This window comes from Hoplias malabaricus, chromosome Y, assembly GCF_029633855.1.
Source record: "Hoplias malabaricus isolate fHopMal1 chromosome Y, fHopMal1.hap1, whole genome shotgun sequence".
Taxonomy (NCBI): domain Eukaryota; kingdom Metazoa; phylum Chordata; class Actinopteri; order Characiformes; family Erythrinidae; genus Hoplias; species Hoplias malabaricus.
Window position 1 is genome coordinate 6,974,545 of NC_089820.1, and position 62,980 is coordinate 7,037,524.

Here is a 62,980-nt window from a genome sequence, read left to right on the forward strand (position 1 = left end):
GCATCAAGTTGTCCAATTTGCAGAGGTGATAATCTTCTCTAGTTCTAAATGTGGGAGTAGGCAAAAAGTTTCTTTATTTTACAATTATGTTATGTTTTATATCAGCCACATCGGGTGGCAGCCAGGTCAGATTGAATACTGTGGGTTGAGTTTGTTGTCTAATATCCTCAATTTTATTATTTAAAAAAGTCCATAAAAACTTTACCAGTGAGAGTTTCCGGAATTAGTTGTTCAGAACCTGCCTGGTTTTTTGTAGTTCTGGAAAACATACTAAACAGTACTCTAGGATTATTTTTATAATTGGAGATATATTATTATTTTATATTATTATACCATGGGGTGAGCTTTTTCTGTCTCATACTTTTTCTTTTAAGTGGTGCCACATTTTCTAAAGTAGATTGACAGGTATTTTCTAAGTAGTCAATTAGTACATCTAGCCCCATTGGGTCTGATGGAGTGGGAACTGGGGTTGGTAGTTCTTGGAGGGCAGTAGATGGTTTTATTATATGCTTTGTAGAAATATAATAATAGAGGGGACGTACATATATTATAGCTAAGACGTAGCTCATATGAAATTAGGTAATGGTGGGAGATTGCTGAGGATTTCGGTACGATATTAATTTTGTCTACATTAAGACCTAGTGTCAAAACTAAGTCTAAAGTGTGACTAAATTAGCGTGTAAGCCCTGTTACATTTTGAGTAATATCAATAGAATCTAGGATTGTAGTACATGCCTTTTTTAGTGGGTCATCTTCCTTCTCAAAATGGATATTGAAATCTCCAACAATTATAACTTCATGATTGCAACCAGCTAGCTTTGCAGCAAAATCACTGAATTCTTTAAGAAATTCTGAGTAAGGCCCTGGTGGTCTGTAAATATTACATAATAAAAGTGTGTCCTTTTTTGTGACTGGCTTTGTAATAAAGATGGAGAGAACCTTAAAAGTAGTGAAGGTATCACATTGTTTAACCCTGATGTCTAGGGTATTTTGGTAAATTACCTATACTCCACCTCCTTTGCCTGATAATCTTGGGCTATGTACATAATTATAGTCTACAGGGGTGGCTTAATTTAGTGCTGAATATTCATTTGGTCTAACCCAAATTTCCGTGAGACAGAAAACGTCAAACTTATGATCACTTATGATATAATTTACGATGATTGCTATTGAGTTTAGTGATCTTATATTGAGTAACCAAAATTTTATATCTGAGGTGTTTCTGCTATCATCTGAATATGATTTAATATTAATTAGATTGCTGAAATGGGCTGATTTTGATTTTCTAAGTTTACATTTAATTTGGGGCAAAGACACAGTCTCAGTACAGTTGAACCTAGGTGACGCCTCAAGGCAGTTCACAGATGGTCGGTTTAGCCTGTTGGTCTGGTTCCTGGTCCTGGCTCTGGATTGTCAGCAGCTGTTTACACTACTTTGCTGACAAATTAAAAGATGATGTGTTATGCTGCAAGAAAGTAAGGCAGCACCCTCCTGTGTGGGGTGGATACCATCCCTATCTATAAGACAAGGCTTGCCCTCGAAATGTAACCAATTGTCTATAAAGTCCACTTGATTTTCAGAACACCACTTGGACATCCAGCAGTTTAACGGTGAAAGTCTGCTGTAGGCTTCAGCACCGCACTGCATTGGGATCTGTCCAGAGCAGATTATGGCATCGGACATCACATCGTCTGGGCCAGTTTAATCACCTCTCTATTATTACCATTAGGTATCTCAGACTACCGCAGACAAATATCATTGGCCCTTTCATGAATGACTATCCTCAAATATCTCCCATTAGCTAAGAGTATAAGGTTGCCACTAATGTCCAGCTTTTGGGCTCCCAGCTAACAGTTACTGCTGGCACTCCTAAACCAGTAGTTAATTCCACGTGTCGAACAATAGAGTCTGCTATAACCAGAGCACTTTTAACAGGCTCCTCAGCAGGTGCTTCGCTGAGCAGGGCAAACCTGTTTGACATACAAAGCTGAGGAGCGTGATGTCCCGGAGGGCTAGTTTTGGCCTCAGCATTCGCATTAGCTATGGCTTTCCGGCTGTGTTGCCAAAACGTCACCTATTCACTCCGCTGTGAGGACTCTAACGCTGGCGTCGAGGGGGTGCTAACTCACCCTAAGGCACCTAGAGTTGCTAGTAATGAATATCGCTGTTTATCCCTTAATAATAATAAGCCCCATATGCACACTTCTAGCGGGTCCACCTTATCCACCAGAGAGCTAACTAGCTGGCACTTAGCACAAATGCAGCCACTATCATTATTGCTAGAGGTAGAAAAGGGGGTTAAACTAAACATGCCACACTCTGAGCAGGCAAAACAACCAGCAGTAGCCATGATATTGCAGATACCTACCTATAACGTGCTATTGTGTTTTGTTTTGTATTGTTTCTGTTCTGTGCTCCCCTTGTCATGTAACTGTTTCCCCCTGTCTTGTGTCTGCTTTCTGATTGTTCCCTGGTCATGTGATACCCTTCCCTTGTGTTTCTAGTGTCATGTGTCTTAATTAGTAACCAGTATTTCTTGTTTGTGGGTCATTGTATGTATGTTTGCTTGGTGATCCTTAGCATTGTTCTGTGTTTAGCCTTGTTCTATGTTTAACTCTGTGTTTAGTCTTGCTTTGTGTTTAGCCTTCTTGTTTAGCTCTTGTGTTTTATGTTTAGATTCCTTGTTTAGTGTTTAGCTGTGTTTAGTGTTTAGCGTTTAGCATTGAGCCTTGTTTTGTGTTTAGTGTTTAGCTCTGATTATAGTTTACCCTAGTCTTTTGTGTTTAGCTCCTTAGCCTCTGTATTTAGCCCTTTTGTTTAGTTCCTTATGTGTTTTGTCTTTTTGTTTAGCGTCCCTTTGTCTAGTTTCCTTTAAGTTATTGTAATAAAACCTCCTACACTTACCTCCTTCCCTTACTCCTACACACCTGCATTATTACACTACCGCTTTTAGCTTATTTAGGAACTTACACCAGAAAAAGTTACTGCAGGAGCAGGTGGCAGTTGTAGTGCTTCTGTAATAACTAATTCTGTGGAGATAATCTATAAAATAAATCTGTGGATGGTTAGCAAGTGGTAAGAACAGAAATAAAAGAAGAAATAGAAATAATGGTAAACCAGTGCGAGTAAAACAACTTCTTCTAAAGAAACTTGAGTACAGGAGCGGCCAAACGGGTTGCAATAATAGTCGTGTTGCATAATGTTTTCAAAATAATATGATAGCAAATGCACACCATATTATAAGTTAAAAGTTGCCCAAATAAATTCTAGAGTGTGTGACATTTGTTGCAGACAGTGTATCTCTGTAATTAATTGTAATAAATATTTAAAAATTGTGATTGTATAAATTGCTTGAACATATATTGCTCTTACAGTGCAGCTCAATGTCATAACTATCATAAGCAAATACTGTTTATATATCCTCAAGGGATTTTGAAATATGTATTTCATTGCATATGTATGAGTAATATTTAAATATATGCATGCAGTCGTGAATTCATTCAGATTTTAACTTTAGAGTATCCAAGATGTTGGCAGACTTTAGCTCAAAATGTGCTAAACCTCACGAACACAAACAGAGTTCCAGGTGTAATATGAGGTAACTAATATGTGTTGACTAACTACACCAGCATACTTGCTCACCTATACTGACACCATTCAAGGACACCCATAGGTATCTAAAACAACGAAACCTGTTGTTTACATCCATACTCTTGCAATATGTTCCAACCATGTGATGACCGAATAAAGAAGGGATGGAGAAAGTAGGCAATCACACAAAGCTAAGTTGTGTCTCCATCATCTCAAATACCTGAGCCATGATTCAGAGAGCAGGATGCCGGACTGGAATGAAAGCAATCATTCAGCGACTATGCTGGGAAGTGTTCTAGGAACAAGGGAGCGTCTGCCTTTTTCACGAATGGACACGCATTGCATTTCCATAACTTTCTACGTCGCGTTTAAGGCACCATCTCCTGACTCCAGGGCTGACCTTCATGTTATTTTCTTCGCTTTTCTGAATCCACTGTTGTTGTTATTGGTATTGTGTCCTGGAGGGGGGAAATGTAATGTATTCCTGTTTGTTTTTACTCTCTTGTGGACGGAGTAGCGCTTAGGCAAGCAGCACTGCACCTGTGCCATTTCATCAAATGCGCTCTAAGCATTGCGCAGACTGTTTTGTCTCCCAGATTGGAATGGCATGGAAAAAAAAGAAAGTTACAAAGCCCCATCACTTTATGATGGAAAATACCTATGCAGAGGCAGGCGTAGCAGCGAAGCAATGCATTTTTGCCCTGGCGGCCTTCATGTTTAACCATTAAAGCAGGCCAGTTTGCATGTAAATAAATGCACAGCCGTGCGTTCCATACAAATGGCACTTTCTGTTCCTAATCGCCCAGCTGCTGCATATAAAACGAGGCAGGAACATGCACAAACCCCTCCCCCCCTCTGTCACCACCACCACCCTTGTTCTGGACACTGGGGACTATTCCCCATTGTGCTTTTAGGAGTAATCGCTGCCTTCAAACAGATTAAAACGATGGAGTTTGTTACCCGGCAGGGACACCCACTCTCTCCCCTTCTATGTGATTTCGTTGTTTATTCATGAACAACGGATTCTGGTTCTGTGTGGCCTTGCGTCCCCAGGTAATTTGATGTGTGGAGAGGGAAAGAAAGCGAGCACTCCCCTGGGACACATTAGGTAGCATCGCCCCCACCTCCCTTTCGCAAGCCACATCCATCCTAGATGCCTCCAATGATCTGCCTCGGCCTAAAAGCCAGAGGAAAAAGGGAAAAGAAAGACTACTCTAAAGGACACTTTACATATTACTGTCCACACTCTTCATCTTTAGCATCCTCCATGAGATGTTATAGAATGGCAGCAAGTGATCTACTGCCTTAATATCTGCCATATGCCGTTATTTCATGCTCATAGTGAGTCGTGCAACTGTTGCCAGTGATTTGGAGATGCAAAAATGAAAAGTGTCACCCTCTGAAATGGTGCATCTGCTCCTCTAGTACTCTCCAGAGACCACGTTTTTTCGTGGTGAAGTCATAAGAAGGCTTAAAATGAAAATCTACTGACATATACTGATTGAGCCGTCACTTCAAATTCACTATTTATAATTCAACAGAGTGTCTTCTAACTCGTACCGTTTAATACCCCGCAGCCAGTAGCTTAACTGATGTCTTCTTCCAAATCTAGATACTCAATCTGCTTTAAATATTTGCATTGACAATAATGGATCCACACCAGACCTGTCCCTGGTGACAAAATGGAAAGGAGGATGGAAACTGTCTAATTCTTTTAGGAGTTATACAAGTTATAATTTTTTTTAATCTATTGTTAATTGATTGGAAGTGGACAGAGAAAAGACTGTATCCAAACTATTACAAACTGGATTCCAAAAAAGTTGGAACACTAAACAAATTGTGAATAAAAACTGAATGCAAAGATGTGGAGATGGCAAATGTCAATATTTTATTCGTAATAGAACATAGATGACAGATCAAAAGTTTAATCTGAGTAAATGTAAATGTCAGTGTCTCTCTGAAGCCAAGATGGTAAGAGGATCACCAATTCCACCATTGTTGCGCAGAAAGATAGTGCAGCAATACCAGAATGGTGTTACCCAGCGTAAAATAGAAAATACTTTTAAGTTATCATCATCAACCGTGCATAACATCATCAAAACATTTGGAGAATCTGGAACAATTGCTGTGCGTAAGGGTCAAGGCTGTAAAACTCTACTGGATGCTCGTGATCTCCGGGCCCTTAAACATCACTGCACCTCAAACAGGAATTCCACTGTCAAGAAAATAACAGAATGGGCTCAGGAATACTTCCAGAAAGCATTGTCAGTGAACACAATCCACTGTGCCATCCGCCGTTGCCAGCTGAAACTCTACAGTGCAAAGAGGAAGCCATTTCTAAGCAAGCTCCACAAGCTCAGACGTTTGCACTGGGCCAGGAGTCTTTTAAAATGGAGTGTGGCAAAATGGAAGACTGTTCTGTGGTCAGATGAGTCACAAATTGAAGTTCTGTATGGAACACTGGGACGCCATGTCATCCGGACCAGAGAGGACAAGGATAACCCAAGTTGTTATCAACGCTCCGTTCAGAAGCCTGCATCACTGATGGTATGGGGTTGCATGAGTGCTTGTGGCATAGGCAGCTTGCATGTGTGGAAAGGCGCCATTAATGCAGAGAACTATGTTCAGGTTCTAGAACAACATATGCTCCCATCTAGACGTCATCTCTTTCAGGGAAGACCCTGCATTTTTCAACAAGATAATGCCAGACCACATTCTGTAGCAATCACCACATGATGGCTACGTAGGAGAAGGATCCGGGGACTGAAATGGCAGCCTGCAGTCCAGATCTTTCACCTATAGAGAACATTTGGCGCATCATAAAGAGGAAGGTGCGACAAAGAAGGCCCAAGACGATTGAACAGTTAGAGGCCTGTATTAGACATGAATGGGAGAGCATTCCTATTTCTAAACTTGAGAAACTGGTCTCCTCTGTCCCCAGACGTCTGTTGAGTGTTGTAAGAAGGGGGGGATGCCACACAGTGGTAAAAAATGGCCTTGTCCCAACTTTTTTGGGATTTGTTGACGCCATGAAATTTTGAAACAACATATTTTTCCCTTAAAATTATACATTCTCTCAGTTTAAACTTTTGATCTGTGATTCGTGTTCTATTCTGAATAAAATATTAGATGTTGGCACCTCCACATCATTGCATTCAGTTTTTATTCACAATTTGTTTAGTGTCCCAACTTTTTTGGAATCCGGTTTGTACAAACATGCCTTTAAGGCTAGAATGACTGCAAATGGCATATGCAAATGTCTGGCCAAATATGGCATTTTACGTCATATTTTAATGCACAATTCCTATTTATGCTTATTTTGTATACGTGATAAATATAAGGTCTCATAACTTCTGCACAGGCCACCTTTCCCCATATACGTGTTCTGTGCAGAAGATGTGTATATATTTTCACTTGCAGAAAATTATGCAAAAATCCCATGTGAAATCCTTGAGTAAAAGTTGGAGTCCTCATCTTGTTTTTAATCACAGAGCTACTCCAGTACTATTATATGTTAATCACTGCTCATGCATGGGTTATGAACTCTATGTAGGTACATATTAAATGAAAGTTTACCATGATGCCCCCTGCCAAATCAAGAAGCTCAGTTACCGAAACCCGTCTCCAGTGCCTTTGAGACCACACAGTGTAAAGAATAATTGTCAAGAGATTCCAGTTCTTCATGGAACTGACTTTGTGGGGTGGAAGTGGGGTGGCATCTCATCTTAAAAGATCAAAAGTATACGTCCACCAGTGGAAATCACATTGAGATATCGCATATCAAAGAGAAAGGATCTCCGGGCTCCAGGGGAAACCGTATATCGCTATCTTTCGCCTGTTTTGTACAACCTAGATATCCAATGCTAACCAAAGGCTCAAGTATATCCATATGATTTATAGATTATAGAAGGTAGAATATGTTTCCTTTGAGAGAAACTTTGTGGTCCTCTGCACAAAAATTCTGTAAGTTCACACATGTATGAAATGTGTTTTCTCTCTTCCACACTCTTGTCACAAATTTTGAAAGACACCATAATCCTGGGTCTCAATAACAGCATAATAAATGGACAGCATCTTCTTATTTTCTTCAGTTTAATACAGTATTTTTTTATTTATTGAGTACTTCTTACAACCTGGCATCACAAAGCAGCTTTGTTGATTTTCAGATCCTACCTCCAAGTGACGGTTGCTGATGCAACTCTGGCAGGAAAAACTCCTTCAGAACATCCATCCATTATCTGTAACCGCTTATCCAATTTAGGGTCCAGAGCCTACCTGGAATCATTGGGCGCAAGGCAGGAATACACCATGGAGGGGAGTTCACAGGGCAACACAGACATTCACTCACACCTACGGACACTTTCGAGTCGCCAATCCACCTGCAACGTGTGTTTTTGGACTGTGGGAGAAAACCGGAACACCCGGAGGAAACCCACGCGGACACGGGGAGAACACATCAACTCCTCACAGACAGTCACCCGGAGCGGGAATCGAACCCACAACCTCCAGGCCCCTGGAGCTGTGTGACTGCGACACTACCTGCTGCGCCACCGTGCCGCCCTCCTTCAGAACAAGAGGAAGAAAACTTGAGAGGAACCAAGACTCAAAGGGTTGGTCGACAGAAGTATAAACATAGAGCAGTATATAAGCAAAGAGCTGTGTATAAATAAAGAACAGTGTGACTGAAGTATTGTGGAGTTAAAATGAGTGTGCAGTCTATGATGTCATGTTATGAGTGTGTTAAGAGCTGTTTTAATGTATTGTGTTAGGGAAGCAGTGAGAAGTTCTAATTAAATTTAAAGCCATGTTTCAGCACTCAGTCAGTAGCTGTGAAAATGCGACACTCTGGCACATGCTTATGGCTCCATGGGAGGTGATAAAGAACCCCAAAACCTTGAGGCTTTTCTGGCCTGTGGTGGAGAATGTTTGTGCTGCCTTGTTGTCAAAGCTGGTCAGGTGTCAGCGGGGCGGGGACACAACAATCCAGACAATCTTTCATCAGCATCAGGTCAGACAGGATGGGCAGTTTTTCAGCTTGGCAGAAAAACATGCAGATAATTAATTCTGATATTTGTCTTCTCACTTCTTTTGTGTCCATGTCCTTGTCTCAGAGTTGGATTCTTGGCAGCTCTGCATTCTTTCAGACCCATAGTGTTAAGTTGTTCTTCTCAATGGAAGGATGGACACACACAGCTGTGGATATGTTCAAAATTGAAGCAACTAAAGATTTCATTTATTCTCTCTTTCAAAGATGAATGGTTTAAATGCTGCTTATCTGGTAAGGACTGTGTTGTTGAACACTAGTCAGTGAGTCTTATGAATTCCCTTGGCTTTGAATGATTTTTAGATCTTCAGTTTTTGGAACTCTCCTGGCTTTCCTTTTATTGCGTTTGGTTCTTTCCAGTGAACGTTTCCCGCGTTTCTACAAGTTTAGTGAGGAACCAAGGATACGTCATCAGTGGGGGGCATCGCTGTGGCTGAATACAACGCAAAAGCCACAGATAAACAGTTAGAGTCATGACAGGGTCATTGTTTATTTGTTTATTTATTTTACTGTGGAGTCAAATCAGAGTGAGATATAATACTGTGTAAATGTTGCAGCGGAGAACTGTAACACAGCGCCTCGACTCTGACCAACATGCCAAGCACAACCCCAGAAACGCACAAACGAAGCGTGTTCCTGTTTTATTTTCTTATTATTTATTTATATGAAACATTGAAAATGACCCTGTGCAGCTCGACAGCGCTGCAGAGGCTCAAGCTCTTTCTTGTGTTACTGAACCTCGACACGCCCATGGACAACTCACACTGAAAAACCAGCTCTAGTTTGTTCCAGTTAGGAGCAAATTTTTCTTGTACTCGAACCAGTTTATGTTGGTGGAAATGCACAGAACGTTTCCAAAATTATTTCACGAACTGGAACCTTTCCAGTACCTCATTGGTGGAAAAGCTCTATCCAAACAAAAATATTTAACTTGATCTTTGAATACAGCATTTGTTCCTCACACTGTTTCATGAGGAATTGGCCAATAGAAATATTTCCAAAAAAAAAGAATAAAATCTGTTTACAGTGAATTCCTTCTCTTATAAAGTTTTGTATATATATGATTTTTTTTGCGCAGCAGTGTTATGTAAGGGTGTAATCTAATTAATTTTTTGGGAAAATTTTGAACATTATTTAAATTTTAAGGCCCTTAATTACAGTGCAGTATGATCCCTTTCCAAAACAAGCAATCTGTGTCATCCCACGATTAGTCATTTATGTTAATTATTAATATTCATTGTTAATGCATGTACTCTGAAATTCCTACATAGTTAACTTCAAAAAACTGTCACTAAAATGATTAACTTTAAAATGGCTTGAGGGCTGATTACTGTATATATTACATAGATACCAGTCTCAGAGATCAATATGGGATCATTACCCGCTGGAGAGGAAACGACTTAGACTCAGAGGACGTCTGATTACAGGAGTCAAATGATCATCCCAGACCAGAATCTTTATTGATCTGGAGAATGATTTCAGGACATTTGTCTTCATTAAGGGGTCATTCCCCTGTCATTGCCTCGGCGCTTGCGCATCTGCCGCCATTAACACGCAGCCCTCGGAGCACAGACAAGTAAACACAGTGCAATGAAACTGACAAAGTGACAGTTTACGAAGTGTGATTCTCCTCACCTCCTTCTCCTGCTCCTCATTTCCAAAAGCATCTGCCAGCTTGCTCCGAACAAGGGAAGATAAATCGTCTATCAGCCAAGCTGCAGGGAGGGCCTGCGACGACTTTTCCCTGCTTTTCTTCTTTCAGAGCAATTTATCTAAGTTCAGTCACGCTAAACTCTAGTGGAAGTTTCAGTCCCTTTGGAACTGCAGAAACATAGGGCAAAATAAGCCTGAAAAGTCAACAACAACCAGAGCAACAGCGACTCGATCCCCTCTCGGACGTAAGACAACGGAAAAATGAACTTGAGCTGGGCTGAGCAGCGGAGCATCAGAGATTTTTTCCGGCCAGCTGTCCCTTAAAGAGTCGCAGGCTGTAATCATTCTAAAAGACCCAATTATGTATTCTGGGGAAATGGGTCACCTGCCAGGACGTACCATGGAGCCACTCAATCTCACCAGCTCTGGTCTTTCCAACACTGCAATTAGTTAGAGTCACCCTCAAAATAACCCCAGCGTTAATGACATCCACAGCTCTCATCATAACTCTGAGCTCCGTCCTCCAAGATATGGCTGCTTTCATTTGCATTTACACGTGGAATGTAAGGATTAGGACTTCTGTGTAGAACTGAAACAAATGGTCAGGAAAATGGCAATAAAACTGTCGCTTCAAGATGATTTATTATTCATTAGTTAGAAAGCTTCGAAGTGACAGAGCCACCTATGGGTTTATCATCAGAAGATCCCAAAACCATCTATAAGGAATACAAAATATCATAACTGTCTTCTCTCAATCTGGGTGGGTAGTACAGGCCTTCATTTGTTAGTTAAGATAACAGAATTGGCAGGGTTCTCCTCCAAGTGTGTTGAGCTGTAGACTTAGCTAGTCGGCCTGAGCCAGTTAATGAGAATAGAATTCTGATAAAAAGTAAAAATGCAATCCCAGTAGTTGGATTTGGCCATTACATTATAACATGAGTGGATATGACTTGATTAAGATATGCTGGAGAATACTGCCAATTACTGACTGAAAGCCAGACAAGAACCTTTGAAATGTCTCCAAACTGGAGGCAATGCCACAGTGGACCAAAACATGTCCAGATTGTATAACATTACAAAATGTCTTCTTTAACATCATAAGATTTAAGAAAACCCATGGGACCAGACAATCCTGAATCAGACAAGGTCCATGAATCCAAGAAGAAACCACATAGAGGTGACTCTTTATAACCTTGTTAATCACCCAATAAAGCTTTTTTTTATGGGTTGGCTGTATGTAGTATGAACTTTCACAAGCCCCCAGTGCACACAGCTGTAATGACTCCAGAGAGAACAATGGTGTGAAGAGGGAAACATTGTTAAATTGTGTGGGTTTAGACAAATTAATGGAAACAGTAGGCAAAAATGTTGGTCTCCAGGGCAACATCAGTCTTTGGAATTGTGTTCTTCACACTTCCAGAGGAAAACCTATTGAAGTGGCCAATGGAAGCACATGCTGGGTTTTATTCCCATCGAATTGTCAGTGTATAGGTGTTTTAACAACAAAGTTACCACTGAGTAGAAAAACACAAGGTAGTCCAACACAGGCCATCACACTGCCTTTAGTGCCACCATGCTGCCCTATACTTGTAAGAGTATTTTATACATATGTTATTTTATTTCATTAATCATACAGTAAACCATCTGTAAATAACTGGAAAATGCTGGAAATAACCACTTCAATGCCTCAAACATATTTGTGAAATCCAAAAATGTTAATTTAGTTGATTTGGCAGAAATTGGAGCTAACCTTGCACATGTGACACAAATCCATTCTACCAATCCCTATTGATTCTGAGCAAATGGATGTATCTCTGGGACTTGCAACTAATGTTTATATTTTTCTTCATATTGTGTGTTAATGTCCATACAAAGTCCATACAAAGGACTTTCAGCATGAACTCCATGTTGCCATATATATAGTAATCCTTTGAACTAGATTTGAAATTACATTATTTAATAGGCTAATAATAGTAATAATATAAGGTCTTATCCTGTGTATGATAACAATATTAGGTAATACCTACCAGAGTACATTACTATACAGGATAAATAACTAGCTTGGGAAAAAAATGAGAAAAGACCAAACTCAATAGTATTCATTAAACATCCAACAGATTTTGAATGAGGTACATTTAATAAGATTAATAGAGTGGATTAGTTTTAGTTTGAAAAATCTGCCACTCCTAATTATGATGAAATACTGAACTCTTTGTAAAATAATCAGCCATAAGAGCAGGGAGGAAAGATATGAAAAGTGGATATAGAACAACCAAATGAGCTTCAGTGACATGTGGGTTAATGACACACATAAATAATTCAAAATCTATTAAGAGATGTCTTTTAACAGTTATTAAATACAGCTTAAATGATCAAATGCTTTATAAGATGTTCATGAAAGAAAATGTTATGTATGTAAGGTTATTGGTTATCTGTCAGAGACAGCAGTGGTTTTGACAAATCATCCTTTTCCGACAGTACATCATTACGTGATCTCTTTGCCCTGATTGGACACTGTATTTGAAACACCTAGAAATTACCATGCTAATGAGCTACAGTCTCTAACAAGCTAGAGCTACTAGAGACGGGTTTCCAATAAAGTGGCCAGGGGCTTTGCAAGCTCAACACAAATGTATTACGTAGTGAACCATTAAAATGTGTTATATAGTGTGAAATGAACAGTGTATAAGAACAATATTCTTGATGCATTTAAGGAATGATAAAAGCTTGCAGCCTCTAAAGTGCAGTCTAACACAAGCGCACTGTGTTAATAAAAAACCAGACTTATTCACTCCTATGTCAGACCTTTTACAGTCATGTGGTTATGAGAACCACACATCACATTAACCCCACATTGACAGACCCTCATTTACAACATTATGAAAATCAATCTACAGCTGAAAGCTTGGTTTCATTTTAATGGGCTGCAGGGGAATGCAAATGTCTGAGCCATTTTCTTTCCTCCATAGGCCACAAAAGCAAAAGCTCACACACTTGAAACTACATGAACTTGTTAAAAACTAAAAGAATGCTGGAGAGTTTGCTGTACTTATTCCAAGTGTGGAGATTAATCACCCTCCCCTTTCCCGATCTCCTCCCCAGAGACCCATTAGTAGCTTTTGATATTATAAAATGGAGATAGTTTTTGATAGTGACAATATTTATCTATCTATGTCTTATAAGGACACCCAGAACTGTGGACTGACATTTCTGATCTGTATGAGCCACTGGAAACCAAAGGAAGAAACAGAGTAATGATATATGGCACCACACCAGCCACATGCTCCTGAGCCCTGGTATTGATTCATGTCTGGAGTGAGTGGGTTAATTAAATCTGAATAGCAAACCTTAAAAACTAAATATTGAGCAGGCCAGCCAGAGGAGAAGAGAGGAGTGACTCCTTTAGGTGTTAAAATAGCAATCAATACGGCAGAACCAGGGAATATCTGTCAACAGCCAGCAAACAGCCAGGATTGAGAGTGATCTGCTGGCAGGATTAAGGAGCTGGCTTCAGATGCCAGGTCTCGATCTGAGGTTTTGTCAAGCATTTGTAATGAGGTGCAAAGGGGGATGGCAAATTGTTAGGGCTTGAAACTAGGAGATCTCTGGAGGAGCATCACCAGGACCTTTTCCCAAAGTCAATAATACAAGAAATGACTGTGCTGAATTAGTTACGAGGGCAATTTTGAGCACAGAATATTATTAAACATCTAGAGCATCTAGGCCCTCAAGGAAGATACAATGATTTTGTGAAAGTGAAATATATTTAATATGTACAGTTTGTAGTGCTTTGTTATTTAGTAAACAATTATATTTGTTGTTTCACAGTAATGTTCTTAGTCCATTTTAAATGTGTAGTTGGATACAAAAGGGTTAAATGCTTGAAACAACTTACTCAAAATATCCAATCAGGATTTGTTTTCGCTCTGTGATTATCTGGGAAGAATGAGCCAAAATTATTTACATATAGCCAGTCTGTTATGGTGTCATTTTTATTGAATTCCTGGTTTCCTCACCATTTGCTAACTCTCCAGTCTGTTTTCACACTGAAAAAAAAGCTCAGGTGTTTGTACACAAGCCTAGCTCAGTCAGGGGAAAATGTCTCAGTCTGAAATGGCATTTTCTCTGTGCGGTGCTGGCTGTCAAATGTTGAAAAGCATGCAAAGAGATGAGGATGTTTCTCTAGCTCTGCTTTGTGTGGCTAATGTTGACTAATATTTGCTAGTTTTTGTGGAACTGACTCCAGTTTTGGGAGACATCTGACTGCATCAAGGTAAGAACCAACTAAATGTGTCAAAAAAAAACTTGAGTTACAAATGAGTTTCTGTGGCAACTGAAACAGTGACTAAATACTTACAGACAAGCTAAACTTCAGCTGGGTACAAGCTACAATTGGTTTCTTACTCAAATATACCTATCCACCTTTAAAAATGCAGAGCTTTTGAATAAACACAAACAGTGGGGGTTTGATGTGCTGTGAGAACAGTAGTTCTCTAGAATTGTCTATGTTGCCTTTAAGACCTGACAATCCAACATCATCCAACGCCATCCAACATCAGTACACTAGTAATGTTTATGTGGCTGTATGTATGAATCAGATATTCACAGCAACATTGTAACATCTAGTAGAAATTCATCTGAGAAGAGTAGAGGCTGTGAATGCTGCAGAAGGGATGAACTCCATACTGATACACTTTATTTTAGAAGAAATACCGGATGAACAGATGTCCAGAAAATTAGGCCATATATTTTAGCTAGTATTACATGCTATTTGCCAGTTATTGCTCCATGCTAGCAATTAAAAAGCATGGCTGTATGAGCTTAAAACTGTAGTAGGTCATTCATTTTAGAAGCATTTTTATAAATTAACTGAAATATTATTTACTTTCTGACATAAGTCAATAAATCCAGTGCTCTCGTAATGAAAATAAAATATGTATCTGTGGCAGCTGCAGAAGTGTTTAAAACCCACCAATCATTTCATTCAGACTAAATTATGGGTTAACAGCCCTTTCTCGTTAACTGCTCACATACATGGACTCTTCCGTCTGCACATGTACCCATTTACACACGTAGAATCTTTCAAAGAACACTACACACGCATTGCTTAATTGGCAGAGGAAGTTACTTCTACCCCGCCTGCTTCAAGCTGTAAAAAGCGCTGGCGATGGCATTGTTTTTCTATGGAGATGGTGCTAGTATATGCTTCGCTAGCGTCAGTGGTGTGCACCGCGCCTTTCTGCCAATTTGTCGTTGCTTGCCGCTGCCCTCATATGTAATCATATTTGTGCCAAAAAGGATCACACAAAAATTTTTTATCTCAAACATAAAACTTATAACGGGTGGCACGGTGGCGCAGCAGGTAGTGTCGCAGTCACACAGCTCCAGGGACCTGGAGGTTGTGGGTTTGATTCCTGCTCCGGGTGACTGTCTGTGAGGAGTTGGTGTGTTCTCCCCGTGTCCGCGTGGGTTTCCTCCGGGTGCTCCGGTTTCCTCCCACAATCCAAAAACACACGTTGGTAGGTGGATTGGTGACTCAAAATTGTCCGTAGGTGTGAGTGAATGTGTGTGTGTGTGTTGCCCTGTGAAGGACTGGCGCCCCCTCCAGGGTGTATTCCCGCCTTGCGCTCAATGATTCCAGGTAGGCTCTGGACCCACCACGACCCTGAACTGGATAAGCGGTTACAGCTAATGAATGAATGAATAAAACTTATAACTTGCAAACAAAATATCCAGCTCTAACGTTTGTGCTCCATGACGTTTGCGCGTGAGCTCTGAATTCTGCATGTGCTCTCTCAGTTTTGTGTGCGAGTGCTTTGAGTTCTGTCCTTGCTCTCCGAGTTCTGTGCGCGAGCTCTCTCAGTTTTGTGCGCCTGATCCCTGAGTTTTGCGAGCAGTTTTGGCAGTTTTGGCAATGGGTGCCTTCCCATTGGCTAATTAATTTTTGAATGACAAATCAGTGTCCAAGGTATTTTGGACTGCGCAAAGACACAGGAGAGATTTTACATAAACACGAATACTCTCTGTGATTTACTGTTTTAAAACGCTGAAATACCTGCAAAGTCCAACAATATCAATGTAGATATTGAGGTATTTCCGTCTAAAAAAAAAAATTTTACTTTGAAAACAAACCTGTTTGTCTCTCGTAGATATGAGGTTAATGCAGTGATGTCTGTGTTTACTCAGGATGAAACAGAATAAATTAGCATTTATTTCTAAAATATTTTTATATGAGCGCTTGAGTTCCTGTACAGAAACCAGTGTATAACGTATGGAACCTAGTCAACAACGGCTGTTATCAAATCAAAATTCAATCAAATTTTATTTATATAGCGCTTTTCACAACAAAAAGTCGTCACAAAGCAGCTTTACAGAGATACGGGTCCAAGCCTCCTATGAGCGAGCCAGGGGCAACAGTGGGGAAAAACTCCCTCAGCACACAAGGAAGAAACTTTGGAAACCTTTACACCAAGGGATTGCTGATTCACTAATTTCGCTGTCAATCAAAAAGGGATTCAACCTCAGACAGATCATCCAATCATCATGCAAAAGCTGAGCGTCCGGGCCAGCCGAGGCCAGCCCACTGCCCCATAGACCCCCAGAGACGCTGAGCGTCCGATGGGCGGGACAAAGCCCAGCATTTATCCAATGACTCGTTTCGCTGCACTTCGCTGCTTCGCTATTGAACTCTGTGGACACCGAGCGTCCTCACTGTTTAAATCACTGTGATTTACCAGTGATAAGAAGCTGATTCTGAACAAAAGTTGAGCGCGTTGTAGTGTATATTTATTCAATAACATGTGCACAACAGTATATATTTGATCACTTATTTTTTTACATTTTAGGGGAAGCTGAGCTTCCCTTGCAGTCTTAGAGCAATCGCCGCTGGAGGTGATCAGTGATTCTGTGTGAGTTAAAAGTAGGTGCAGAGTTAATTTGAGACAAAACAGCATGGCTAAGCATGATAGTGTAGATGAGACAAGGCCAGGATTTTGTACAGGACACAGGGGCTGGATCAGGGCGTATTGGCTAGAACACGCTAACTAGAAAGCTAACTAAAAAAGCTGTGGCTATGGTAGTATGACAGGGTTAATAGAGAACAGTGATAATATGAAGACCAGCTCGAACACTAATAGTGAGTAACCTGAAAGTGAGTGATTAACCAAAAGCTTGTTTGAAAAGGTAGGTTTCTAATCTAGATCTAAAGATTGAGAGTGTGTCTGACCCCCGAACAGTAACCGGAAGGTAATTCCAGAGTTGAGGAGCTTTGTGAGAAAAGGCTGTTCCTCCTGCTGTGTTTTTCTTAATGCGAGGAACAAAGAGTAGATGGGCATCCTGTGAACGAAGTGTAGTGTAAGAGTATTTCATAGTCAATGCGAAATTTTACAGGTAGCCAGTGTAGGGACGAGAGAACTGGGGTGATATGGTCGAATTTTCTAGTTCTAGTGAGCACCCTGGCTGCTGCATTTTGAACTAACTGAAGCTTGTATAACGCTTTGCACAAGCTCCCTGCCAGGAGCGCACTGGAGGAGTCTAGACGTGAAGTTATAAAAGCATGCACTAGATTCTCTACATCTTTTAAGGATAAAATATGCCGTATTTTGGCAATATCGCGTAGGTGGAAGAAGACGGTTATGATTATGATTTAAATGCTCAAATTTTATTTTGATGATCAGAGTTAATCTGTTTTTAACAAATTTCATATATGGGTTTTGCGCTATGAGGCGGAGAAAAGAGAAACGTGATAATAAGGTGTGTGAGAGATGTTCCTGTTCCTTTAATGAATGCAAATTCAATAGTTGTATTAAATTTCTGCAAAGTCCATTGTGTTTTTTCGCATTATGTGAGGAAATGTGAATGATTTGTTTAAAAAATCATTAATCATTATTAACAATCAGCAATAATTATAATAATAAGTATTATTAATATTAATAAACATGAACAGGTGAAGTGACAAAAAATGTAAAATGTTCTAATTGCATGCAGTTTAAGCAAAAAAGGGCTATATGTTTAAATATTAGGAGAGGGGAAATAAAATGAGAGCTATTCAGCATCGTTCATATGCGTGATATTCAACATATGCGGAGTCCCAAAGCCGAATAACACACGCTTGCTGCAGTTGAGTCGTAAAAAACGTCCAGTGCACTGAGTTGTCACTCAAAAACTCATTAGCCAATGGGAAGGCACCCCTGAGAAAACCCGCCCATGCGAGAGATTTGTGCCAATAATGCTTGCAAAACTCAGGGATCAGAGACAAAACTTGGAGAGCTCTCGCACAGAACTCTGAAAGAGCTGAAACTGAAAGAGCACGCGCAGAACTCAGAGCTCACGCGCAAAAGTCATGGAGGACAAGCGTCGAATTATACATTTTATGTTTGAGATTATTTTTTGGTGCGATTCTTTTTGGCACAAATCTAATTCCATACCCTCAAAGTTCAACCAAAGTGACCTTTAGCAACAAGTCTGCTTTAAAAAAACTACTTAAAAACCGCACGCTAGTGACGCAAACACGCTCATTGGTCCAAAGTGACGAAAAGGGCGTGCCCTAAGCTTCAAATTCATTAAGGTCTAGGACGCTTTAGCATTTTGAGATTAAGGGTCATGGAGAGTGATGCATTGATAATATATTACGTTATTAAATATCTGGGGGGGTATTTTTAGGTTAAGGAATTTGTTACTACAAATCTGCAAAACTCTTTGTTGACATGGGAATGAGACATGGGCACTAGTTACATGCTCAGATAAAAATATCACTGTGGTTGTACCTTTTATTGTGGCGTAGGGCCCTCAGGTGCCTGTATTTTCTGTTCAGGAATAAATCTGTTATTATCAATTGCAATTATTTATTTATATGTAGGTTTGGACTTTCTTTCTAAAAGCATAAAATAAAATAAAAATGACACCTCTGGCCTCCTCCAGCTGTAGATAGGCACTGTCCATTCATGAAAAAGAAGTGGCTTTGGAAGAATGGCAGAAAATAAAGGATGAGGTTTTTTTGGGTTGGGTATTTTTAAAGCTGTCTTACGCTCACTGCCTTCTACAAAAATACTTACTCTAGTTTTAACATTGCAAAATTCTACAGATATTGGTGAACAAAAGTGGCATACTTGGACAGCTTTGCTATGGACACACGTGGCTCATCAGCAAGAAAAAATGCCTGACTGCAAAATAATGACTTAACCAGCTTGGGCCATTTTTCCCTGCACAGCATCTGTCATCCATGAACGATGTTCGCTGAAAGAAAAAAAAACACATCTCTAATTCATGCTGTAGCCATGCGTCACTTTGAAAACTGGATCCAACTACACATGTTTACTGAAATGTACTAATCCGCCGCTAGGCTTTATAGTGTTCCCTGGAGGACGGAAAACCAATTGCCCGCGGTCCGGCTGAAAAATCACCCGCCAGCAGCGTCCGAGTAATTTGCGACAGTATGGAACATCAGAGAAGCATGACATCAGCAGCGGCCATGTCTGCTTCAGACACGTCAAAGAAAGTGGATGCTCATAGGCCTACACTGGCCAAAACACAGAACAAAGAAGATAAACATATCCTCAAAGGGGTTTCTTTATAAAAACCTATAAGCTTTTTTTTTTTTAATTGGCAATTTAAACGATAAGCCTGCATTCACAGCATGGTTTACAGAGTTCATGCAACTTAAAATATATATACCCTATCTTGACAAATGTGTGTGGACATTCAAAAGATGTTCTGAAATCAAGGGTAATCTTTTTTGCAGTAGCAGCTCCACTTGTGTGAAGACTTATGAATAGAAGCTGAAATATTTCTGCGAGCATTTGATGGCAGCCAAATAGGTCAGGTACTGATGTTGGTTAGCTCTTACACTCATACTCATCCCAGAGGTGGAGCTCTATTACTCCAGAGAATGCAATTCAGCTGCCCCACAACCCAGCAATGGGGGATTGAATATGCTTAAAGCCCATGGTTGGCATTGTGTATGGTGACATATGGCTCATCTTCAAGGCATCACATTGTATGTAAATTATATATAATAAAAGCTCTGTATGCACAATTGAATGTCCGGGTCCAAATAGTGTACATTGTTATGTAGTAAAAATCACGTTTTCACTGTGTTTACCAAGAATCTGGGCATATAGTGTAACTGTAATGAAATATAGTATGATTATACTACCTACCTAAAAGTACTGAAAATGCATCCTTGAGAGTACTGCGCCACTCTTATTCGAATACCTTTTTTTTAAGGAGAAAGCAGAGTCCATTGAACACAAGAGAAAGCAGCACTTTGCCTGGCCAGGTATTGACAACAAATAAAAAAGTTCCCGTACATCTGTCTAACTCATCATTTGCAGCAACAATATTGCTGCAAGAAGAGGTATTTCCAGGATTCACTGCAGAAGATTCACTGGAGGATGTTATTGATTACGAAGCAAAGGCCTGTGCCTGAGAATATCATTCCTCCCATCACTCCCCAACAGGGTTAGGAGGACAGTCAGCATTAAAGCAGAAACGGTTCCATTATGAGAGATGAAAACAACACAGCGGCAATCCTTTAAGGAGGCAGGGATTTGGTTTTGATGGAAAACTTCACACTCTGGGCAGAGGCGCCATGTTTATTATGACATAACACACCTCATCTTCTGGCCGCTTGTTGAATAAAAGAGCTGGAAGCTCCAGAGCTGTGTTCCCTTACTCTGGTTCAGGCATGGGCAGAGGATATGCTGAAACAGGCCTTATGAAGTCATATCTTAGAAGATGAATAAGCAGGAACATTTCACAGATAAGGACAATGGGGGTTTTTAATAAAGCTCTTGAATATGAATATATTGAGGGAAAGAACTCTCCCGGCTGGCTCAATTCTCCAAGCAATTTTACAGTAGTTAATGGGAACACAGTAGAGGACAAAGGCATGATTACACACGTCATAAACGTTACATGTTAACCTTAAATTTGATGATTTTACCTGATATTTTGTGTCCATATAAGAGGTGTTTTCATTTTTTTTATCTGAAAATACTGGAACCTTCGGCAACAGAAACCTGGATCAGAAACTTTTCAACTGATCATTGGTTTAGTACCAAATATTCAACTTTAAGGAATGACAATTTCTTTTATTGATAAATTGTTCGCTAATGTGACAATGGTTTGTTTAGGAACTTAACACACAATGCTATTAGCATTTAGTGCTTGTGTCCATAGAATGACTATTTTTGTTCAAGATGACATAGGCCTACCACATGCTCATACACTGCCCTAATCAGTTCAATCCACCCAAAAAAACTTTTGCCTCAGAAAAAATGAGTAATGATATATTTTTTAAACTAATATAATTGAGTAGAATGGACATGGTCTATTGCCATATTGAAATGAATCATTTAAGTGAAAAAAAACAAAAGCTGATATTACTTAAATTAATAGTTTCAGAACAGTAGTAATTATAATTAAATAAAATAATTAAGTAAAAACAATTATATCAAGTTTTTAATACTTTCCCAATGTGTTTGTTAAAATTTTATTAATTAATTATTCGAATTATGGTAAATGAAGAGGATTGGCAACACATGATGATGAAGTGTTTTATTATCAATATGCAGATGTTTTGGTATAACATCAGGGAATATTTCAAAATGTTTTCTGGAATCATTGCTTTCAATCAAAAGCAAAAGAAAGTGCTTACATATTATTGGTTAACTGGTTAATTCAAAAAATATTTTTTCACCCTCTGACATCACATAAAATCAGACATGAACAAACGATGATGAACTAAATGTTGCAAGTGTCTTAAAATTAGGTGCTTTTAAACAAATGCAAAAAAAGAGAAAAACAAAAGAAGCTATGCTCCTGTCTTACTGAATATAAAATTAGAGACTGCTAGAATATACTTTTTTCACAAGCACACATACAACAAAATGACTATATGGCCTTCATTAAACAAGTTGGTTCACAGTGATGAAATTCCTCCTACTGAATACAGGTGACATAAACAGACTAACATGAACTAAAAGGATAAATGTATACTACAAACAGTGTTGTAATCACCCTAAGTAGTTGTGATCAGGTGGGAGAAGTCATATCCACATACACACAGCCAAATTCTTGTACACCTAAACAAGCTTGTTAAACAGAGACTGTATCTTTAAAAATACAATACAACAATCAGGTAATAGGCAGTGTTGCTGTCACATGCTCCAGGGTCTTGCGGTGTGGTGATATTCCACCCTCTTCCAAAAGTTACATAATTTAGATTCTGCAGAAAACTGTCACTGTGGTGGTACACATTCTGTACCTGTAACTAATGAACATTATTGTACTTAATAATTGCAGATTTTTTAAAGTTATGTTGAAATGTACAATTATTATAGAATTAGGTACAATTTTATTCTATAATTAAAGGTACATACAGCCCAAATTCATCTCAATGACATATATTGTGTTCTTTTATTTCATAGAGTTTTGTAAAAAAAATATCTTAAAAATATTCAATGTATTGGACCTTTTGGGGAACAAAACTGGACTTTAAAACCACTGTTGTATCTTTTAAACTTACATTTTTTTCTGAGTTTGTAGCAAAAACACGTGCTTTACCTAATGTTGCTTTAAATGCTATACAGTTGCACATAAGAAAACAGTACACTGCCTGGTAATACATTAATAAAATGATGGAATTCACCTGATTCTCCAGGACTCTTCCTGCATGTGCATGTCAACATTCGATTATATCCCTTATGGCAGGCTTTGACTCCACCAACTCTTTGCACCTCAAAGCCAATCTCAAATCCATTTTTGCTTCAAAAGTGATATGTTTGGTGTTCCCTTTTGCATTTTATCTGTCAAAACATTTATTCATTATCCATCCATCCATCCATCCATCCATTATCTGTAACTGCTTATCCAATTCAGGGTGGGTCCAGAGCCTACCCGGAATCATTGGGCAAAAGGTGGGAATACACCCTGGAGGGGGTGCCAGTCCTTCACAGGGCAACACACACATTAACTCACACCTACGGACACTTTTGAGTCGCCAATCCACCTACCAACGTGTGTTTTATTACTGTGAGAGGAAACCGGAGCACCCGGAGGAAACCCATGCGGACACAGGGAGAACACACCAACTCCTCACAGACAGTCACCCGGAGCAGGAATCGAACCCACAACCTCCAGGTCCCTGGAGCTGTGTGACTGCGACACCTACCTGCTGCACCACCGTGCCGTCCCAAAACCTTTAAGGAAAACTAAAAATATAGCAAGATGCATCAAGATAACTTTACTCTTACACAGTCACAGACAAGATCGGACCCAAAACAAGCCTAAAATTAGTTAATAAAGTGTATATTTTGGTCTGCTGATTCCACAAATGTGAAAAACCCTTGTTCTCTACAGGCTTACACAAACTAAATGCTAGTAACCTTAGTATAATTAATAATTCTAATAATTGTAGTTAATAATTCTAAAAGAGCTCCAATACATCAGCATTTCTTCTAGGCAGTTATTTCTGTAACACCAACATGAAACTGAAAACATCTACCTCCTTTCTTGCGCTTAATACACTGTATTTCATGTTAGGCTCCCACCTCAGCCAAAGTTTAATGTGACCAGTCGGAGCAAAGATAAAGTATCACAGGTTAAATAAATCTTAAAATCTCAAAAAAACAGAATTCTTTAACCTTTTGCAGCCGACAAAGTGAAAACAACTTTGATTTCTGAGTACTGGTCGTAAAATATAAGATTTCAATTAAGATTACTAATGATTACAGGATTATTTTAGTAAAGACAATATTAAGAGATGGTGTCTCGAGTCTGAGACTTGGACTCAGTAATAATAATAATAATAATAATAATATTTTCTTAATGTATATCTTTTGTGTTAGTTTGTTGACTAGTGTTTGATTCTCTCCCTGCCATGTGCAGCCTAGTGCATGCGCCTAGCCACAGACATCAGCACTTCCCCTTAATGAAGCTGAGCCTTTTGCCATTAAATGTGGTTATAAAATATACATCTTTGTTAAGAATTATTGGTTAAATTGTGCTGGATTATTATTTATGGTATTTAATGGACTAAGCCTATAGGCTGCATATTTAATTATCTGGTTAATTTAGCACACTTCTGTTTATTTTTTACTATGCTGTCTGCAGCAAAGTAAGACCTACCAAATTGAAGATATTATATTTTTATATTTGCTTGGTGTTTATTAAAAATAAACAGCATATTTAACAATAAATGTATGTCCACTTGCAGAGGTGTGTGGCAAAATGATCCGAGGCCTCCTCAGCAACGTGGTAAACCCCACCTGAACGTTCACACACAAAGACACACTCTCCTTGATTGTTCCACAGTTCCATGAGTCAGACTCTGAGCCAGAGCGTGAGGCAGTTTTCTTTTTTTCTACCACATGCGGTAAACGTGCTGCGTGAGGCACTGTGCCGTGTGCAGTAACCTCCTCTTTTAATCAGTGTAGCCAGTCACATAAAATATTTTGCATGAGATGCCAGGGCTACACAACCATGTAATAATTTCTCATAACTAATGCTAAACACAAACAATTCCATGTATCATGTAGGGCAGAAAAAACATAGCTGAAATATTGTAAAATGCAGCTGTAAACATTAAGCTTTTTTGTGGGTTTCTACACATTGAATTAAAATATACTTTTAAAAGTGATCATACAACTGATCAGTTTTGACACTGTAGTGTGTGCTAAAAATTGACAGCACAGTACATGATTTAAACTTATAAGGAATAACAATGCAGTGATATGGACCGAACCAGATGGCATTCATACATTTTAGCCATATAAAAGATTTGAGACTCGACTTGGACTCATGATGAGAGACTTGAGACTTGACTTGGACTTGAGCTCAAAGACTTATGCTCATAGGTTTTCATGAGTTGCATTGGCAGATTTTCAAATGTATTTTATCTTTACTGTACATTATTTATCATTTCATAATTTGTGTTTTCATAACAGCTCCTATCACAAATTACATTAACTATTAAGTTTTAACTGAGTAAACCGGTTTTTCATGGTATTGATTCCATATGCTGGAATACATGATTAATAATTAATAATTGATAGCAAGTTTTCAAAATTTCCCAGTCTTAAGAACTCTTGCAAGAATAAGAACCATGATCTAGTATCAGACTGGCCCTTTGGAATCCTGAATGGGGTCATGTCCCAGATCCCGGTCTGAGCTGCTTGATGCATGTGGGCCCTGACCTTTGATTGCAGATCTTCAAATCAAATGCCAGAAATGGCAAGGAAGACAGAAAAGGTCAATCCAAGGGGTGTATCTGCCCCTGCTGGTTGTGAATTTATTTCTTATGCACATCTGCCAAATCCCATGCATAGATCATTCTTAAAGGTTATCAAGTACCACAGACAGGAAATTTTTAACTACAGAAACAGCAGTGATCAGATACTAGGTATCGGTATTGGACTGATATCAACACAAATTGCTTGATTGGATATTGAAGGCCAGGCCAGAATAAATTAGATCCTACAAAAAATCTGTCCTGCTGTAGAGCAAACGTTTTGTGGTGTTAGCTAGAGACAGTTGGAAAACATAAATTGAAGACATTATAAAGTGTTTTAGAGTGGTATCGGGTCACTAGGATTGCTTCATAGATTCTAAAAGTCTACTGGAGGGATGGAATGATCCCTTGATGAAATCGCTTTTTCATCGTATCTTTAAATCGGGTTTTTTATTTCACTATGTCTTTTTAGGTGGCACGGTGGCGCAGCAGGTAGTGTCACAGTCACACAGCTCCAGGGGCCTGGAGGTTGTGGGTTCGATTCCCGCTCCGGGTGACTGTCTGTGAGGAGTTGGTGTGTTCTCCCCGTGTCCGCGTGGGTTTCATCCAGGTGCTCCAGTTTCCTCCCACAGTCCAAAAACACACGTTGCAGGTGGATTGGTGACTCAAAAGTGTCTGTGTTGCCCTGTGAAGGACTGGCGTCCAAACTGGTGGTGTATTCCTGCCTTGCGCCCAATGATTCCAGGTAGGCTCTGGACCCCCTGCGACCCTAAATTGGATAAGCGCTTACAGATAATGGATGGATGTCTTTTTAAAGATATATTTATTTACAGTAGTTCTACTGTCTACTGTAACATCCTTGGCTGTGTAGCTGTGGACACTAACAAAATCTGATCACATCCCTTATTAGCATTCCCAGTCACCTGAGGAACAGCTGCTCTCTTATTTTTCCTTACATTACACAATAAAGCATGAACATCACAGCTACTGATTGCACATTTCTAGCCAGTTTCCAGTTTTATTTTTTATATTTTTAACAGAACTGTAAATATCACTTCAGTCACAGTCACTATCCATACTCTTATAATGAATCCCTTTCGAGGTAACTTAGATCTTTATGATCCTTATCCAAAAATGAGTGAAAATGGACCTGTTCAGGATACTTAAACCTGCCAGCGAGTGTGGCAAATCATTATTATGTTTCTCAAATCATTTAATCAGTTTTCCTTTGTGCTTTACATAAGTGTTATTCTTTGGTAGTGTAGAGCAATTAAGTAGCTCAAGTTTATTTTACGTGCCTAAATTAGCACATTTTAAAGCTTAAATTGAGTTTATATCAGCTTTGGCAGAAGGTTTCTGCTTTGGTATTAGAAAAAAAAGCTAGTGCAATCTCTATATAGACATACTGAGTCTAGTTGCTATTCACCTTCAGACACATACACACACACACACGCACACACACACACACTCCTAAAAGATAAGAGTCATCAAGGTCATAGAGAAATAAACCATGTCCAGCTGCCAGACTTTATTGACACAGCTCAAGGAAAGGTAGGAAGATGATTTTTAGACTGTCAGACTTTACCAGGAGGGCTCTGGTTTTACACTGTATAGCCAAATGTTTGTGGACATACACTCATGCACAATTGCTTCTAAATCAATAGATATTAATAGGGAGTTTGTTCCCCCTATACTAAAGTAACACTTTCTACTCTTATTTGAAGGCTTTATACTTGACGATGTATTGTTCACATTGCGGTGAGCGTATGAGAGCGGCCATGAGAACATTGGTAAGGTTTATTATTAATGTTGGATATTTAATTCTACCACTCCAACTCATCCCAAATGTAATACTCCTGAGAACACAGTTGCTAAACTAACCAATGTTAGGTATTACACTTGTCTAGCCAACACTTGGAAACGATCTTGGTGACCTTTGGTTCATGTGTAGCAGCTTCAGAGCATTTCATTTCAATGTCCACAACACAGTGGATGTACTCTAAATTGCTGACTTTTCTAAAGATAAGAGGTGTCTACAAACTTTAGGACATGTAAGGCCCAGGAGAGCAGAGGCAGGCAGTCATATTCAGACATTCAACAGATGAAAGGAAAATGCCAATGTCGGCAAACATTAAGATTAACAGCCCAGTCTCTGGCTGGCGAAGAACCACTGAAATAAATGGCGTACAGAAAGTTACGTGCTATTTCTGTCACTCTGTGCTTTTGTGCTCCCCGTCTTCCTCATTTTCTTTCAGCACCGTTTAAAAGACGGAGACGGAATCTAGTAAAAGGGCAAAGATATATGAAGTTGGTCTCCGTCTATTTAGCTGTATTTTTAAAAAGCCCAGTGAGCCAAATGTCAAAGTGTTCAAAAGCGATATCAAAGTCAAACAACTCCTGCTCAAGTTTGCCTTGCATTCCTCTTTCCATCCACTGCCATAATCAGAGAACATTGGGGCCGTGTTGCTGCAGCCCGTATTTAAAAACTCAAAACTGTTCATATTCCCTGTCTACCCACCATCCCATTCAAATGCCTGTCTGACAAAGACATCTACCGCAGCCTTAAATACCAAATGGCACATCCACAAAAGCAATTTACAACAGATTAACATCATTGGCAAGCTCACAAAAGCAGCCCCCATCATGGGGAAATGGAATTAATCTCCCGATGCAAATAAGATGAAACGGAGAAACTAATTTGCTTTGACATAAATTGCCATTAAATTCTGACCTGAGAGCAAAGGCTGACAGCTCTGACGCACTGCTATTGCATTTTCATGTAATGTGAATATGTTCAGAATGGGTTTTTATCCCAAAAATGACATCTTCAAGGAGCCTGCATAAAGAAGAGTGAACTGAAGAGTCAAACTGAGAGGGAAGAGTGTGTGAAACAACAAACAAGACATGAAAAAAGGGCTCAACTTTGAAGCCACCAAGGTAGCTATGTGAGTGAGTCATTTAGACTTCAGTGTAAATTGCCTGTTTGTCAAATGTGAAAGATCTCTGATGATTCCTGCTAAATTCAGGAAAACATGTATCCAAAGCCAAGCCATAAGGCACATAACCTCAAGCACAAGACCTGCAGCTCAGGTAAATGAAAAAGGAGTTTGCTTGAAGCCTTATTCTCACATCCTATCTAGCTAGTGCCTACCTATAATCCAGACATAAAAAGAAAATATGAAGCACCTGAAAAGGAGTTAATTATATATATATATATATATAAATGGAGCCAGAATTTCACAGTAAAGCATATGGTTGCATTGTATAGGATATGTTTATTTTTGTTTGTTTGTTTTTGCCAAATGTAACTTTTATATTCAAGAAATTGTGTTTCCTATGTGATAAAGAAAAAAAATATTGTTAAAAAGTTAGTATTTACATTAATAAAACAAGACAGCCAATAAACTGAATTTTGCCATACAACTAACACTTAATTACATCGACATTGGTGGGGACCTATGAAACTACCACCCCGCCCTCCATTTAGTCCATGATAAAATAGCTCCTTATGTCCACTTTCTTCTTTTTGGCTGCCATCCTCACTCACCTTTGACACTCATGTGCCACCCACGATGCACGATGCACCTGAGTCTTGCACAGTAATACTCACCTATGACTGGGAAGTTTTCCTTCCCGTTTTGGCGCTGCTAACAAATAAAATGCACGTCACAGCAGGGAAAAGCACAGCCAATCACACAGGTCATATGTGTTACAGGGAGTTTTTTTTTTTTTTTTTGGAGGGGATCAAATTATTGATGAGGACAATTCAGTAATTGCTGGATATTGGTGGGGACATGTCCACCCTATCCATGCTAATTCAGCACCCTTGGAACAAAGGGTGTTGAGCAGCTTGCTCATTGCAAGAATTAAGAGTTAGCCATCTAGAATGGGGGGCACGGTGGCGCGGCAGGTAGTGTTGCCGTCACACAGCTCCCTGGAGGTTGTGGGTTTGATTCCCGCTCCGGATGACTGTCTGTGAGGAGTTGGTGTGTTCTCCCTGTGTCTGCGTGGGTTTCCTTCGGGTGCTCCGGTTTCCTCCCACAGTCCAAAAACACACATTTTTGGACTGGCGCCCCCTCCAGGGTGTATTCCCGCCTTGCGCCCAATGATTCCAGGTAGGCTCTGGACCCCCCGCGACCCTAAATTGGATAAGCGGTTACAGATAATGGATGGATGGATGGATAATGAATGAATGAATGAATGAATTTCTTCTAACATTTAAGTGTTTTTTTCTGTGGTCAGCTCATGCATAAATCACTACCAGTAACCACTAGATTCATAAAGCTTAAAACATAAAGATTTTCTTTACCTACATACTGTACAATATTAGTGGATAGCTAAATCCAGGAGTTCATTATAAAATTCTTTTTTTAATAAATTTACTTTGCCTCTAATGTGACTGAACAATCAACCTCACAAATATTTTGAGAATAGATAATTCATTCATTCATTCATCACTGGCGCAAGGTGGGAACACCCTGGATTGTCCTTCACAGGGTGACACACACTCGCATTCACTCACACACTCACACCTACGGACACTTTTGAGTCACCAATCCACCTACCAATGTGTGTTTTTGGACCGTGGGAGGAAACCTGAGCACCCAGAGGAAACCCACATGGATACGGGGAGTGCACACAAAATTCCTTGCAGACAGTCACCCGGAGCATGCTGGAGCTGTGTGACAGTGACACTTCCTGCTGCGAAGGGAACAGCTTTATCATAACTCATAAAATTCATTCATTATCTGTAAGCGCTTTTCCAATTCTGGGTCGCGGTGGGTCCAGAGCCTACCTGGAATCATTGGGCGCAAGGTGGGAATACACCCTGGAGTGGGCGCCAGTCCTTCACAGGGCAACACACACACACACACATTCACACCTACGGACACTTTTGAGTTGCCAATCCAACTGTTCACTTTGTACTTCATTACAAAGTGAACAGTGTAATGAATTGTATAGGGGGTCATTAGGAACATGCCTCATGTTGTGTATGATGAAATCATGTTGGGGTGAGCCCTCCTGGAACCTGCAGAGAATGAACTGAAGGATCTCCAACTCAAAAATAAATAAATAAAATAAGTGAGCGGAGTCAGGTGTGATCTTGAACTCGCCCCAAAAGAGGCGGTACTGTGTGGAACTAAACGCTGATTGGATTGAGATACAAACCATCTAGTTAATACAGAGCTTTTGGTTAATACTGTGGTAGAATGAAAGAGAGAAAAAATGTTCCTAATGGACAAACCAGTCCTTGGCCACATATGCAGTCCATAATGGTTTGCATATTTAAAAGTGGAAAAAATATAAATGCAAAACTTCAGTGTTACGTTATATCAGTTCCGCTGTAAACACAGTGATTGGAATAATAAAAATTTTTACGTTAAAGGTTTTGTGTTTTGACACGTTCTGTTTAAAAACTAAGCACTTTTGTGAGTCGCTCTGGATAAGAAAGTCTGCTAAATGCCGTAAATGCAAATGACTGATACATGTATATACGATATTTCACTGTTACAAAAACTATGTTTATAATTTAAGAATTTACAGTCTGGCCGTTTTTCAGCATATAATCTATAGACATTTTTTTACAGTTTGGGCTACTGAGGTATAAAGCTGCAGAGCACTGGGCTGTGTAACAGTGGATCTATGCTCTCTAGAGTGAGTAGCAGTGTAGTTCCTACACTCAATATTTTGTATGTTGCTACGATATAATCCTGTATTTCAATATCTAGTGTAAAGTCTTCCCAGAAGAGTAGAAGATGTTACTGGAAGAAAGTGGGGACAACTGCCTATTAATACCCTTCATTTCGGAATTGCTTTTTTGCCAAAGGGCTTTCTTGGGGACCATAATGGAATGTGTTATCCCTGACCATTTATGCTAAGCATGCTGGAGGCTATAGCATTAGCCACCACACAGCTCCAGTCTCATGTCCTTTCTGTGCCCTCTCATGTTGCTAAATAAGCTGTCACCCAGGTTTTGCTCCGAGCTCCACCGAATCAGCGGAGCGTCGCTCAGAATGTTAAAGCTATGTACGACATTACCATTCGTTCACAGAGAGAGAGGAGGGGGGAAAGAAAGCAGTGATTCATCCAAGGCTGCAGGAAGATGTATGATGACTGTAAGATGGCAGTTTTAAAGTATCCATGCCAAATCAAACACATTTTTGCTTATCAGTCTAATTAACCTATCTTCAGTGAGGCACTGTCGTTAAATCACCCCCCATCTGTTTAGCTCCAGGAAAGTGCCATGTCTGCTCCTCCCATACCCACCCCCTCCCCCATCTGCGGCGACACGTCAGCTATCAGTCTGATTCATGGACACATCCCTCTCCCCGTCGCTGCTGCTGGGATATTAGCAGGGCTACTCGCAAAAACTAAATATAATCCCTGCAATATGCTAATTCATTAGCATGACAGCTCGTGCTATTTGTCTGCCTGCCAGACACTTCCTGATCCTCACCCATTGTTGCAATTATGAGCATCTGTCACAGTTAAGGTCCCCCATCACCCATGCCACTGACACTAGCATGCTTTTATACTTGGGGCTCTTGAATCAACTGGAGGATTGTTTTAAGCATGTTATCCTTGACACTGTACTAAATTTAAATGGTGCATCAGTTTACATCCAGATCTCTGTAACTGCTTTATTATTTAATGTGGATATATATAGCAGTTAGGTTAGATATATTGCTAGTGGGATCCCACTATACTGTAGTTATGTCAGATATACTGCAAGTGGGTTGATCTCCAAATTCAGGAATACAACGCTTACAGAGACATTCAAATGTGCACGCATAAACAAACACAACAACGCAACAAAACACATGAGCATACAAAAACACGCGCCAACACGAGCCTCAAACCATGAGCCAAAACCGCTAACACATGAGTGCACCAACACTAAAACTAACCTAAGCAAACCAAACACCGACCAAGTGGGGCAGAAAGGGGGTTCTGTGGCAGCAGTTTACATCCAGACCTCTGTAACTGCTTTATTATTTAAAGTGGAATGAAAATAGGCTGTTGTTAGTTTAATAGCCAGAGCATTTAAGGTGGAAGTGTATTGGTGTATTTGTGTGAGTTTAAATGTGTATAACTGTGTGCATGGTGACGCAGCAGGTAGTGTCACAGTCAGACAGCTCCAAGGACCTGGAGGTTGTGGGTTCGTGCCCCGCTCCGGGTGACTGCCTTTGAGGAGTTTGGTGTGTTCTCCCTGTGTTCACATGGGTTTCCTCCGGGTGCATTTTTCCTGCGGTGTTGCTATCAGTGTGTGAAGAGTGGGAGAAGAGGGTTGCATTGACAATCCAACACAATGGGCAGCACTTTGAACACATTTTATTAGTGGTCAGAAACTTGTAAATAACTCACACCATTAAAGCACACCATTGTTTTTCTTGTGAAATTCCCAATACGTTTGATGTGTCACATGACCCTCTTCCCATTGAAAAAACAAAAGTTGGTTCCAAAATGGCCGACTTAAAAAATGGTCACCATGGTCACCACCCATTTTGAAAAGTCCCCCCCCCCCCTCCCATATACTAATGTGCCACAAACAGGAAGTTAATATCACCAACCATTCCCATTTTATTAAGGTGTGTCCATATAAATGGCCCACCAGGTACAATTTGTAAGTTGGGTTGACATCATTAGGCCCAATAACGAGAGAGATGAACAGATGTATATGGTTATTTTAATCATTATAAAATAAATGACTGATTGTTTCATGAAAATAAGCCTTGTAATGTGTGAAGAATAAATATCTGTCTTATGTGTTGGTTTGATATTAGTAGGTCCAATAACATGAGAGATTAATAGATTCATATGGATATTTTAATCATTATACACATTTTCATCAAAATAAGCCTTGAAATGTGTAAAGAATGAATCCAGCTTCCAGCTTCGTTTGTGGAAAGTTCATATTGCCTAAAATCATCCACCATGGTTTCACCATTGCCTACAGGAAATAGCACTAGTTTTCTGTAAAGGCCTAAAGCTGAAGAACATTTCCATAAGGATCTGACTGTATTTACCCACATCATAAACGTATATAATCCAGGTGCATACTGATATAGGATGATTAGTTCAGGTTCTCAAGCTCGCTGAATGCTGAGGTGTTTTATACCTCTCTAGCCAACATTTAGCACTGAGCTGTTGCCCATGAGCATGAGTATGCCATTTCATATCATGCTTTTCTATGGAGATAGAGCAGGCTGATGTATAAAAGGTGTGGGTGGAGTTAGATAAGGTCCAGCAACACCTCCCAGACTTCAGCAGCCCAGAGCAGTTTAGTGTTTTCCCTGGATGTATTGTATAACAAAAGTGTCTCCTTTAAACCCACAGCCCCGGGAGAGGAGCTCTGAGAACAGCTGACCCACGTTTGCCCTTTCTGACCACACCACTGTGTCTGTGTCTAATAAAAGCTGCTATGAGACATGTTTGGCTGCCCTCATCTGCCACCAGTATCTGTCACAGTGGCCAGTTAACCAGACCAAAACTCACTGGACATGAGGGCACCACATATTACTTGCTTTAAAGAAGTGTCCTAGTCTCATAAGTCCTGGAAATAATGTAACCACATACAATACTACATGGTCATGCCCTCCTGCTTTGCTACAGTCACTACATGTAGGGAGGTTTTTGCCCTACATTTTGCATCGTTGTGCAAAATGTAGGGCAAATTGTAAGGTTAGATACTAATGTTGAATGATTTGGTCTGGATTACAGATCATCTCAGTGGTGTGGAATGGAGCTTGACAAGTCCAGAGAACCACACTCTGTATCCCTCTAGCCAGCACCTGTTGAGCATAATAGCTTTTAGCTTATGTGTATCTGCTCTTGAATATCCCATTGCATTCCATGTGTTTCCATGGAGATCATACAAGGTGCATGACCAAAAATGGAACCTTCGGGGTCAAGACATCAGGCATAATAATAATTATAATAATAATCTTTACCTGTATAGCATCTGCCCTGTGAAGGACTGGCACACCATCCAGAGTGTTATTCTTGCCTAGTGTCCAATGATTCAGGGTAGGCTCCCATCCCACTGAAACCCTGAACTGGATAAGTGGTTACAGACAACAAATGAACAAATGCTGTATAGCATTTTTTATATCGTCATTGTCCAATTAAAATCATTTATCTTCATTAATGTCAATTTTTTTAGTTTATTACATCATTCGAACACAGCAGAAGTCCTTCACATCATGTGAAAATTTAATGATGAATGGACAAATAGAAATGTTCCAAGATTACTTGGAATAACGTTTTACATTGACTTCCATTTAAAGTTAACAATGTGTTTTCCTTCTCTTGTAAAAGTTACTTTTTTAATTTGACAGCAACGATATATAAAGCCCAAAGTGCTTTACAGACCCTCTATAAGAAAACAAATGTAAAAATAAATTGTTAAACAGTGTAAATATACAGTGGAACCTCTACTAACGAACGCCTATACTAACGAACATTCCAAGATACGAACCAGCATTTGAATATTTTTTTGCCTCCACCAATGAACCACGACTCTAGAAACGAACCCGAGCCTCCGCCGGCCTTTCTTTTTTAAAATTTATTTATTATTCTTTATTTCTTTTTTATTACTGTTACCATTGTATTTCTTTTTTATTTTTAGTAAATTTTCTTTTTAAAATTTTTAGATTTTTTTACTGTTTATTTATTTATTTATTTATTTAGGTGAATGAACATGATACTGTCCCTGCTGTCCACTGTTCAATGTAAACTTCTCTAAATTACTGTGTGTAAGAGAATAAAACACAAGTAAATCAACATATCCCAGAGTGGGATGTTCATCTCCAGGGACTAAAATGAGGCAAGAATCACCTTGGTAACACAGCATGACAAGGCATATCCCATGGTGCACAGCGTGTGGCTTCTCAACCTCCCTTGCGAAGCGAGCTGCCTGGAGGAAGACTGCTGAAGCTTTTCATATTCCGTTCTCATCTTCATTACCATCCACAGGTAGGAATAACAACCTGTGGAGAAAAATATATCCACATACACACCCACACACACCCATACACACATTGCCAAAACAGCTTTTATACTTCCGTACAGACCCAAAGAGACTGCTTGTACAGAAAACGGCATATACCCGCTCTAGCTTAACTTGCCTTTGGGGTTTTGCAGGGTGTGAATGGTGCAACAGGAGACCTGCTAACACTTAGGAAACTTTTAAATTTCAAAAAGTGGCCGGAAGGGCAACTGAATAGGCAATTTTACAACATTGCTGTGAGGAGGGTGGCACGGTGGCGCAGCAGGTAGTGTCGCAGTCACACAGCTCCAGGGGCCTAGAGGTTTTGGGTTCAATTCCCGCTCCAGGTGACTGTCTGTGAGGAGTTGATGTGTTCTCCCCGTGTCCGCGTGGGTTTCCTCCCACAGTCCAAAAACACACGCTGGTAGGTGGATTGGCGACTCAAAAGTGTCCGAATGTGTGTGTGTGTGTTTCCCTGTGAAGGACTGGCGCCCCCTCCAGGGTGTGTTCCTGCCTTGCGCCCAATGATTCCAGGTAGGCTCTGGACCCACCGTGACCCTGAATTGGATTAGCGGTTACAGATAATGAATGAATGATAATGAATGCTGTGTGAGGAGCTGATGGAAGTGTATTAAGTCTGGAACACTCTTACCAAAGTTATTAGATGGAGCTCCATCAGTGTAAACACCTAGCCAGTGCTTGCCAGTGAGAATAGTGAACAGATTCATTTACAGCTTCTCAGGTGTCCCATTCTAATGGTCATTTTTTTCCTATGGAACACAAACAGTGTGCAAAGATTAAAGATTAAGGTGGCCAGATTAAAGCAGGAGAAATCGCTCATTAAATGAGATACATTATTTCCATACGCTCTCTATGAGGAAATGTGAAGAATGGTGTCGGGTGTGCAAATTCCACCAAAGTCCTACTAAAATCAGAGGCAATTATATCTTTCAAAAGCTTATGAAAAATGTAAATGCTTTGTTCATTATAATTTTCACAAGTAATGAGTGGTACAAATAGTCTTCTCTGTGAATTAAAACAAACAAACAAAAAAACAACAACAGATTGATCATAATAGTGTAAACTGTGAAGAATTTAGAGTGTTCTCCCTGTGTCTTCATGGGTTTCCTCCAGGTGTTCCAGTATCTTTCAACAGTACAAAACAAAGGTTGGTAGGTAAACTGGCTGTCTGAAATTGTCCACAGCTATAAGTGACTAGGTGAGTGTGTGGTGTCAAGTGAAGGGCTGGCACAGTCAAGGGTGTGTTCTTGCCTTGTGCCCAGTGATTCTAGGTAGGCTCCTGGTCCCTCATGCTCCTGAACAGGATGAAGAGGTCACCAAAGATTAATGAATATATAAATGTTAATTAATCTAAAGCTAAAATGCATTGATCTAGAATTTTAGATTGGCTGAGTTAATGATAACTGCCGACAAATTGTGGTGAGGGATTGGTCCAAAGCCAAAATTTACCAAGATGTCCTTGAATACTCTCACTCACAGTTGTAAACACTAGCAGTGAACAGATGGATTTTGAGGTCTGGGGTCTGTGAAAAAAAAAAAAAAAACACTGTTCCTCTCCTCCGCTTTTTTGCCAAACCTGCAGCTCAAAATGAGGCCTGTAGATTTTGTGTGGGTGCAAAAAAAACATCATGAGGAACCAGTCACATGGCAGTAAACACAGTCTTATGAAGGTCAGAGTGGAAGAGCACATAGGCAACTGCTCCAAGATCTACACACATACCTCCTCCTCCTCAATCCAAGAGAAGAACTAAACAACCATACTGCCATGACAGATTTCCTGTATTCCTTCTGCAGATGTTCCACATTTGTAAACGGCTTTAATTTTGTAAATCATCCTGTTCATGTGCTCATCCATATTCATCAGCTGCCAGGAGGAATCTGCTGCAATTAGAAAGAGTACTTCGGTGGAAAAGTTGCCTGGTAAACTTCTAAGTGATTACAGACTACCTTAAAGATTAATGTCATTCTTTTTTTATCAAAGTTGTCATCTGAGTTGACAATCTTTATATATTGGCCTTTAAAGCCAGCTATGTTCTTGCAATTCCATCAATACTGTGCTGGAAAGATGGGACACCTTTGTTCTTTTCCAGGTGCCAAGTCTCATATAGCAGCTATTATTTGCTATTGACAGCCAACTATAATCCAGGGGAAAAGAAATCAAGCTATATCTTGCAGCTACAATTTTGTCCAAATTTTTATAGACACCTTTTTTATAATTAGACAAATCTGCTAGTTTCACGTGATCAGTTGAACACCTCAGTTCTCCACTGAAAGTAATTTGAAGTTCCGGAGCAACTGCACATGAGTTTAATGTCACTATACCCAGTGCCAAGCACTGGTAAGTTGTGAAGTTTGTGAAGTTGGAGTTCCATGCAACACTTTGAGGATGAGTTGGAGTGCAGAATTAGTCACCCAACATCAGTCTAGAGCCATCCCAGATGAATAAAAGATGTTAGTGACGCAAAAGAGTAACAAACTCCATGTTGATAACCTTCATTCCACAAGAAACATTGGACATGTAGATGAACTTATTTCTACATGCTGTTATAACTTTGCATTAAAACTTGTGCTTAAATGCGATGTTCAGGATTTTAATACAACACACTTTATATAAATGTCAGCCACAAAAGTCTTTCCTTTTTTTCTTTATAACAAGTGCAGATGTACTATAATACACTGAAGCAATTAATATCCCACCATGCTCTGTGGCATTTATACACACAATTGGCTCAGGTGTCTTCAATTTTGGATGTCTCAATTTTATTTTTTTTAGGGAAATCTGCATAAAGAGGTCTGGGATGTATTTCAGTGAACAATGTTGGAAAGTGGTCAGGATCTCACCATCTATGACTCCAGCAAACTTATGTATTAGTTCAATATGTAACAGTACCTACTTCTAAGGGGACTGAGAAAGTCAGTGGAGGATGTAATCAGACAGTATCAGTGTCCAAAACCACACAGAGATATTGTAATTGAGCAGCATACCACCCCCATAGGCACTGATCTACAGAGCTGCTGAAAAAAGGGATTATCGCCAGAGTGGTCATCCTTGTTCACTACTAAGACAGAATCAGAGTCTTTGTTAAAGTCAAGAAGATGTCCTCAGCTCATGTGTAACAGATTCATAATGTCCAAAGTCATTTCTTGATTTTGCATGGAGGTTTTATAAGGTGTGTTCATAATTGACATCAGTGACTACACTAGATTCACCCTAATTTGGCTATATGAATTCATATTTGACATAGTGTACATCATACCACATTTAAGCTAGTGTCTTGAGGTTTCCAATATTGTCTCTGAAATTAGTGAATGGGAAAGAGTGGCCCCATGTGGCCATGAATTTGGCTGAGTGAATTAACTCCATGAAACAGTTTTAGGGACAAATGGGTTAATATATTTGTATTGTGGATTGTTCCACTTCAGAATGCAGTCATGAACCTGCTGTTGCCGTTGGTCAGATGAGCTTTAGGGGGCTTTTTCCGCGAGTGTGTGAGGTGTTGTCAGCTCAAAGCAGTAATCGATTCAACACCTTCACCTCCATCGTGTGCCGAGACCACGCAAACCCTGGAACACCAGATTGATCTTGCTGGCTTCAGGTTTCTGTCAAGACAGCTGACCGCGAAAAGCACAAGTACCTTTAAAGCTATGTGCGAAAGCACAAGTACTTTTTGCGAGTCGACTTTTAGCCTCTCAACACTGATATAGTGCATCTGAAAATCACAAAGACAAAAAAGATGGGGGTAGCTCTTCCTCTCCTTCCCTATTACATAGAGTGATCCCTTATTATTCCACATTGTGCCAGCTCTACTTGACTCTACTCATTTGGTGCCTGGTTGGTTTTCAACTATAAAGCCCCCTGCCCCAAAAAAGTAGCAAATGATGTCACAAAACCGTCTTTAACAAAAAACCACAACAAAAGCAGTGGTAATATTAAGCATTGTTTACTTGTGTGTTTGCATGTTGGTGTTGTTTTTGGAACTAAACACAGATCCACTTATCTGTTCTGAAAGATCCGTAGAATTTTTTCATTCCATGTTGCTCCATCCAGCTTTTGCAGGAGTCTTTGTCAGTCACAAATGTTTCAACCTCTTCTAAACACCACAGCATAATTTTGCAAGTTATGTTGTGAGTCTGATAAAACAAATGTGATCTCTGCTGTAGCTTGGAAATTTTACGAGTGGCTAAATTGCACTGGAGGTCTGCATTTCACCATGTAAACAAATCTCTCTGGCCAGTCAGTGCTCTGGAGGGTTTACACGTCACATTTAGTAAATACTTGGCTCTCTTTAAACCAGGCGCTAGCAGCCTGATTTGCCGGATACCGGATTTGCTTAATGGAAAAGCAAAAGACCCAAGACGAGTCAAGTAAGAACCATGCAGTGGCAAAATGAGATTAGTGTTTTCCTAGCTCATTGAGCTGTCCAGTGGTCATGTGATTGAGATGTCCTCTGGGTGAGAGGGCAGGATGACTCTCCCTCTTCCCTGTCACTTAGCACATTTCTAGCCAATGCAAACATCTGTTGCGATATTAGTGCACTGCTCCAGTTCCTCCAAAAGAAACCTGACCCATTAGTTTTCTCCTCCAAGTATTTTAAGCTCAAATGACTTTACATTAGCAGTCAAAAAAGATGATTGGCTACTCAGGTCCCAGACTTTAATTGGAGAAAACCTATAAAATGACTGAATTAGAGATATATAAATGTTATATATATAAACAAAATACATTAAAATATCAGAAAAGAAATGGCACGCTGTCATTTCAGATCAGTTCAAGTAGGCATGATCTGGTCTTTTTACAACAACACATACAAATGCCAAGGGAGCTGCTTGTGCAACATGATGCGCGTTCCCCAGAGGGCTGAGGAAGAGTGAGAAATACTTCCCCACCTTTGTCTGGTTGTATAGGTTGTACAGCTCACTCGGAGTGAAAGTGAACCGCTCCCATAAACACTCCACCTCCCCTTTCCCCTCACACTACTGCATTGCAAACCTACTGTATTCACAGACAGCATGGAACAGCAGTGCCCCCTTTTGGCATGATGTTTTAAGAGGAATCACATCCAGGAGTTCATGACTCTGCATTATTCAGTAAATGTAGATCCACTGTAAAGAACTGATGTGATTTTACAGTAAAACATTTTACTAAAACATACCAAACAGGCCTAGAGGTTTTCAATTTGTCCAAAGTGATTAATGAAGCACAACTTCCTCTTCTTCCTTCCCTTTTACAGTGGTAGCTCTCTTGGAAACTATTCCCAAAGGTATCCAGACAACCCTTTTGATGAGTGATTTCAGACACTTTAATTTTTACCCATTAGTCACCCAGGTGTTTAACATGTAGCTGTCACACAGCTGTGACCAATAGGAAAGAGTAGCCACAAACAAGTCTAAGAGTAAGGCCAAGAGTTCATTCATTATCTGTAACCGCTTATCCAGTTCAGGGTCGCGGTAGGCCAAGAGTCCACTACACTATTAGTTATGATGGGCTTTTAATTCAATATATTAAATAACTGAAGTATCAGCACTAAAAAATTAGAACAGCAAACCATACCACCATTATTAATTCAACTAGGAATGTTTCTGTCCTTTTCATTATTTTTTTTAATGGATCTATGAAATAACTGAAGAGTGTCCTCGCTGGCTCACTGTACCTCTCTCCCTCATTGAGCAGCTACAGTTGGTTAATTGTGTCCTTGTTTTAAGACTGCTTGCAGTCTGGTAGTACAATTGTTAGACTCCCTGAGCATTTCTCCCTTAGTCAAGAGTCTCTAAGTCAAGGCCTCTCTCGTGTAAGAGGGTTTTTCAAGGTACATATTGGACCTTTCTGGCTCTTTGGTCTGAGTTTATTCAGAGTTAGCCAAGAGATATTCATGCTTTCTCCATATTTTGAGGCTTGTCTTTTTATTGCTCATTTATGTTTTTTTTTTAAATATTACCAACAAATATTCCTATGGCTTTTGGGTTATTAAGTGCTCCAGGATCCCTTATTAGGTCACATAATAAAGCATATTAAAGTCATTAATACCTATAAACTATTCTGAAACTATAAATTCCTTGAAACCATAGAACATTTGGATTCGTGCAGGATTTTTTTTTTTCATTTTGATCAAAATTATGTTAAAATACTGTCCTAACCGCAGGAGTAACCTGGCTTGTGCTTAACAAAGCAGATTTCACATGGCCAATTAACTAATATCTTTAAGGATTCCAAAGAAATCTGATTATTCATCTCATGTGAGGGGTAGAAACACACCTTATATAATCAGCTTTGTAAGTCTTGAATGTCTGAATGCGTCTGTGAGCTCCGTATACCGTTAGAAAGCGCAGATCCTACCGTTTCTAAAAAATAGCGCTCTTATCGCGGTGCTATGAAGCCTCTGGGAGTAATCCAGTGTGAAAAACCACCTAAAGATCAAGGTGCTCCTTCAAAATTTGTGTGTCATGTTCGTCATGAAAGGTTCTAATGATATTCGCTATAATCAGAAATAAAGACGCTGCAAAGGAACAAGAAAGACGGCGTTTACTTTCAGTTTCGTTTTGACTCAAATGACGTCATCTCACGCTGTCTCTGAGCAGAAAACTATGAGTCATCAGCAAAAACTTATTCCTATTATTGATTTATAGGTTTTTAAGGTTTTTGTAGGTTTCGCATCAAATAATAATGCATTAGATTAACAAATATAAACTAAAAGCTTAAATAATTCTTTATTGTGTATTTTTATCTTTAATAGCTATATACATAGGGTTCATAGGGCTACATAAAAAAACAGTACAATATCATACACTGACATATATAAAATTATGGGATCTTGAAACAGAGGCTAAACACTGGTCTACATGTTCATGTCAATGTGACTTGAATTATCTGAGTTTGAAAGAATCCTTTCCAAAGTTTCTCGACAGGCATATTTCATAGAAGGCATTAATGCCTACAGTGGACAGCACAGAATTTTATTTATATAAACAAAAAGTTGTCACAAAGCAGCTTTACAGAGATCCGGGTCCAAGCCTCCTATGAGCAAGCCAGGGGCAACAGTGGCAAGAAAAATGTGAACTGTTGACAGATGAATGGGTTATAGTAATGTGAATGTAGAATATTAGTTATATATGAGTCTGAGGAAGAAGGAGGTGATCAGTGATTCTTTGTGAGTTAAAAGATGGTGCAGAGTTAATTTGAGATAAAACAGCATGGCCAAGCATGATAGTGTAGATGAGACAAGGCCAGGATCTTGTACAGGACACACAGGGTTAGGGGCTGAATCAGGGCAACACCTGGAGAGCAGCAGGACATCTCAAATCATGAGAGAGACAGGAGAAAGAAAACCAGACAAAGGCAAAAAATAAAAATACAGAGGTTAGTAGGTTCATGGTAAAGCAGGGGCAAAACCTTCCTGCAAAAAAGCTTCCAGTGGTCAGGCAAGAGAACCCAGCGACAGACAGTGTGTTGGTGGTTACCAGAAAGCTAACTAAAAAATCTGTAGCTATGGTGATATGACAGGGTTAATACAAAGTAGTGATCATATGAAAACCAGCTCGAACGCCAAAAGAGAAGAAGTAACCTGAAAGTGAGTGATTAACCAAAGCTTGTTTGAAAAGGTAGGTTTTTAATCTACAAGTACAATTTAAAGCATTTTCTTTATTTTGATTATTTTATAATTAAACTGTTTGTTTATTTATGAGAAAACAATACATTTTATCATCAAAATATGCTACAATGTTATCTATCACTTTACATCATCTTTTGGGCAGCTTACAAATTCCAGCAGTAAAGAAGGTTTAATCTTTTGACACGATGAATTCATTAATCGATTTTCACACTTTGTCCATTTTTTTTGTAATGTGCATCAGACAAAGCACTTTCAATCGGAACAAATAATAATCACAAGGGGCTCTGTCTGGACTATACACTGGGTGCTCGAGGACCTGAGGCCTAATGTTATCTTGAAGCAATTTCATGGGACACAATAATTTGCAATTGACATATTCAACCAATTTCTTGAGTCAATCAATTCAATTGTTGTTTATAGTGATCAGCATTAACAGTTTCACCCAGTTCCAGAAGTTCATAGATAACACCTTTAATATCCCCAGGACTACTACATGGTGTTTTTATTTCATTTGGGATTTTCATAATAAATCTATCATTACCAGTCATGACATTCCGCAGGAAGAATATCCTCTGTTGTTTTTGTACAGATTAAAACATTTTTTCTTTTCTTTTGACTCAAGCTAGCTGGCACCCATTTCCCTTCCTTTAAAACTTTCATATTCTTTCAATTGGAAACTGAGATCCCACAGTTAAACAATGCTAGATTGCAAAGAATTTAAGTGGAGCTGTAGCACCTGAATATCAGGAAATACAAATCCACTTAAGCTAAGCAGGTTTGGGTATGGCTGGTATTTGGAAAGGAAACCTTGCATGGCAGGTGGAGGTGATGATGTTGGTGTGTTGTCCTTGTTGTCTGTGTGGAGCACAAGTGCAGTATGGAAGCAAATCTGTCTCATTAGACTTTGAAATATTACCACCTTTTGAATTTTTTTTGCACTGAAATTATGCATTTGAATATAATTGCTCTTGAATAGAACTCGTGAATTTTCAAGAACACATTATTATTCAAGGTTAATAAATTTAGATAAAAAAATTCAAGCTCAAAAAAATTCACACAATATATTTCGAAATTGCTCAAATTCGGTACACAAAATTCAGATACCAAAATACGAGTTACAAAATATTCAGATACACATCCGGGACACTGGACGAGGATGATTAATTGATTCATTGGGATTTTCTGTTTCACCTTAAATGCTGCACTAGTTGCATTCTGTCGCTGCTAGGTGGCAAAATACAAACACAAGTTCCATACCGTGGAAAAACTACATGTTTAGCTTCCTTACGCGGATATTATCTCTTTATTTTCAAAGTGTCTCAAAAATCTGAAAGTCTCACTAAAGACACAATATAACAGACTATTGATTTCCTGAAGATGAAGAAATTTTACTATGGAATTTTTTGTAATGGCCCTGTGAACATAGCATGTAATATGACAGAATGTGGAAACATGAACTGTGGGTATAGAGCAGGGGTGTCAAACTCATTTTCACAGAGGGCCACATCAGAATAATGGTTGCTCTCAAAGGGCCAGATGTAACTGTAAGACAGTATAAATGTAACTAAATGTAACCAAATATAATGTAGAATAAATGTAAGTACTCCTTAATGTTAAATAACTCTGAATGTATTACTTATTCAACTTATAAATATTTGCATAGATGTAAAAATATGTTTGCTTGTTGCTCTGTTAACAACATAAATCCTGTTAAATTGTGAGGTTAAGAAACTCATATTACTCCATCAATCAACGATCAAACTATCCAAGTGAATAAAGAAAAATATCATCAAACACATGTTATGACATTAACTAACTCAAAACTTTGTCTTGAAGGCTAACTTTGGCATACTTAGCTCCGTGTTTGGTATCAAAGTGGCGACGTAAATTGTTCTCCTTGACAACTGCCACCGCCTCATAACACAAAAGACATACTGGTTTTTCTCCTTGAAGCACAAACATGTATTCGCCTTCACATCTCTCTTGAAACCCATCTCTTTTCCTGGACATTTTGGGTTCAATATTTGTAGCTATTTCTTAATTCCACTTGTTGAAAAAAATCACATCGAAGAAAATACACTGTAATCTAGTGGTGGAATGCCATCACTTGGTGGGCAACAATCGGCATGCATTGTGGGAAATGATGTTTAAGGTCAATGCACACTTTAGAGTTAGTGGCGGAATAATTCATAATTAAGTCTAAAGGCGTGCTTTTTAAACATTTAAACATATGTACATTTGACTTTCATTTGAACAGAACTAAGAAATGGAGCTTATACAAAAAAAACTGAAGAAATTTCTTATAAACATAGGTTGTACAATGTAATTGGCTTTGGCAGAGAGGATTTGGCACATTTTTCATGGGTGCAACCCACATACTCAGCTCTACTGCTCATCCCACAAATGCATGTTCCTTACAAATGTGTGACCATTGAAAGAGAAATTAACAGGCTTTTCAATTGTATAAAATGTATTGCCAAGAAGCCTTGTTACAACAAATAAATAATCTACAAACCCAAATTTCTATATAAATATATATAACATTAGAAATAACCAGACATTGTTGATATACACAGCGACATTCTGTGTTTAAACAAACACAACTTTATGAATTAAACTCTGCACTTTGGGATATTATATTTGTACTACACCTTCTGTAAAATCAATTTCAGATTCTTGATAATCTGACAATTAAAAAATAAAACTGCCATAGGACATATACCCCAAAGTTCATGTTTCCACATTCTGTCATATCACATGCTATGTTCACAGGGCCATTACAAAATATTTCCACAGTAAAATATCTTCATCTTCAGGATATCAATAGTCTGTTATACTGTGGAGGAAATTTCATGCAGTAAGATGTCTTATATTTTATGGAAATGAGGTTGTATGAAGACAGGTTATACTAACATATGATAGGAATTCAGCATTCAGATTCAGCATGAGATCACGTGTGTAAACATTGCATTTAAATAAAGACTGGAATCCTAATGAATGGGGTGTGTACAATTGTCTCTTTGTTTGCACTTGAATTACTGGGTGTGAGGCAGAAACACACCCTGGACAGGGAACCAGCATCTCATATACACAGGTCACTCAAACAACTATATTTAACACATTTAAATGAACAAACCTCATACCAGCATGTGATTTTGGACTGTGGGAGTAAGCTGTAGTGCTAGGGCTGGGCAATTAATCGAAAATTTACCAAAATTGACATTCAGAACTTCTAATCGACATAATCTTGTCTATATTGATTATATCGATTATTTTTATGTCCCCACTGTGTGTTCATGTACTCTCCCTTTAAAATCATGCTACCAAACTGTAGTCATGTGATTCTGCCCCTATCTGCCACATGAAGGCTACCTAGAGCTCGAGGCTGTCCAAGAGACTCAAGCAGCTCGTACCAAAGGCAAACACAGCATCTATGGTTTGGACATCCTGTGTTTTGACTATAATTTAGATGAAAAGGAACAAAAAGAAGTCAGATATAAACGGTGAGAATAAACAGTTTCAGAGACCAAAGCACAATCACACACCAAATATAAACAGTGCTCAAAAAACAAGATAGGAACAAGCTCCCAGCAACATTAGAAAAAATGTCCTATGTTTAATACTTGAGCATATTTGCAGTACTCGGGTGACCAGACGTCCTCTTTTTCCCGGACATGTCCTCTTTTTTAGACTTAAAAAAATGTCCAGGCGGAGTTTCACAAACGTCTGGGATTTTGTTTTTCTAGAGCTTGGAATGGAGCTTGGAATTTCGAGAAGCGCTTCGTTCACAAACTAGTCCCGCCCTCCTCTACTCCATTTGGTTCGCTTGAGTGAGAAGGGGGTGTGGTGAAGTAGCCTAAAAACTTCGGATTGGACAGTCATACTGTAGAGCTACAGTTATTGGCCGATAACCTTCTCTGTAAACATTTAATTGGTCAGTCTGCACGTCAGTAGTCCTTGTTTACGTCAGGCAAAGCTCATTTCAAGCAGCTATGCCAAAATGTAAATGTAAGTCGTCGTCGTCGTCCCCTTTGGTGCTTATCAATGTCTTTGTTTACAATAATAGCAAATAAAACACAAACTATAAAAATAATTTTATTTTGTCAATTGCTGACAGTGTGTGTATGATCATGGAAAGCCTGTTATTTTCTGTTCATATAAAACTACAAAACTGAAGCACCATGTTGAGATGACATTAAAGCAACTCGTTTACCAGAAAGCAACAAGATAACGTTTAAGTTTTTTGAACATTTCTGAAACCAAGCACCATAACCTTTTATTTACGAAGTAATCTACACTTGATAAAGGAACAGGACATCCATGAGAACTAGTTATTTAGTACTGACTTACATTTCTATAAGGGTCTGACTGATACAATAGTGATGTCACTAATCCACAGCCCCTTTTATTTTGATTAACACTTCACTCTGGTGTTCTGGCTTTAATAATCCGGAGATTTTGTCAGTTTTCGTGTAAAGTTAAACAGAAAGCTTTGCAGAGGACGTATCTTGGGACAAAGGGCCTTCAGAATGGGACAACCCATTTGGTACATAATGTGTCCTTCAAAGGATGCAGCCACTAAATTGAGACACAGCTATTTATCTAAAGGGGTGGAAAAGTTGATCAATTTTACAAAGGGGAATGGTTGTCCTCATGGTCCTTTTTAAACTTTTTGATAAACTCTCATATCCCTGCTCAAATCAAACAATACAGCTCTCACTTTCAAAATATGATTAAGACATGCCCACCAATTATGTATTACTGGTCAGAGTCAAAGAAGTCTCAAATTGGGGCTGTTTTGCTAGCAATTCTTCACTCCAAATGTGAAAGTAAAGTACAGCAAGCATAAGTTCATTCTGAATGTGAAAGTACCGTGAGCATATCTTCATTCTAAATATGAAGGTATCACAAGCATGTTATCATGTGGCATCTGCATGTTCTGCATGCATACCTTCATGTCAAGGGAAAATGTCAATACATTCTGGAATTCACATATTGTGTCTAACTTAAAAATACATAATACATTTGCCAAGTACAAAACATAAAAAAGCATAAAATGAATGCTTCCTTTCCTATTACTCCTGCTATCTCAGGGCTAATCTAGGCCTAGCTTGTGTTCCTCTGGTCTATTTGGCTGAAACAGAATGCAGCAGCATGCCTCATCTTCAATCTTTACTCAAACTTTACTAAAGCTTACACCTTATTTCACTTTTGTATGTTCACATCAGATTTCAATCACTGATGTTCAATTTGTGCCGGGGTTACATTCCATTATCTGTAAGCGCTTATCCAATTTAGGGTCGTGGGTGGTCCAGAGCCTACCTGGAATCATTGGGCGCAAGGCGGGAATACACCCTGGAGGGGACGCCAGTCCTCCACAGGGCAACACAGACACACACACATTCACTCACACACTCACACCTACGGACACTTTTGAGTCGCCAATCCACCTGCAACGTGTGTTTTTGGACTGTGGGAGGAAACCGGAGCACCCGGAGGAAACCCACGCGGACACGGGGAGAACACTGCCGGGGTTACCTCCAGGCTAAATGTAACAACAAACCCTGGACACCCAAGGCTAACACTAATGTACACAACCACTATATTTAAGACATCGACTACGCCACCCCTATATTATTGGAAAGGGGACCCTTTGCTTTGATTTGCACACTAGTCATGTAGTCAATAACACTACCACGCAAAACCAATATCAAAATGAGGTCATCAAAAGCAAGATGACAGCACCACAGAAAGCCACCCCTAAAGAGTGCATAACCAGAGCACCTAGGGTGACCCCCCCCCCCCCTTGACCACAAAAAATAAAGAAAGAAAATTAAAAATAACAAGAAGCACCTTCCTGGGTGCAACTACACAAAAACAGCCTATGATATGTTATCACAATGCGTTGTAGCTAGCAGCCTTAAGGCCCAAACCCCAAAACAGTATTAATAAAACCTTTTAATTTATAAAATGGTAACAAGTGGCTCAACTAATACAATGTCTGCCCATATATACCATGTATCAAAAAAACAATACAAAGACAGGGCAGAGAGAAACTGTGGCCCGTAGAAATGTTCCCTAGAAACAAAATTTATCAGTAGACGGCAGCCAAGCCACACAAACGCCCTCCAACCATTGATTCATCTGCCTGCGCTTCTATACTTCTCAAATGATTGGCTCCAGCCACCAGCACACTCCAGCCACCAGCACACACACATACAAACCAACTTCCTCTATTAGCAGCCACAACACACCAGACGATTCCCGCCATCCCTTCATTTAAACAAAGTGGAAGTGAACTCACCTGGGCGTGCTCACTTTTATCTTCCCCTGGGGGTCAATATGCTCCCTATAAGACCTCTACTGGTCTTTAAAATTACAAGAGTCCATGTTGTCATTAATATTCAGTACTATTAGGCATTTAGCCATACCACAAATTAAAAAGCCCAGATTATACCAGGCCATTTTTATCTGACAGCAATGGTCAAAATTCAGTTCATATACATCATGCGCTTTAGGCTATGAGTACAGCTTGGCTTTAGAATCTATCCTTCACATCATGTGGAAGACAAGTTTTAAAACTCTTCTCTGTCCAGACTCAGTGGAGATACATAACAGTCAGTCTCTCATTTTCTTCCAACACAGAATGTAGACACATCTCTGTATTTCTTTGTTTTAGAATTAATCTGAGGGTGTGTTAGTGGTGTGGCAACATTAATTCTTCATCTGAAGTTGGCGTTTGAGAAGATTCTCACCAAAGTCATAATACTTCTGCTAGTGTACCAGTTTAGTCTATTCAAACAACTAATACCAATGTGACCAAATGATAATATTATTGTCAAAACAAGTGAACAACCTTAATACAGTAAATTAGCTGCATCAGTTGTAAAGTTCTTATAAAACATTTGCAGTGTGCTCACTATGTTCCATTTGATCAATTTTGCCAATTCCACCAAAAAAGCTGAGAGTATACATGGATAAACACTGGCATTAAAAATTGATAAAAGCACAGAATTTGTGATAGACAACAATATTGGAGTTTGTCTTATTGTAGAAAAAAAACATATTTATAACGTATTTGAGCTTCTTTAAAGAACACTACCAAACATCACACAACACATCTCTGGTCATCCCTGATCATTTGAACTGGGAGAGTAAAAAAATATATATAGTTTTGCTACTTTGTAAGACTTTTCCCTTATGCCTTTGGAGATACATTGTCTTGCAGAAGTGACAACAACATAATTGTGATTTTTGAGTTACACATTCTATTGTCTTGATTAAAACCAGAAGGACCAGTCTGCAGCAGTGTTATACAAATCTAAATCTATGGTGCGCCATATATAAGAAACTACCAGCCTCTACCACACCACTCCTTGTCTTTTCAGCTTGTGACCAGGGCACTTCAGCAGGTAGAATGGCAGAGAAAGAAAGCAGAACCGGAACATCCTCAGAACAGAGTCGACCCAAGAAGGTGAAAATATTGTGGAGCACTAAATGATTACTATTAATTAATGAAAACTGTTAGTTTTGAATGAAAACTATACTTTTACTGAACCATATGAACATGTTTTTACTGAAATTTTGAAATAATTATTTAAAATGAATGTTTAAAATGTGCCTTTATCTAGTGCTCCAAAGCTTACAGTGTGTCATTAGCAACAGCTTCAGATCTCATATGATAAATTATTAATATTATTTGGATATTTTGGTGCAGATCTTCAATGACCCCGTTCATGGTCACATCGAGATGCACCCTCTACTGGTGAAAATAATTGATACTCCAGAGTTTCAGCGATTAAGGAACCTCAAACAGCTTGGAGCAGGTTACTTTGTCTTTCCAGGAGCCTCCCACAATCGCTTTGAGCACTCCATCGGGTAAAGTTCTGACATGGTCACCTAGATGTGATGGGCAGAGAACTATACATTAATCAGATGAAAATGTACATCTTACTTTTAACAGAGTGTCTCATCTGGCTGGAAAGCTAGTCCAGAGTCTGAAAGATCATCAAAGTGATTTGGAATTAACTGAGGAACATGTGCTTTGTGCGCAGATTGCAGGACTTTGTCATGACCTTGGTGAGATATTCATCATTCATTAGACTGTTACAGGTAGTTTATTGTGTTCCACTATAAAATTCTGTATAAAAGAAAGTAAACTTATAAACAAGTAACAAGTTTTCAAAAGTGTCGTCAGCTAGCAACTGGTTAAAAAAAATTTCCCTTGCCCAACCAGTCATAATGTGTAAATTAAGCCAACAAAAAATTTAAATGTTAATTTTATTGACAGAAAGTTACTCAGAAAGTTATGATTTATACAATTAGCAATGCTAAACTATGTTTAATCATTTGACCAAGAGGCTACGTATAATCAGAGAAACTCTTTTGAAATTGTCATCATAACTAAGGAATTATTTAAGCTAAATATTTATTTATGTAGGTGGCATGGTGGCGCAGCAGGTAGTGTCGCAGTCACACAGCTCCAGGGACCTGGAGGTTGTGGGTTCGATTCCTGCTCCGGGTGACTGTCTGTGAGGAGTTGGTGTGTTATCCGCATGGGTTTCCTCCAGGTGCTCCGGTTTCCTCCCACAGTCCAAAAAAAACACACGTTGTTAGGTGGATTGGTGACTCAAAAAGTGTCCGTGAGTGAATGTGTCTGTGTTGCCCTGTGAAGGACTGGCGCCCCCTCCAGGGTGTATTCCTGCCTTGCGCCCAATGATTCCAGGTAGGCTCTGGACCCACCGCAACCCTGAATTGGATAAGCGGTTACAGATAATGAATTTATTTATGTTACAAATATTTATGATTGTTAGTTAAACAATGTAAAGAGTGTTGTATTTTTCATACATGGCTAAATTGCTACTTTCACTTTCAGTTATTTTAAGGTTCATTAAAACTTGAATAGTGTTATTTTTAATAGTTTATTGCAGAGGTTGTGTTTATGGTTTTGTCACTGTAAATATAAGTAAAATATTTAATTCAGCCAGTGGTACCTAAAATTTTAGAGCTTTCTAGCAAACATGAAGTAGTAAGTATGTGCTTTTAACATGAATAACCCCTGTTGTATGTTGTGTAAAAATGAAGGTCATGGCCCATTCTCACATTTATTTGAGACATTCATGAAGATGTGTAAAATAGAGTGGAAGGTACCAAAGTTTTTTTTTTCATAGTATTTTGTATATTTGCATCAATTCTCTTTATGATCACAGAATACTAAATAATATCTTCAAGATCTAATCTTTACCTTCATAATCTCAAAACTGTTCTTGGTGTTTTTATCCTTAGCATGAAAAGCAATCAATAGCAATATTTAGAGACCTGATTAAAAACAATGGACTAAAGGAGGAAATGGAAAAAACATTTAAACTGGATATCACTTTGATTGAAGAGATGATATACCCAGAAGATAAAAGAAAGAGAAATCCGGTAAAAAATATTCCTTTCATTGCATTTGAATGTTTGCACATTGCTTATTAGCATGAAGTGAAAATACTGGAAATAGTTACTTTTGGTTTTGTAGAAGTTCTATTACTTATATGAGATCGTATCCAATGAGACAACTGGCATTGATGTTGACAAAATGGACTACTTCAGTCGGTAAGTTTTCACTGTTACATATATATTTTTTTCCTTTTTTTTTTTTTTTTTTTTTTTTTTTACAAAATTTAAAAGTTGCTTACCAGCATCAAGAGATCTATTATTTTTACTTAGAGATTGCCATCATCTGGGTATGAAATCGGACTTCTCCCATGAACGCTACATGATGTTTGCACGAGTACTCAAAAATGAGAATGGTGAAATGCATATCTGCATGAGAGACAAGGTGACTTTTTTTGTACATTCATAGGAAACCTGGTTTAGAATCGCATTAAAAATAGTTTTGAGGTGTTTTTTTTCCCACCAGGAAGCTTTGAACATGTACAAGCTCTTCAACATTCGCACCCTCCTTCATCACAGTGCCTACCAGCATAGGGTTGTGAAGGCCATTGAAATCATGTAAGTTTGTAAATGAAATTTGGCCATAAATAAAATGCAATAGCATTTAAATGATTAGTATCCTACATACGAACCTGACATGCCTAGATAAAAGTACAGTTAACTTTTATATTATTTCTCTAATGCCTTTGTTTTCAGGATGGTGGATGCACTTATAGCAGCTAATACAAATGGCAGATTCTCTAATGCACATACAAAACTTAAGGAATATCTCAAACTTACAGGTACGCACTTCTAAAAACAATATATACTGTATAGTGGCGGATGCTGGTCTTTCAAGGAGGGGAGGCTCAATTTCGGCCTACATCATAAAATATGTCGGTTTATTTATACGTAAATTCTATCCTCCGTTCCTTTTCAAGAAAATGGTCTGTGACCCTGTCGTACCAACAAGGCGTCTTTTCCAGGGACTTGACTAGTGTCCTCTCAATGGCCAGCAGAGCTAGGCTGCTTAAACGGCCTTGGCCCATGTGAAGTGTGTTCGCCTGTGAGTGCTTTGTGACGGTGGAGGGGCTCAGCAGCACCCGCTGGACAGAAACTGTGATAGAAGTCAGAAAGAGTGATAGAAGTCAGTCTCCAAACACAAGCAGCTACAAAAACCCCACCAGAAATAGAAGCTCGATTTGTCGCTAGTCGTTTTTAACAAAGAAAATGTCGCTAAGAGGATTAAGAAAGTCTCCGGTTCAACTCAGAACAGAATGAAAATGTAACGCTCCCACGGATCTCTACACCAAAGGATCGCTGATTCGCTCATTTCGCTGTCAATCAAAAAGGGATTCAGCGTCAGACAGATCATCCAATCATCATGCAGAAGCTGAGCGTCCGGGCCAGCCGAGGCCAGCCCACTGCCCCATAGACCCCCAGAGACGCTGAGCATCCGATGGGCGGGACAAAGCCCAGCATTTATCCAATGACTCGTCTCGTTTCCCTGCACTTCGCTGCTTCGCTATTGAACTGTTTAAAGCACCGTGAAGGGAATAATTGAGAGGAAAGCCGCGTCTTTACCAGTGACAAGAAACTGATTCTGAACAAAAGTTGAGCGCGTTGTAGTGCATATTTATTCAATGACATGTACACACAACAGTATATATTTGATCACTTATTTTTTGACATTTTGGGGGAAGCTGAGCTTCCTTTGCAGTCTTAGAGAAATCGCCTCTGATACTGTACATTTTGCATGTTAAATAAATAACAGAACTGACATTCTTTGGTGCACTTCATTTTGATCCTAAAACCTTACCGCTATTGCAAACAGGAGTAAAAACTGCCAGCTAAATATAAACAATGGCATGATCATTTTTAAAACCACATACAGGCTGATCAAAATGAAATTTTCTCCTTTTCTATTTTTCAGACTACATTCTCCAGGATATTCAAAATTCATCCTCAAATGATGAGAATATCAAAAAAGCACAGAATATCATTGAAAGGATAACAAACCGTGATCTTTACAAGTTCATTGGTGATGAAATATTTGAAAAAGAGACACTGCAACATTTGAAAGCTCCTGAGGATTACCAGGTATTTTTATGGAAGCAAATCTGTCTCATCAGACTTTGAAACACTACCACCTTTGAATTTGTAGCACTGAAATTATACATCTGATTTTGTTGCTTTTGAATTTAAGTCTTCAGATTTCCGCCTCTGAATATTTTGCTTCGCAATTATGCATCTGAATATAATTGCTCTTGAATTGAACTCTTGAATTTGAAAATAAAGAACACTTTTTCACTGTTATTATTCAAGGTTAATAAATTCAGAAAAAAGAAATTCAAGCTTAAGACAATTCAAACAATATATTTTGAAGTTGCTCAAATTCAATAGGCCAAATTCAGATGCCAAAATATGAGTTAAAAAATTCAGAGTACACATCCAGGATACAAAGGATGAGCAATCGATCCATTAGGATTTTCTCTTTCACCTTAAATGCTGCACTAGTTTCATTCTGTCACCGATAGAAGGCAAAATATGAAAACAACTTTCATACTGTGGGAAAACTACACGTTTAGATTCCTCCTGCGTATATTATCTCTTTATTTTCAAAGTGTCTCAAAAATCTGAAAGGCTCACTGCAGACACAATATAACAGACTATTGATTTCCTGAAGATGAAGAAATTTTACTGTGGAAATTTTTACCATAGTAAGGAACAGGACACGTGTGAGATGGCTTGCAATAAAATGAAACCCTTTACAGGGTATATTCCAGCTTTGCACCTTAAGGATAGCATTTGGACCTACCATGGCATTGGTTACAGAAAATGAATGAATGAACAAATGAATGAGTGAATGAACGAATGAAATACATTTTCCATGCATCTATTTTGTTCTATGCCTCTTACAAAATCATCAGACAAAGCTGGCAACTTGGCTGAAGAGATTGAAAAACGAAGAAATTATGAATCAAAAAGATGAATTCCAAGCTGTGGTAAGTACAGTAAAATATACACCAAGATCAGTTAACTTATAGCATAACTGACCAGTTAGTGGTCTCTTTTACGCCCATTGAACTCCAGTGATGATGTGAACTACCAAAGCATTGAACACATGAACTCTCAGCCACAGTGACAGAAGGGGCACAGCAGAAAGGATCTGTTTGGCTGTTTCTGCTTAATGAGTTGAAAGATATCTTTAAACAGTGTCATCTTTACAGAGCTCTGGTGCTATATATGATGACCATGTCATTAATGTAGTGATTTGTGATGTTGTATATGATGACGGCTAGAAAAATCCCATTGAATGTGTTTCATGCAGCACATTTAACACATGTAGCGTGCTGTTTCTGTTTCTGCAAATAAAACATAATCAAACAGACCCAGTAACATTACTAAAGGGGTGAATGTGTTTTTTTAATATACCATGATCACTATTTTATTTCATTCAGTGTACAGTAACTATATATCTGATGCATTTAGTTTTTATTCAGTGTACTTTTCATATACTTGTTTCAAATTTTGGTTATTTGAGATTCATGTAATATGAATTAAACCATACTAAATCTTGGGTGAGTCAAATATTTAAATGCATTAAACCACAATTCATAAAACTTTTAATAACACCTTTCTAGTATATTAAAATTAAAAACACATATTAAAATAATAAATTAAATGTATTGTGCCAAAAACAAAATCCTGAAACATTTCACCTTAATTCTATAATCACATCAGATGATACTCTACTTTAATCACGTCATGAAGCACAAATATATTCCTCAACACACACAACATCATCCAGTTTCTGTAGCAGAGAGTGCACTAAAGTCATGAACTGGCTTGAGGTGTATGTGAGGTAAAGAGTGCATGTCTGCAGCCAAACCGTGGTAGTCTTCACTTTCCCAGCTTCATCTATGAGTAACTGAGTGAAATTGGCAATGAATAATTTGGAGAGAAGATGTGTTTAAAAAAAAATTGATTATGGTAATTCATTTTCAGGACTGGTAAAAATATTGCCATGTTAGTGTCACAACATAATGATCCTTTATTGCATAATGAAACATAGTCTAGGGCCCTGATCAGATTCATTATATTCCGAACCAAACCTTAACACAAGGCACATAAATAGCAAGAAACTGGTAAATTCAGGTGAAAAGCAATTTGATTCTTCATTGCAAAACATACATTATATTTGTATGAATCTTAAGTAAAATTAATTATATGTTTTGATGCAATGTAAATTCTCTTTCTTTAATTTACATACATGGTAACAATGTGTTTTCCGCACAACAGCCAATTGAATTCAACTATGGAAAAAAGGAGAAGAATCCACTTCAGTTCCTGCAATTCTACAAGAAAGATGAGCCAGACAAAGCATTTTCATTGGACAGAGAAAAGGTATTTCTGGTGCAGTAACCATGTGCTAAACTACAATTTTTGTTTTTAAATGGATGTCTCTTACTGAATTTTACAGATGGTAAGGGATAATATTTCCTTTTAAGTAATGGGTTGAGTAAAGGGTTTGAGTTTAAAGGAGCAATATTTTTACCTCCAGTGATTTTTTTCCACATTATTAAACAGCCAATATGCAGACACCACGTCGATGTTTCTATACTAAAATTTTATAAATATAGACTCCTGCATGTTAGAGACCTACTCTACAGGATATAAACATCATTCATGGACTAAAATGCAATTTGATTCTTGATCTTATGTGAGATACACCTCACCAATTAATAAATGACCAGTTTCATAAATATTTTTTACTTATTTTTGGTGGTATGAATGACATATTTCTCAATGTTGTGTCTATGCAGGTCTCATACCTCCTGCCTAGCAAATTTGCTGAAATGAAAGTCATGCTTTTCTACAAGGGCAAAGATATAAACATTGAGAAAACTGCCAAGGAGCACTGTGCAAACTTCTGGGAAGTGCTTAAGGAGAAAGAAGCGTATGAACCTGCAAAAAAGAAAAAGAGAACAAATTAGGTTAGGTATGGTTTTAATAGTACATATATGCATTACCTATATTTAGATCACTTTGTGTGTCAGCGTAATCTTATTTTGCCATGAGTCATTTACCCTATTGTGATTTTGATGAGATGTCAATAATCCAAGCTGAATTTGTATCTTGATGGCAGGAGAATAGCTTGGTGAGATTATAGAAAACAAAAGTAATATAACTGTAAAAATGCAGAAATTCTGTGGTAGATGATAAATGAAAAACATTAGGATGAGTGAACAGATTAGTACAATATAGCAATTTATAGTTTAAGTGTGCTTCTTAAATTAATTCTGATTCCTAATCATTTTTATTTTCTTTCCATTCATCTCTTCTGATATTTTTAGACTGCATTTGCATTTTTGCTTGAGTGGTTTTAATTGTTATTATTTTCGTCAAAAAATCATACTTGATACAGACATTAATAAGTGTGATGGTATTGCTTAGCTCTAGGGTTATATTTGAATTGTGTGATTAAATGAATTCATATCTTAAATGTTACATAAAATAAAATAAAATTTAATTATTGCATGAATCTGAAAAAATTGAATTTTTTTGTCCATACTTTGAATAATTATTTGGTTTAAATTGTTTTAAAATTTTAATGATATATATACCACTCACTGCCCACTTTATGGAAAACACTTATGTTTAAGTTTGTTTGTTTAGCTCAGGTAGTGTCTGAGCTCAACAGGATTTTGGACTCAAACTTATTGTACTAGGATACACACTCTGTCTGAACACTAAGCATTTTGTGAGTGCTGTAAATGTAAACGTTATGTATCCTATTTTCTTTACTCCACAAATATAATATATACTCCAAAAATATAAATATTAGGAAAAACAAACAAATGGAAACAAAGAAAATGTGAATTATAATTCTGATCCAATCTGACTGACCTCCACTTATTCCATCACAAATATGTGCAGTAATAGACAAGGAGAGCAGCAGTTAGTCTTAAGCAAATAAATGTTTAATGAAGACAAACTACAAATAAAGAATAGTTATACTTCTTAGATGCACATCATATGACCAACTAGAAGAACCGAAGAGATTACTGAGATAATTTACCAAAACTGTACATTTTACATCACACAGGTCTCAAAGTTAATTCATACATAATTTACTCTCTCATGTCCTGAAATCATGCTCCTGCTCTTTATTTTTTTTCTTCTTCTCATTTTCACTTTTCAGTTTATTCTCTTGTAGAGTGTATGTTGCTATTTTACTTAAAGTCATAGGCCAAAATCTTTAAGAGGGGCTATGTTATAATATATTGAGTCCACACAATATTTTGAGGTCAGAATTAATATATTGAGGCCACAAAATAACATATTGTGTCATATAATGAGAGAGGTACAAATAAATACCTTTATTTTAATTCATTAATGGACTTTATGCTGATGCATGGAGATGAGTAACAATATTAAACTTTACTTCAATCTTGGAATTACACATAAAGACGTACTGCAGTCACTGACACTGAGACATGGATATACCATTAGCCTGTGTCACCTCAAGTAAATTCTCAAAGCAAATGGACTTTTTTGTCTTCAATTCTTTTAAGGAAATTGTCAGTTTATAGTCTGTCAGGTAGATGGACTTGGCTGTTTACACCGATACCATTGGATGCATGTGAAATGTCTGGAAAATGGGATTTTTTTTGTTGAAGTGCTGAACCAAGAAAGTGCAACTATGCCTCGTAGACACAGGCAGAATTTCTCTAAAGACCAGATTTTATTTGTATATATGTATCTTTACACTTATATAGCGCATTTCTAGATACCCAAGGACGCTTTACAATCCACACTGCTCAGAACACTCAATCCACACACACACTGGCGAGAAGCGGAAGCCAAATGCGCACAGCGTACTCTCGACCAGGAACGACCGTCCACCTGGAGGACTGCATCGGGCACTAGGATTTCACCCAGGACAGAGTGCCAATCCATATCTGGGCTCACACTCATTCATACAGACATTCATTCACATACACACTCAGTCATTCACACACCAGGACAGTTATTAGAGAAGTCAATTCACCTACCCTCCATGTTTTTGGACTGTGGGAGGAAACCGGAGCCCCTGGAGGAAACCCACGCAGACACAGGGAGAACATGGAAACTCCACCCAGATGGGACTTGAACCCAAGATCCCAGCGCTGGCAGGCGAACGTGCTAACCACTAAGTCACCGTGCCGCCCATAATTTGATTCATATGACAAACTCAAACCCTATAGAATTAGCATAAATGGATGTATTTATGGGTTTTCATGCAAAATTGTCCAGTTGAAAGCCGCTCACACAAGCAGCAATCCTCAATTAATAGCTGACTACTTCACTGAAGCCGTGGAAGAGATTGAGGGATACCCATGGATCGACAGGTCAGATTTAGGCATGGTGAATGTCACTGTGCAAGATATTCAGAGATTATTTAGGTAAATTGACAGTGATGAGAGAGCTGGAGACCAAAGCTAAATTTCTGGTTCTAATATATCAAATAAATTAATTTAAAATTGGTGGGGCCACATACCATCAAACAACAAATTTCTCCTACAGAATAATACTTCCAATATATTACCACATCTTCAACCTCATCAAAAAGTGTACTGGTTTACACAAACTAAGCTTAATTATGAAAACTGTGAAACATTATGTACATTTACTCATAATTATTTTTCATTTTCAGTTATTGATTAAATTTTTAAGTAGTCATTTTTTCCAGGTCACATGGAGTACCACCACTTGCTGCTTCACATACCACAAGTGGCATGCTATATGCCATTATACAGACTCCTGGCGGCCTGAATGTATAAGAGATCTCTACTAAACCTATTTTAAACATGGCTACCCCAAAGTAAGGGATCCAATGTATGGAGCATGAACTAATTTACAAAAGAGTTTGTAATCAGAGCTCTGTTGTTATAGTGACAGTTCAAGCTGAATGAGTATCATGTGGCATGAAAACTTGATTGATTGTATTTACAATTAAAAGCAGGTTTCTTGTACAAACACAAATGAAAATATTGAATTCATAATACAATTTTAGCTTCTTAAGGTATATTAATGTCTGCACTGGACTTGATATTGATTGCATGCATGCATGTTTATTACATGCAGATGTAATAAATCTTAGAGCGATTGCTCTAAGACTGCAAGGGAAGCTCAGCTTCCCGTAAAATGTCTAAAAATAAGTGATCAAATATATACTGTTGTGTGTACATGTCATTGAATAAATATGCACTTCAACGCGCTCAACTTTTGTTCAGAATCAGTTTCTTATCACTGGTAAAGACACGGCTTTCCTCTCAATCATTCTCACAGTGCTTTAAACAGTCTTCAATAGCTAAGCAGCGAAGTGCAGCGAAACGAGACGAGTGATTGTATAAATGCTGGGCTTTGTCCCGCCCATCGGACGCTCAGCGTCTCTGGGGGTCTATGGGGCAGTGGGCTGGCCTCGGCTGGCCCGGACGCTCAGCTTCTGCATGATGATTGGATGATCTGTCTGAGGCTGAATCCCTTTTTGATTGACAGCGAAATGAGCGAATCAGCGATCCTTTGGTGTAAAGATCCGTGGGAGCATTACATTTTCATTCTGTTCTGAGTTGAACCGGAGACTTTCTTAATCCTCTTAGCGGCATTTTCTTTGTTAAAAACGACTAGCGACAAATCGAGCTTCTGTTTCTGCTGGGTTTTTTTGTAGCTGCTTGTGTTTGGAGACTGACTTCTATCATTCTTTCTGACTTCTATCGCAGTTTCTGTCCAGCGGGTGCTGCTGAGCCCCTCCACCGCCACAAAGCACTCACAGGCGGACACACTTCACATGGGCCAAGGCCGTTTAAGCAGCCTAGCTCTGCTGGCCATTGAGAGGACACTAGTCATGTCCCTGGAAAAGACGCCTTGTTGGTACGACAGGGTCACAGATCATTTTCTTGAAAAGGAACGGAGGGTAGAATTTACGTATAAATAAACCAACACATTTTATGGTGTAGGCTGAAATTGAGCTTCCCCTCCTTGAAAGACCAGCATCCGCCACCGGTTTATTACTATATTTTATTACTATAATTATTACTTTCATCCAGTGGTAGTATGTACTTATAATGTAATCTGTGGTAACAGGATTTCATAATGTGTGTTTTGTTTGCTTACTTCTGATTATGGTGAATATTTGAAATTTCTAATTAAATTAAATTATATATTTTAGCACTGTATTGTATGTTATAAAAGAAATACAATATATGCTTGAAAATCTGACTTTTTTTCTAATAGGTATTTGACTAATTCACATGTGTTCGCATTCTGGATATTAGGTCAGTCTTATACACTGTGGGTGCTGGGTTCTGTGTTGTGCATAATCTTCACTGGTGTTTGAGATGTACATGAATTTGGCCATAAGAACAGTAGTTTGGATGCCTCCTGCTGGATATTTATCAGCCATGGACAAACGGGAAGTGTCCCTGACACTCACTGGAGGGACGAGCTCCGCAGTAGGAGCTAAAGGAATTTGTAGAGGTCAGACACAGATCCCTTTCTTACCCTGTTGCCACTGTGACACTGAAATTGATCAATTGATAAGTTAACTAAGGTTTTGTTTTTGCATTTACATCTCCTACTGCCTGCCCTCTATGACATTATAATTTTACTGATTTTCAAATTATATTACAAGTCTTTAATGAGTCTCCTCTCTGCAAGATGCTAAATGGTTTATATCAAATGTCAGGGGTTTAGTCTTTGTGATAAGGTTTCCAGTGTGTTTTACCACATCTATTGCATGTGCAATTGATTGACTGTTCTGTAAGAATATATGAGATAGCATTGCCAAACAAAGCTGCTGATGGATTTATATAGCATTTGAATAGACTGTGTGGGTCAATTTATTTCATTTTAATCTTAATACATGCAGTTGCCAAGTTTAAGAAGCATAAAATTAATTTACTTTCATAATAATGTTGCATGACAACCAAAGTGCCAATTTAACTAATTGTTTTCTACCCACTCTCTGATAGTCAGGTTTCGAGGTACATCTCAAGATACCTGCCTGCCTGTCGTTTTTGATAGTCCATAACTAGAAGCTGAATCTCAGCAAGACTGAGCTGCTATATATCCAGGACATTCCAGGTTTTCACTATGTTTTTGAACCTCCTTCTCACTCTGTCTGAAGCTCCAGGCAGCCTTGATATAACTTTGGACGACCAGTTATCACTCTTTGTTCATGCTGCAAACATGAGTCAGTTATGGGTTAGTCAAGGTTTCTTCAGCCATTAATGTTCATTCTCTTGTTCTGCCAAAGTTTGGTCTAGACCTGGTTGGTCTTCCAATGTGATCCACTAGGCCCCTATAACTAAACCAAAATACAGCTACATGGCTCCTAATTGAAGGATATTATGCACAAAGCTTCTATGTGGAACCTCTAGATAAAT

At 38.7% G+C, this 62,980-nt stretch overlaps 1 protein-coding gene across 1 annotated transcript; it reads left to right on the forward strand.

Moving 5' to 3' along the window:
- Positions 1 to 50,539: 50,539 nt before the first annotated feature.
- Positions 50,540 to 57,944, forward strand: LOC136679798 (deoxynucleoside triphosphate triphosphohydrolase SAMHD1-like). The gene is made up of 13 exons (XM_066658476.1): positions 50,540 to 50,607; positions 50,851 to 51,011; positions 51,097 to 51,212; positions 52,218 to 52,279; positions 52,419 to 52,559; positions 52,654 to 52,730; positions 52,845 to 52,956; positions 53,038 to 53,129; positions 53,268 to 53,353; positions 54,484 to 54,650; positions 55,481 to 55,555; positions 56,853 to 56,957; positions 57,377 to 57,944. Exons 1-13 carry the CDS (start codon positions 50,551 to 50,553, stop codon positions 57,545 to 57,547), a joined length of 1,422 nt encoding a protein of 473 aa, XP_066514573.1. The 5' UTR covers positions 50,540 to 50,550; the 3' UTR covers positions 57,548 to 57,944.
- Positions 57,945 to 62,980: the final 5,036 nt, after the last annotated feature.

What these genes read in the sequence shown, in the direction of transcription:
- LOC136679798 (XM_066658476.1), top strand. Translation starts at nt 50,551, where the DNA reads ATGGCAGAGAAAGAAAGCAGAACCGGAACATCCTCAGAACAGAGTCGA. An exon ending in TGTGTAAAATAGAGTGGAAG is followed by an intron (nt 52,280 to 52,418) that starts GTACCAAAGTTT and finishes TTTTATCCTTAG; the next exon opens with CATGAAAAGCAATCAATAGC. An exon ending in ATATCTGCATGAGAGACAAG is followed by an intron (nt 52,957 to 53,037) that starts GTGACTTTTTTT and finishes TTTTCCCACCAG; the next exon opens with GAAGCTTTGAACATGTACAA.